General features: G+C 37.9%; 4 protein-coding genes across 10 annotated transcripts; 1 reads left to right on the top strand and 3 right to left on the bottom strand.

Moving 5' to 3' along the window:
• Window positions 1-3164: 3164 nt before the first annotated feature.
• Window positions 3165-8590, bottom strand: LOC136209317 (disease resistance protein RPS2-like). 3 transcript variants are annotated; one of them, XM_066000756.1, is made up of 4 exons: window positions 8505-8590; window positions 6510-8265; window positions 5085-5734; window positions 3165-4100 (listed from the first exon to the last, which is right to left on the bottom strand). In XM_066000756.1, exons 2-4 carry the CDS (start codon window positions 8196-8198, stop codon window positions 4088-4090), a joined length of 2352 nt encoding a protein of 783 aa, XP_065856828.1. In that variant the 5' UTR covers window positions 8199-8265; window positions 8505-8590; the 3' UTR covers window positions 3165-4087. The 3 variants fall into 3 exon arrangements, with proteins under 3 accessions (XP_065856828.1, XP_065856827.1, XP_065856829.1); XM_066000755.1 differs by lacking the exon at window positions 3165-4100 and adding an exon at window positions 4110-4933; XM_066000757.1 differs by lacking the exon at window positions 3165-4100 and adding an exon at window positions 4110-4933 and having other exon boundaries at window positions 6510-8029; window positions 8505-8565.
• A 2592-nt stretch (window positions 8591-11182) lies between these two features.
• LOC136208276 (uncharacterized) lies at window positions 11183-21329 on the top strand. 4 transcript variants are annotated; one of them, XM_065999086.1, is made up of 6 exons: window positions 11183-11560; window positions 13813-13849; window positions 14544-14649; window positions 14759-16833; window positions 18156-18817; window positions 20463-21329. In XM_065999086.1, exons 4-6 carry the CDS (start codon window positions 15973-15975, stop codon window positions 20482-20484), a joined length of 1545 nt encoding a protein of 514 aa, XP_065855158.1. In that variant the 5' UTR covers window positions 11183-11560; window positions 13813-13849; window positions 14544-14649; window positions 14759-15972; the 3' UTR covers window positions 20485-21329. The 4 variants fall into 4 exon arrangements, with proteins under 4 accessions (XP_065855158.1, XP_065855159.1, XP_065855157.1 ...); XM_065999087.1 differs by having other exon boundaries at window positions 14547-14649; XM_065999085.1 differs by lacking the exon at window positions 13813-13849.
• A 1142-nt stretch (window positions 21330-22471) lies between these two features.
• Window positions 22472-25261, bottom strand: LOC136208277 (dehydrodolichyl diphosphate synthase 6-like). The gene is made up of 2 exons (XM_065999088.1): window positions 24982-25261; window positions 22472-23827 (listed from the first exon to the last, which is right to left on the bottom strand). The coding sequence occupies exon 2, from the start codon at window positions 23787-23789 to the stop codon at window positions 22797-22799; it is 993 nt and encodes a 330-aa protein (XP_065855160.1). The 5' UTR covers window positions 23790-23827; window positions 24982-25261; the 3' UTR covers window positions 22472-22796.
• A 41192-nt stretch (window positions 25262-66453) lies between these two features.
• LOC136209995 (uncharacterized) lies at window positions 66454-68962 on the bottom strand. 2 transcript variants are annotated; one of them, XM_066001652.1, is made up of 4 exons: window positions 68695-68959; window positions 68268-68377; window positions 67415-68174; window positions 66454-67321 (listed from the first exon to the last, which is right to left on the bottom strand). In XM_066001652.1, exons 3-4 carry the CDS (start codon window positions 67445-67447, stop codon window positions 66731-66733), a joined length of 624 nt encoding a protein of 207 aa, XP_065857724.1. In that variant the 5' UTR covers window positions 67448-68174; window positions 68268-68377; window positions 68695-68959; the 3' UTR covers window positions 66454-66730. The 2 variants fall into 2 exon arrangements, 1 of the variants encoding a protein (XP_065857724.1); XR_010677746.1 differs by having other exon boundaries at window positions 66454-68174; window positions 68268-68380; window positions 68695-68962.
• Window positions 68963-71665: the final 2703 nt, after the last annotated feature.

A 71665-nucleotide genomic window follows, 5' to 3' on the forward strand; every position in this document is an offset into this window, starting at 1 on the left:
CCGATTTTGATTTAATCTTACTTAGGATTAGAGATTTCAATTTAGACTTAAGAAGAAAGAGGAATTGAGGAAGAAGAACTAAAGAGATTAAAGAGAGTAAGAGAGACCGATGGTTTGTTTTAGGACCTATTTAGTTTTACTTTTAAATATTTACTTTTTATTTTTTTTATTTTTGTTGTAAATAAAACAACACAATTCTAATTAAATAAAATGACGTTGTTTTGATTTAAAACAGAATTAAAAAAAATAAAATATTAAATTAAAAACATTTCTTCATCCTCAATTATAGAACCAATAAACCCTAAACCTCCATTGATAAAGGGAGGCAAAACTCTAAAACTTCAAAATTAATAGCGGAGTTTTAAAAAAAATACAAATGTCAGTGGGGCCAACTGCCCCCAATGCCCCCATGCTGGATTCCCTCCTGCCTCCGATGATAAAGTTAATAAAATCTTGGAGTATAAAAAGTATTGAAAAGAGAAGAATGTTATTAACTTACTTATAAGGATGTTTTGATGGGGGTATATATATACTCATTTTTATAACGTAATTGCCTTAATTGAGTTTTATTGTCATTAATCATCCTATTAATTGTCATTAGTCCTTATATTAATTTTCATTAATTTTTCTTCTAGAAAGAATAACAGTTTGTCGTTATTCCTTTTTAAGATTTCTTTACACTTGCTCTGTCACACCCGACCCTAAATGACCTCAATCGGCATCGGGCGTGAAATAGAAGGATCATAATCAATACTTAAGAGTCTCCAAATTATCCAACGCCATTATATTATCGCGGACGTGACATGCTCTTTGCTAACGGTTGATGACATCATTTAGGATAACTTTCCCCATTATTTAGGATTTTTTATTTTTATTTTTCCTATTATGATGTCTTATTTATTTATTTTTTTGAAATAACCTATTATAGTGTCTTAAATGTATAGAAATTATGTTACATTATAGTTGTTTATTAATTGGTGAGTTAATTGGATATTATGATATAGTTTGGAAGCAAATTTTATACTTTATGTGTAAAATTAAAATTTTAGGGTAAGTTTAAAAGAAGTTAGATTTTAAGAGGATTAAAATGTATGTTTTCCCTTATTGGAAAACTAAATTTCACCATTCAAGACATGCATTTCGTGCATATCAATTAACTACATTTCCCCCCAAATATTTCTTCTTCATCTTGTCTCTTTCTCATTCAAACACCTAAACCTATCCAGCTGTAATGAGTCTTGATATTCAAAGATTGAATGGTCTGATCCAGTCGATTTTTTTACACTACATTCTAAACATGCTATATCATCTAAATACTCCATTAGATATAGATGCAATAAAATGAAAATGGTATCAAAGTTGTTTTTTTGTTACTGTAAATTGTATTATCGTATCAGAAATTACAATTCTCAACCGTTTTTTTCTAGTATAACGTTTATTGTATAACCGTGCTATATATATAATATACTTCACACAATTATATTTGATACAAGTGCAATAAAAATGAAAATCGTATCAATGTTTTTTTCTTACTGTAACGTCTTTGTATGCAGTTCGATATAATAGTATGGCCAAGTTTGTTTATTACCATACGATTTTCATGTGGTGACTTTGTTTATTAATGCCAATATATTTACTAATTTTTCATATGCAATTATTATTATTATTATTATTTATAACACTCGTTTGGCTCCCAAACTAAAGCTTCAAAGTTAATTAAGATCTTAAACTATTAAAATTATCAATTAAATCTCTGAATTAAGTAAAAATTACCAATTAAGTTCCCATCGAAAATCATTCGGTAGAACAGTTTCAGATCATTTTCTCCAATTTTGGTTTAATTGTGTTCTCTATTTATTTTCACGATATGATTTAAAACTTTAAGGATATTATTCATAGCTTTTAGTGGATTATATTACTTGTTAACATTAAACATTAAAATATTGATGTTTACATATTATTAAAAATGGTAAATAATTATAAGGTCCTTATGTTTTTACTTAACACGTTAGTAGGTCCATCATATTATTATTAGGTCCTTAAGTTTTATCTTAATCAATTGTTTAGTCCTTCCATTTGTTTTTATAAATGAAGTCCCAAATTGTCCATAGTTATGCATAAAAAAATTATCTTTTAGTTTCAAATTTAATCTAATTAATTTTAATGAAGTTTTTGAATTACATATACACCGAATTAATATACTTAAAAAAATATATTATTAATTTTCTTAAATTGTAATTATTTTTTATTTTCATTTGTAAAATTTATTAGAATTGTAAAAACTTTTTACAATGATAGTCTTACTCCTATTTTAATAATTTTTGAAATATTTTTCATTCGTTTTTTGTCAATAAAATTTACCTTATTAAATTAAAGTTTTATAATTATATAAAAATTAATAAATCAATTAGTTTATATTGGAGAGATTATAATTATTTAGGAAAAAATAGAAAAAAAAAGATGTTTTATTGTTAAAATATAAAGTAAATGGTAATTTTGGTATTTTAAAATTTATTTAGTATATTTTGACCATTGACTCAAGCATAAGGACTAAGGAGTTAACAAAAACAAAAACTGGAGGACTATATAATTATTTCTAAAAACACTGGGACTAAGTAGTGTATTAGGTAAAAACATAGGGACCTTATAATTATTTACCCTATTAAAAATATATATTACAAATATAAGTGTTTCTCTGTATTACATCATTATTTGTAAATAGTATAACATATATTTTTATTGAATTTATATAACAATTTGTTTCTTAACAAATAAAAAATATAAAAATACAAATATGATTAGTCTCTGATTAATTCCCGAAAGCCATACTAGCACCTAACATTTTTTACAATCTTACCACTATCAAACTTTCGTAACATTTACATAAATAACAAATTGCACACTTTAACTAACACAAATCATAATGAATTTACATACATTGCAAACAACATAACTTGACTTAAGATGCATTAAAACAAAATCATAACCAATTTACATTTAATTGAGGGATTTACACAAGCATCTAATCTACGAGAAATTCTACTATGGTCTCAGTCCATTGGACTTTGCCAATAGAAACATGACAATTGTATATTTTACACTAATTATCTCCTAATGAGGTAATATGGTTCTCTTTTTTCATTGGTTGGATCCATTGCACTCGGTTCACCATAGAAGTTCGTAATATTACATTTCTAAAATCAAGCAAACCAAGCATGAAATCCATCCTATTATCAATGTCCCTATTAACAAACTAAATACAATCACCAACTGTGTCAAAAAAAAAAAAAAAAAAATACAATCACCAACAATAACAAAATTACAAAAACTCCAAATGATTCCGTCAAAAAAAAAAAATCGTCTCCAAAATGTGTATATCAGTGTTCGGACTTGCAATTTTTTCCTTGTTCCGCAAATTCACCATCTCTAGCTTCCTATTAGAAGAAAAACTATTGTCCCATTTCGTCATATCCTTCCATGTCCCTAACATAAAAAAGTGGTCCCTGCTTAAAGGGCGGCCCATTGCACTACGCGTCCCCGCTTAAACGATGGTCCGGGGAGGGGTTCCACCACAAGAGTGTACTGGGGCAAGCCTTTCCCTGCCAATTTTTTTTACAAAATGCCGCTCCTAAGACTCGAACCCGTGACCTCGTCACACGACAACAGCATTTACTGTTACGTCAAGGCTCACCCTCAAAAAGTGGTCCCTACTTAATTAAAATAATATATTTTGTGAGTCAGAATGACCCATACAATAAAAAGGAGCCATCTTTTTTATAAGAGGGATGTGGAAATGGGAACATCGGATTTTCTTTCCTTCCTATTCCTCTCTAGCATGCTACTTATTTCACACTGCAGTTCCACCTCACGGGCAGGAAAATCATCAGTTTCATCTTCGCAATCTTTAATTTTGTGCTCCGTCTCTTCCAGCAGTTCTATATCTCTTGCGCATGTTGGGAGATCAATCCAATCAAAAAATCGATATGCACTCGGGACATGGATATCTTGCACATCCTGTGAACCTCCTTCCAATGTTTCGCTTTGTTCATGCTTTATAATACTGGTTCTCTAACACCTTAAAAACAGTTCAATCCCTGCCACTGACCAGACGAGATGAGGGAATTAAAAGAATTAGAGCTTGAACTCATGTTGTTGGTTTCCAATTTCAGTGGAAATAAATTTTAGGGTTCAACTAATTCTGATGAAATTTTAGATTGAAATATGTAGGTTATAAAAAGCAAATGCAAGGGAAGAAATAAGAAATATGGAATTCAACCATAAACGGCGGCGGTGCACTACGCGTCCCCGCTAAGCAAGGATGCGGGGAGGAGTCCCACCACAAAGGGTGTACTGGGGGCTAGCTTTTCCCTCCCAATTTTTTTGGCAAGAGGTCACTCCTAAGACTCGAACCCGTGACCTCTCGATCACACGACAACAACGTTTACCGTTACGCCAAGGCTCGCCCTTTATGGGGATAGTGAACTTCAATTCCATTTTCAGTGAGAAGGGGGTAATATGATTTAATTTAGAATTCAGGGTCAAAATAGCCTATGAAGTTAGCAGTCATTATCCATTTAACCTAAATCCAAATTTAGGTATCAATTCAGTTTTAAAATAAAAACTTAGACAAATTAGTTCAAATCTGACAACTTTTAAGTATTAAAATTGATTGCTTTTGGACTAATTCATCAATTTTTGCTAACTAATATTCTAACCCAATACCATGTAGATATTTTACACTTTGGTCCAAATCCAACACCTTGGGCCATAAGGCTTTAAAACACGTCCCACCTTACTAATAAACCTCAGTCACTCTCTCTCCATTTTCGATGTGGGATTCAGTTCATTCCTGCCCCGGCGACACCCACTCCAGACCGAGTCATTACAGACCCACCAGCTTCCGCCTAATTGATCCCCAAACCACACATCGTACCTGGAGAGTCCGCTCTGAATCAATACTTAAACTTCGATTTGGACTAAACTGACCATGACTGCAGCTTCAGGGGGGCATTTTCACCCTTAATTTATATGAATTTTAAAGAAAGAAAGCAATGTAATAAAAAGTATAAGAAAGAAAAACTTACCGTTTGATAGTTGCATTAAGATCTTCCATCAATGAACATGAACTTTCATTAATTTGTATTGTCTCAAGCATTGGCGTAGTAAGTGATCCATAGGAGAAAGATTCCATCTTATTGCAATGATTAATCTTCAAAGATTCCAATAATGAAAATTCAATTGCTGCATCTCCGCCATAGAAAATCTCAAGGATAGGCATTTGTTGAAGTTCCAAAACTTTAAGTTGAGGAAATACAATTGCTTCTACTTCTTCTTCTTCATCATCTTTTGCAATTATTTCTTTCATCTTCTCGCAACGGCTAATATGTATCTTTTGTAGCCGAACTAGAAGTTTGGCTACTCGAGGTACGAAAACATATGAATTATGACATTCATATAAAACAAGAAGTTGCAAATTCTGAAAAGTCATGCTTTTCTTCGGAATCTGAAACCATATATGTTCCAAATTTCGTAGACTGTACAACTCCAACTCTTCCAAAGAATTTAGCACCGGATTAGAATTAGCATCAGCAGCAGCATGGTTTTGCTTAAACGAAAAAATCACTCTTATCCCATCACAAAATCCTAGTTTGAGTTTTTTCAAATTTTCCAACCTGTTATTCATCGATTCGGATGAAAATGCACCACGTGTGTCCTCATCTCCGTTAAGCGAAACCTTCCAAATAAAAGATTACGAAATTAACAAATAATAATAAATTCATTTATTTGCTTTGGTATCTATGATATATATAAACACGTGAAACTATATAGCATTTCTATAAGAGCGTCATATATCATTACATGTATATTTCGGTTGTTCAATATGTTTAAAATATTATAGATTTGGCTTGAAAAACAAAATAGTGAACTGCTACGCCTATATAATTGTTAGAATGAGTCCTAATTAAATTGATTAATTGACATTTATTACTAACTAAACATCCTATCATATAAAAAGGGGGAAATTATACTCATGGCTCTCATGAACTTTAAAAACAACTCCTGAACTTTACACTTTACTAAAGTATGTAATGACTAAAAGACCAAGTCAAAATTATCAATTACAGTATCAAAATAGAAAATTTCAAGAATTAAAATTGTTTAGATTCTAAATCACTATTTTTTAAACTCTCTCTCTAAATAACCATTTTCTCTCTCCTAACCAAACAATACCTAAATGACCTTAAAACCAAAAAATTCAAGAATTAAAGTTGTTTAGAATATCATTTCTATCATATCTACAATGGAAGGTTATATGCTATTGGAGTGTTTATCTTGATCAATTGTAAAAGGGACCGCTATATAGTATAGTGTAAAATTCAGGAGCCATAATGTTCGACTTTGAAGTTCAGGGATCCTAATGAAAGTAAATGCAAAGTTCAGGGACCACGCGTATTATTTTTCCCTATAAAAAAGTAAAAGGAAAAATATGTGAGTTATAGTGTTTTTACCTCTTCCATTCTCAAGGACTGATGGGTGTCATCAATTGTATCCTCATGCTGTACCAATAAACCATCCAGCTTTGGAAGCAAATGCAAATGCAGTTGTTCAAAAGAGTAAACCCCAAAGGTGTTTGCATCCACTAATTCCTTCATGAAAATTCCCTCCATTTCACTACAATCAAGTATTTCTATGGTTTGGAGTTTTCTCAATCTACTAGCAATTGACATTGGAAACACATATTTCAATTTGGGACAGAACCTTATATTTATGTGTCTCAAGTTCTCAAACCACATATAAAGTGTTCTTCCATGCCATATTTCTTTCAAATTAAACAGCATTGATAGATGGAGAATCCTCAACTCCCAAAATAAACTGTAAGCAATCGGCTTTTCTGTCATATCAACCAAGTATTCTAGATCATCACATTCAACAATAATCATCTTCTCCAACCTCGGAAAGTCGCAGACTCTTAGTTGGTACAACACATTCTTCAAATTTCTCATTCTTGTCAAACTTAAATATTCACTTCTACTCATCAAAGAACATATAGAGCCTCTCTCTTTGATATCAAATGCATCACCTGTAAGTTGCAACTGATTCATTGAACCTTGGGAAAATGGTTGATATTTAACAGTATTTGGTATAAGAATTTTAAAACGACGAACGTTTTTGAAGATAGGTGACCCTTTAGGAAACATTGAAGCTTCGGGTACACAAATTTGTAATGTATTAAGCAAAGGAGAAACTATCTCACTAAGACTTGCATTGATTTTCTCATGATCTCCATCAACTATCTCACGAAGACTTACATCGATTATCTCTTCATCATCGATATCAGTGTCATTACTTTGACCGTTTGCCTTACGTCCCCACCCTGTGAAGCTTAAAGGCGTATATAACTCTTCTAGTTTCATCATTCTTGAGAATACACCTATTGAAATGTATCCAATGTTCATTTTTCTTAAATCGAGGAACCTCAAATTACTCAGTTGTCCCATCTCCCTAGGTAAATCTGTTAAATTTACAGTAGAAATCGAAAGATATTTCAGACTGATTACATATCCAATTGCAGATATATCTTCCGACTTAAGTAACTTAAGACGCAGTGTTTGAAGATTCCTTAGCACATTAAGACCTGGTGGCAACAATGGCACATCCAAAGATAAAACTCGAAGCTTATTCACACCCTCGAAAAACTCAATCGGAAGGCTTTGTGAATCTTCCCCATATTGAAGTTGTAGCATAGCAAGGTTTGGACACTTCAACTTAACAGGGTGCTTGTTGATTCTCCTAAGCACAAGTGAAAGACCCCTGCAATATTTATAGGTCTTTGTGTTTGGCCAATTTTCCATTATTGTGCCGCGAAGAGCATATACGTATTTGGAGGCAATATGTTTTGCTCTATTATGTGCAATAGCATTCATTTTCACATAATCATCATCTTCCTCACCATCACCATCACCATCACCACCACCACCACCACCATTAATGATGTGAATGAAGTCACTGAATGTATATCTGGCATCATCTATACCATCAAACACATTTTCAAACACCTTTAGGCCCATCCCATATATAACCAAATCATCAATTGCTATATTTGTACAGTATCTAGGAAACATTACACAAATCAAATGACATAACTCCGCTACAAAAGGCTCATCCCTAAATCTAGGTATACAATTTGATTTTGACATCACTTGTAACCGAAAAAGATGGTTGAATTAAGGGTATCTGTATTTCGCCTTTCCATTTGACGCAAATCTGAATTAATTGTTAACAAGCTTCCATCAATTATATATACTCCATAAACTAACCAAACACACACACAATCAAATAATCTATTCAATTGAGACAACGACGAACTTAAACTCAAAAACATCGCAAACACATAAAATTCATGTCATTAACTCCAAATTAAACTCAATTTAACGAGAGAGGAAAAGAGAAACTAAACAATCGACTAATCAATCAATGAAATTATATATGGTTGCAGATTTTACCTAGAAATGTTGCTTAGTTGCAGCATCTGCTTCTAAAACACTGGACTCAGCAAGCTGAAAGAAGCTTCCTCGGAAAGATAATCCAGTGGCTAAAAGAAGAAAAACACGAGACTAATGGGTAAATTACACGCATGGCCACTGAAGTTTAAGCACTTTAACAATCAATCAGTTGTAGGGATGGCAACGGGTACTCTGCCCGCGGGTACCCGACACTACCCGACCTAATGGATTACCCGTACCCTGCATAAAAGGGTATGTGACGGGTATGGGATCAAAATCATTACCCGTTAGGGTAATGGGACGGTATGGGAAGACCCCCTAGGGTACCCGGTACCCGATACCCGTCATAATTTTTTTATATATTAAAAAATATTATTGCGTTTTGGATGTAAGATGTGAGATTTGAACACCAACTTTTTATTTTTCGATCATTAAGTGATATCACTAAGCTACTTTATTTTTATTAATTAAGGTTTAATTTGTTCAGTTTCTAGATGGATGATTTATTAAATTTATATTTATTAAATTTGTAATATTTTTTGTTTTATTATTGATTTTTAACGGGTAAGGGTACCTGTGGGTACCCGTGAATTAAATGGGACGGGTATGGGATGCAAAACATATACTCGTTAGGGTAATGGGAAGGGTATAGGTAATTTAAAAATAAACGGGTAAGAGTTTGGGATTGGCACTACCCGTTGCCATCCCTAATCAGTTGCGTTCACATGGACCCTGATGAACTCGTAAATTTGGTCATTCACCGTTAGATCTAGACGGATTAAAATCCTAAGCCCTTGTTTGGAAGGAGGTTAATGGAAGTAAATGGGAGTAATGGAAGGTTAAGTATTAAGTTAACATTGTTTAAGAGTTACTTTTTGGAGTAAAGAGAGGTTAATGGGGTTAAATGTTTACTGCCTCTAACCTTCAAACTCTAACCTTCAAATTGGGGGTTAATGGGAGTAACGTAAAGTTTTTTAAATTTTTTTGTCTCTGCAGAGTAATTTAATCCGCCTAGATCTAACGGTGGATGACTAAATTTACATGGTCATCAGGGTCCATGAGAATGCAAATGCTTTAACAATATGGTCACTTAACTTCAATTCTTAATGCTATGGTCACTTAACCTTACATTTTTTAACACCCGTGGTAACTCAACTTTAACTAACTCCTCAAAATGATTATTAACGAACTCAAAATAAAAATATTCAAGAATTATAGTTGTTCAGAACAATATTTACCATGAAACCACATTTTTTATTTTCCCAAATCACCTCTATTGAAGTTTTCTCTCTCTAAACATTCACTCTCTCATAACCAAACAACACTTAAATAATCTCAAAATAAAAAAAAAATCAAGAATTAAAGTTCCTTATAATTTCATTAACTCTTCAAATTTTTTATTTTCAGATCGTCAACGGTCATTTTGAGGCGTTGAGTTGCCACCGATGTTAAAAAGTGTAAAGTTCAGTTACTATATTGTTAAGAATTGAAGTTCAATAACCATAATATAGTAACTGAACTTTACACTTTTTAACATCGGTGGCAACTCAACTTTAACTAACTCCTCAAAATGACCGTTAACGACCTCAAAACGAAAATATTAAAGAATTAAAGTTGTTCAGAACGACATTTACCATGAAACCACATTTTTTATTTTTCAAAAACACCTTTATTGAAGTTTTCTTTCTCTAAAAATTGATTATCTCTCCTAACCAAGAACACTTAAATGACTTCAAAACGAAAATTTTCAAGAAGTAAAGTTCATTTGAATATCATTAACTCTTCGAATTTTTTATTTTAAGATCATCAACGGTCGTTTTGAAGCGTTAAGTGACTACCATTTTTAAAAAATGTAAAGTTTAATAGCCACAATATTAAAATGAGTAAAATTTAGTGGCAATGAGTGTAATTTACCCCGAGATTAATTCATAGACTATAGAATCAGATGGCACCAATGAATTCCAATGGCATATGAAAGGAGACCTAAGTCATAGAAGTCGGTAAATTTGGTCAGTCACTCTAGTTTTGATCCCCACCATATAATTTTAATAAGTGTAGATCTAATGGTGACTGACCAAATGCACTTGGTCAGTCACTGGTAAAAATCATTGTCCAGTCGACAGTGATGGTAATAGAAGAGGGGGAGGAGAAAGACACGTTTTTGCTATTGCAGATCAGTCTTATTTTTCTTCTCCTACATTAACTTTGAATTTGCATTTATGATTTTTTAATTTTTGGGTGATTGTTTGCGTTTGTACATGGGGTAAAATGGACAAGTTGAGGAGGTGAGAAATACACAGTTTGGACAAGTTAAGGGGCTTGAGTAGTATTAGATCCTTTTTTTTTTTTTGCTTAATACATACACAGCCCTCTGAACTTGTCCTTTTTTTATTTTACCCCCTAAACTTAAGGGACAATTTATTGACCCTCTAAACTTCCAAAAAGCCATCCAATTTACCCCTCCTTTCTGACGTGGCGTTTGGATATTGCAGCTTAGTATTGTGCCAGGTCAGCACCACATCGGAGAGGAAAGATAAATTGGGTGGTTTTTTAGAAGTTTAGGGAGTAAAATGAAAAAAAAAAGACAAGCTCAGGGGACTGGGTATGTATTAAGTTTTTTTTTTTATAATTTTTACTTTTTGATAAATTGAAGGTATACATGCAAGTCTAGAGATGCCACGTCCGCTGAGTTTGTCTCATCTTCTCCACATCGTCCGTTCTTCAAAAATCGAGACAAACTAAAATTAGATAGAAGATTATTTATTCATTCTACTTGTTGGTTAGTGTTTTCAAATTTGAAAAAATTGCAGAATGAATGGTCTCTTTATGCCATCTCTCAAAAGTCAAAAGCAACCATTACCACACAAATTTAGAAAGACTCCGAGGAGGTCAATTCTGGTTCCGAGAAGCCATACGGAGCTCGAAGCAAACGGAGCTGTAATCGAACCGGAGGTCTCTAACTATCTATAGACTGCTGCGTGGGTTAATTTCCCGTGAAAGGCCAATGATGCGTAGAAGATGAAACCCAGCCAGCAGATCAAATTCGAAATCTGAAGGTACCGATTTTTTTTATTGCTTTTGGGGATGATATGTAGTTAGTGTTAGATGTAGAGATATCGAATTGTCAGTTGGTTAGGCGATGCAAGGTAAATTTCAGAACTAGAACCAAGGGAGAAGAAGAAGAAAAGAATAAGAAGAAGAAGGGAAAACTAGGAGAAGAAGAAGAAAAGAATAAGAAGAAGAAGGGAAAACTAGGAGGAAGAAGATAGAAGCTGCATATTTTCATTCATAACCATTTGAGAACAATTTACAACCTTTAGATCTAGAAAATTACCCTAACAAGTGTCCATCCTAAATAACAGCTTTACCAAATAATAAAAGTAATCAAAATACAATTTATAAAGCATAAAATGACAACCCAATATTTTTCACATATCAATCCATCTCCCTTAAAAACCTTATCCTCAAGGTTCATATCTAGGAACCTCCTCGTGATATCAATGCAAACTTTAAGTGCATTCTTCAGTAGTTTACCTAGCCATTGTTTCAGGCCTTTAGTGGCTTCCCATTCCCTCTCTCTTTTAATACATCAAACATAACTTCAAGACTTTGCAAGTTAATCTTGATAATTCAAATCTCTACATTCTTGAAATCAGTTGTGTAATAAGCATTGATATATCTATCAGACACCATCTTTCTAACTTCTTCCCAGTTTCCATCTTTTATTGAAAATGCTGCTCCAAGCAAAACAACTCTTCCTACAATTCCAACATTAACTCCATCATTTTCAGCTAAACATTGAAGACAATTGAAAATTAGTCTAACCCCTATTGAGAATCCTATGAGTGTTACAGGCCTGCTCCCTTGCAATCCCTTCTGAAGGACCTCATCAAGCAGTTTCTCAGCTCTGTCAAATGCAACTTTCCATTGGCTGTTTATAACATCAGTTGCAGTCAATAATGATCTTGGGAAAGCCGATGCTATTAGAAGAATGCTTAATACAGTCAACAAAGCACCTTCTCTCATCAACTGTAAGGGCATACCTTCTCTTATTGCAGTGCTCAGTGCAGTCAAGTTCTTGGACTCCCACACAAGGGCATACCTTTCCAAATTACTATAAGGGCATTCCCAATGTGTCATAAAACCTTCACCGTGGTACACAAGTTCAGCAAATGCTTGAATATATTCATCAGTGTTATACACAGCTAAAACCACTCCCCCAACGCCTGTTAAGTTAGAAATTCCTAACTCTGCCTTCTCGTCCTGTCCTGTCCTTCAAGTACAAACACCAATTTTAATTTGTCAGCTCCTTTAATAGCAGCATCAGTTGCCCAATTGTGCAATACTTGTGGCCACGCCAATCCACAAAAGGAACCACAATCCATGTTTTTGCCTTCCTCAGAAAAAACATGTAAAGCATAGCCACAAACCATATTGTTATTTGGCTCTAAATCTAATTCTTCCATCCTATTGAGCACATGCCTTTCATTATCAATATATCTGTATCTATCATTCATATAAATCAATGAAGTAACAAATTGAAATTGAATACCTATCAAATTAGGCTTTTCATCTCTAACGCCACTACTTTCCTTATTTTCTTCAAGTAATGGACAAAATGCATAATTGGAATTGCTGCCCTGTTTCTCCCCTTTGTGTAGATTACTTTGACCCGTATCAAGAACAGGTATATTATCCCAATTCTGTATTATTTCTTTCCACTTCCCTTGAACATTTCCTTCAAAATGCAATTTCAGTTTCTGAGATTCAGAAGAAAGAAAGAACGTACCTCTGGTTGCCGATTCCTTCCATTTTTAGCAGTTAGTTGTTCTCTGTCCGATGTAAGAGCAGTGGATGAACTTGAATCAATGTTAAGAGTGGTTTTCTTTCCTTGATGCACCATGTCTTCAGCCTTCAAACCTTCCAAATCAGATTCATCATACTTTGGGAATTCTAACTTGGTGGATCGAGTAGAGAACTGGTATAGCTGAGTTTCTAGGTCAGAGGAATTTAGGTTTACTGTAGGAGTTAGATTTAGATTAGAAGAACCTTTGGAATTAACGCTTTCATTTGGGTGAGGAATGGAATTTGTGGAGTTTAGATTCGACATCAGAACCTTGAGTTCTTTGGTAATGGAGTTATGATGTTTAAGCATTATCTCTTCCACCATTTGCTTCTGCTTTTATCTGTACTCAACAAACATGCCTCTTACCATTGATTTAAGATTTTCTTCAATTTTTTCCCAATTTATTGATCTCGCGTTGTCTTCCATCTGATAAGATTTGGATATGGCGGAATTGAACCACAGGTGAGAGGAAGGTTGCTCTGATACCAAATGATGCAAGGTAAATTTCAGAACTAGAACCAAGGGAGAAGAAGAAGAAGAAGAAGAAGATGCTGCATATTTTCATTCATAACCATTTGAGAACAATTTACAACCCTTTAATAGTTGTTAGACCTAGAAAATTACCCTAACACGTGTCTATCCCAAATAACAGCTTTACCAAATAATAAAAGTAATCAAAATACAATTCAAGAAGAAGAAGATAGATGCTGCATATTTTCATTCATAACCATTTGAGAACAATTTACAACCCTTTAATAGTTGTTAGACCTAGAAAATTACCCTAACACGTGTCTATCCCAAATAACAGCTTTACCAAATAATAAAAGTAATCAAAATACAATTCATAAAGCATAAAATGACAACCCAATATTTTCCACATATCATTAGGATGGAAGTCTAATTGCAAATCCTTGGTTTTACGGCTGCAATTTACTGGGGTTGGGAAGTAAGGAGTAGATGTATCTTTGAAAACTCTAGTTTGCAGGTTTCTAATTTTTGCTCAAATTTCCTTTTATAATTCCAGTTTTTATATAGAAAAAGTCAGAGGAGTATTAAAGATAGCATTCATTACGAAGACTGGGCTTAATCTTGACTGAGTTTTCCCTTGTGTATTGTTTGGTTTTTTTTTGCTTTAATGGAATTTCTTGTTTGAACATAAAAACAGCAGTCTTCTGATTTACCTTTTTACACAGCAGGGGCGAGCCGATTAGGTGGAGGAGGAGGTCCACCGATAGCCTGCTGCGACCAAGGGTTTCTGGAGTCCGGATCCTGCTGTACCTCCTGATTTTGCCAAGGAAGGTAATTAAAATCCTAAACATTGATTGATTAATTTTTTTTTTTAATTATAGTTCATATTATATGGGGTTAGTTTGCGAGTATAATTAATACAACTATACTAACTATCCAGATTTGCATCAAATGGAAAGGCAGAACACAGTTAAGCTTGGTGGGATACCTTTTTCCATAGCATTGAAAAGCAAGTTCAAATTTATTTGGCGACTGCCAAAGTCAAAATCAAATAAAGCCAGTAGACCTATACCAACTAAACCTGATGAGTTATGTCTTCTGATTAGTGGCTTGTTTCCTGAAAATTTTTGTATACCAATTGAAGAGTTGGTTTTATATACAAGGGGCCTAAAGTTATTTCAAGATGTTCATGACATGATTGGAGCGATAGATAGAGTTCGTGACCACATTGAGATTACTAGTGCTGTTCACAGGTTATCTGTTGAGCTTCGTCTTGTGAAAGATGAGTACGGCAATCAGTATGTCAAAATACCTGTTGGTGCACATAAAATAGCTTAGTTGATTGCCTCGAGATATAATTTAGTGTTTGGCCGTGACACTATAATGAAAAAGTGGCCAAATACAAATAAGTATGAATATTTCTATGGACTTTCACTTGTGCTTAAAAGCATAAAGCACCCTGCATGTTTGGAGTGTCCAAAGCTTGCTTTGCTCCGACTTCGATACAGGGGAGATTCACGAAGCCTTCCAATTGTTTTTTTTTTTTGAAGGAATGAAAGAGCTGCGGGTTCTATCTTTAGATGTTTCATCACTGCCACATCCACTTAGTATGCGAAGAAATCTCTGAACCTTGTGTCTTAAAGTACGCCAGTTGGAAAATATGTTTTGGATTAGAGATCTGATAAATTTGGAATTTCTTTCAATTTCTACTCCAAGCTTAATACATATTCCTCAGGAGGTGGGAGAGCTAGGTAATTTGAGGTTCCTTGACTTGAGAAAAATGAATATTGCATACATTCCACCGGGTGTATTGTCAAGAATGTTGAAAGCTTTAGAAGGTGGGGATGCAGGGCAAGAGATGAAATTGATGACTATGATGAATGGGAATCAAGCGAAGAGAGTGATTGTGATGATGAAGAGCGAATCAATGCAAGCCTTACGGAGATAGTATCTCTTTTGCTATATGCCTTACAGATTTGTGTACAAAAAGCTTCAATTTTGCCTATAAGGTCAACAAGCTTCAAAAACATTCAACAATTTAAAATTCTTATACCGCATAATCTTAAATATCAATCCTTCGGTAAAGGTCCACTAAATGAGTTGCAACTAACTGGTGATGCATGTGATATAAAAGAGAGTGGTATATGTGATCTGATGAGGAGAACTGAAGATTTAAGTTTGATAAGAGTGAGAAACTTGAAGAATGTGATGTACCAGTTAGAAGACTACGAGTTTCTACGACTGAAGAAGATGATTGTTGCAGAATGTGATGAACTAGAATTCTTAGTTGATAAAAGGGCGGCCCGGTCGCATTACGCGTCCCCGCTGAGCGAGGGTCCGGGGAGGGGTCCCACCACAAGGGTGTATTGGGGGCAAGCCTTCCCTTGCCAATTTAATTGGCAAGAGGCCGCTCCTAAGACTCGAACCCGTGACCTCTGGTCACACGGCAACAACGTTTTACCGTTGCGCCAAGGCTCGCCCTCAGAATTCTTAGTTGATACACCAGGAAATTGGATCTTAGCTACTTCATTTTGGGAGTTGAAGATTCTTCATCTATCAATGTTGCCTAATCTGAAGCAAATATGGCATGGAAAAAGACCAATTTTTCTACAGTTGGATAACTTGAAAGAGATAAACATAAGTTTCTGTCATAAACTGACATATGTCTTTCCGATGTCGATGGCTAAAGGGCTGAAACATCTCCAAAGCATTGAGATACTCGAGTGTCGTGAAATGGAGGGAATTTTCTACAAAAACAAAGTGGATGATAAAACTGATGATAATGCAATTGATTGGAACTGCATTAGAAATCTACATTTGCATTCACTTCCAAACCTGATAGGTTTTATGGTACAAAAAGATACTACTGATCAATGTGGAGTTCATGATGACCAGTTTAGCAATGAAGATGTGGCCACCAATCAGCCCTTTACAAATGATGAAAATTGCATCAGTACAGCACCAAGTTCAATAAGCCAAGGGGAAATTATGCAAACAAATGTTTCCAACAAACAGGTATTCACTTCAATTTGGAATATTTGTGCTTCTAAATTTTATATATATATATATATATAATTGTTAAAGGCGCTCCTGAGCCAAGGCTCAAGATCCTGCACCTAACAAGTTCTAGGCAAGGCTCTGTTTAAAAGGCTCTCCTCTTGTGCACCTCATATGGGCTTTGTAGGCTCTCATGCGCACCTCTTAAAAACACTTTGATCTATGAAACACCGACTCGAGTGCGGAGACGGGTGCGGGTGCGGGTGCGGTAAACGACATTTTTAAAAAATACGAGACATGGGTGCGGCGGGACACGTCAAATTTCTATATAATTAAGTATATACATATTACATATAAAAAAACATAAATAAGATTTAAAAGTACACAAATTAAAGTCCAATTATTTCACTGCATAATCATATTTGTTTAAACAAGACTGTTTTGGAGACTAACTTTAGGAATATCTATAAGTGTAAATGTGTCATTTTCAAACATGTAGAGGGTAAATTCTACTTGGCTCCTCATTCGAGAGTGATAACCTCTTGTTTTTTTCTTTTTTGAAAAATTGTACACGGCAGGACACGTTTTTGCCATGTCGGGTGCAAGTCCGGCCGTGTTCCTGGAGAGTCCCTGTGTCCGGCGAGTCTGACACCGTTACTCCGACTCTTTGAAGAGTCAGTGCTTCACAGATTTTGATTAATGATTGTGTTTTTAATTTTTTATACTGCTCTCCTTAAAATGAAAAGTTGATTAATCTTAACCCCTTATCCTATTTAGTAAACTTCAATCAAAACCGTGAGAACCTAGTAAAAAAAGAATAAGAAGAGATGTAAAAATAGGAGGGAGGGAAGAGTAAGAGACGTAAAGGAGAGGAGCTCCTGTGACACAAGAAACTTGTAGAGGTCTGCTGAATTCTAGTATCTTAGTGTCTATTGTCAACCCTTAACTTGGACTTTTTGACGTTTAATATTATGTTTTCATGTAGTTTTATCTTGTTTGTCGGTTGTAAGTGTGTTTTTTAGTTCATAATAACTTGTGCCTTAACTACTAATAGAGTATTAGTGACATTAGTATCAAATATTGATGATTAATTAGATTTTGTATCTATGTTATTTTTTTTTTTTTCATTTTCTGCACCTCATGTTCATCAGGCGCGCACCTGTGCCTTAGGCCTAGGCTACGGGACTCCCTAGCGCCCTTAACAACCATGTTATATATATATATATATGGCATGATTTTAAAACTCTTTGAATCCGATGCAGATAATATATAGTTGCCAATTGCCAAATAAAACTTTCGGATTAACATTTATTATTGTTTGTCATTTTTTCTATTGGAAGGTTTCACTTATCAACGAAGATGTAATTGGCCATACAGAGATGCATTGTGCATTTTCATCTAGATTGATGAAGAAAAGATTGGAAGGTTTGGAAAAACTCAAAATAGCATTTTGTGATGCACTAAAAGTTATATTTTCGTTCAACGAAAATCATCTTGGTACTTCCGGGGTGCTTAAATCTTTGAAAGAGTTGGAGTTGTTTGGTCTACGAAATCTAATGCATATATGGTTTCAGATTCCACCTAACATCACAGGCTTTCAGAATTTACAACTTCTAGTGTTATTTGAATGTTACAATTCCTATCTTTTTTCACCTCAAGTAGCCAAACTTTTGGTTCAACTGAAAAAAATACAGATTACCCGTCGCGAGAAGATGGAAGAAATTGTTCTACAGGAGAGTGATAAAGAAGTAGAAGCAACTATGGATGAGATTGTATTCCCTCAACTAAAGGCTTTGGAACTTCAATATATGCCTAATCTTAGAATTTTCTATGGCGGCACTTATGCTATTAAATTGCCTTTACTAGAATCTTTGAAGCTTAATCAATGCAACAAGATGGAGTCTTTCTCTTATGGGTCATTGAGTACACCAATGCTTGAGAGAGCACAAATAAATGGAAGCTCATATTCATTAGTAGCAAATCTCAATGCAACTATCAAGAGGTAACATGTCTTTGCTTCTTATACATTCATTATATATATATATGTACCCTAAAGTTTCCAAAGAAAAATCAATTTTAGCCGTGTGTTACCAAAAATTTGAAAAGACTGATTTGACTGTCATACATCTGTCATACATCAGACCTTCCAAACATCAAAAACTTGTTTGGAAGGTCCGATGTGACAGTGAAACCAGTCTTTTCAATTTTTTGTTACACATGACTAAAATTGTTTTTCTTTTTTGTGGAAAAGTTAAGAGTTAAATTTGCACCATTTCGTACCTTAGAAGTAAATCTGCACTTCATTAGGATTAAATTTGGTCTTTATCCCATATACATATATAATGTTCATGTTGCTTTCTTTTCAAAATCGGTAGAGAATAAATGATAAATGATACAACGATAGTGTTCACTTGGACGGTGGCTAACAAAATATTGTCAGATTTAGACTTAAAAACTCTAAAGCTAATGACGATTGAACAAATTCATTTGGTCGGTCACCGTTTAAGTGACATTGCGGATAATATAAAGTGGACACCTTACTTAATATTCTTTACTAATTATTATTTCTAAATTTATTTTATAGCTAAATTTATTTTATTTGCATTCCCTAATTTTATGAAGGAAAAAATATAAAAATAAACCTTGTGGTTTGGATCATTTTCAAACATAAACTACGTGGTTTAAAAGTTTGCAAATGGTATCTTGTGGTTCTTTCAGTTAGCAAAGGCAGTCCAAACGGACTAACTGTGTTTAAAAATCTAATTACAAGTATTTTTTTATCTTATTTATCAGTTTGCAAACTTTTAAACCACGTAGTTTATGTTTGAAAATGACCTAAAGCACATGGTTTATTTTTGTACTTTTTCCTTTGAAAGTTTGAATTGTAAAATTGCAGTTTAGACTTTTACTTTTTTTTTTAAAAAAAAAATATATTATGTGGTTGCTACTCTCCAATTTTTCAAGGGATAAGGTGCAAATTTGCCTCTAATGTTTTTGGGGAAATGCAAAGTTAGCGTTAATATATGAAATGGTGCAATTTACCCTTAACGTAGTCAAGCAAGATCAATCGTTATTCAATTATCACATCACACCTTTCAAACATTAATTATGTCTAAATATTTATTCGGTTACAAATACAGTTACAAATGACAATATTTAAGTTAATAAAAAAAGCTGCATAAAATGATTACAATGTTATTAAAATCGGTTTAAACAACCTGTCAAAATATACATATTACTCCTTTATTTTATCGACAAATTTGTTTTGAAGATCCGATGTCATAGTTGAATATCTATTCAAATTTTTTGTTGTGTAGAGGTAAAACTGAACTTGCTTGACAACATTAGAGTAAAATTGTACCATTTTATACGTTCCTAATCGCAACATTTCATAAGTTAAGGGTAAATTTCAACCTTATCCCATTTTTCAATAAACATCTCGTGAGGACATTAATCAAACCACAATATATATTTTTGTTTCCTTATTTTATGCAATATTTATGATTAAATTGACACACTTGAAAATTTTATTAACTTGATATATATTTATTATAACAATGTAAGACAAATTTAGTGTGCTTCTTCTAACTCTAAATTCTTGAATCCATTTCAATTTTTTTTTTACTTATGATACTTGATTCTTTCAGGTTGAAGACTGATAAACTCTAGAAATAAGTTATCAAGATTGCAGTAGTGTTCACATGGATCCGATGACCAAATGAATTTGGTCATCCATCGTTAAATCTAGACTGATTGAATATAAGCCTTAGGATGTTTTGAATCTCCATCTTATATTTTTAACCCGCCTAGATTTAACGGTAAATGATCAAAATTCATTTGGTTATCAGGGTCCATGTGAGCATTACTGGCAAGTTGCTAGTGCTGATGCTTTTCAGATGCTTTTCAACTCATTGTGACGGTAATAAATTTTTATTTTATCTTTAGTAAGAAATGAACATTGAGATTTTCCATTTGATAGGTGTGCACTTAAATAAATAAAGGAATATAAATCATGTATTATTTACCCGTGTAATTTTAATAATTTTAAGGCTTGATACATCATTTGTCTTAACTTGTCTAAAAAAACTTGATTGACCTCCTGAACATTTCAGGTGTCCTGATAGCTTTCTCAACTTGCTTAAAATGTCTCGATAGCCCTATCAATTTGTTTAAAATGTGTCCAATATTAATATAAAGTGGATCTTTAACTATTAGCTTGACCTTTTAGTTCAATTGGTTTCATGAAAAAAATGTAATCACTCAGTTGCAAAAAGAAAAAAAGTAAATTGCATGCGGAACGTCTTAAAATATTATTATGTAATTCATAGAATATCATAAGATTGATGAGGTAATGATTGGAATCTATATTGAATGGAATGAAAATTCTCATTGAATGTTTAAGGAAAGATTACAATCATTTATAGCACTACAATATTTGAGAATTGTTTGTAGGAAAGAAAAGAAATACAACTATGACTAAAGACAAAAAAAAAAAAAAAAAAAAAGAAGGAAAACTGAATGGTACCACAAAGGTATAGTTTGTTACAATGGTTAATGAGTTGGCGATATCTGAGTCGGTGATGATGAAGGTGAGATTAAATCTGGTGAGGTTGAGAGCAAGATATGGCAGCCTATTCTCTAATGTTACCATTGGAATTTGAAATAAGAATAAAAGAGGAATTGAGGAAGACGTCTCCCTTGGAATTCCTAACATTATAGAGGATATTTCCCCGTCTTTCGGTGATGCCAAAAGATGCAGACTATTTTGAGCAACTTAATGTTCTTTCTGCCTGCCAAGAAGTTCTGAAACGGAAAACTGCGGTAATCATCTTCGGTTTTTTCTCTTTCGACATTGACTATAGCTTCTTTGACTAGTGACTCACTAAAAAAAAAAAAAGGGCGGCCCGGTCGCATTACGCGTCCCCGCTGAGCGAGGGTCCGGGGAGGGGTCCCACCACAAGGGTGTATTGGGGGCAAACCTTCCCTTGCCAATTTAATTGGCAAGAGGCCGCTCCTAAGACTCGAACCTGTGACCTCTGGTCACACGACAACAACGTTTTACCGTTGCGCCAAGGCTCGCCCTCTTGACTAGTGACTCACTCTTTTAAAAAAAAAAAAAAACAGGAGCAGGTAGCCACAACCATCTTGGTGAAGCAATACCGAACAACTGCTAAAAAATACAACGAGCAACATCGGGAGCTCCAAAAACAACTTGAACTGAACAAGAAGCAAGCTGCTAGCCTAGCCTCCCTGAAAAAGGAACTAGCCGAAGCCAAAAGAGAAGCTAAAAAAGAAAGAACTGAAAAAGTTGCTGCTGAAAAGAGAGAAAATATTGCTCTGCAAAAGGCTAAGGACATAGATGATCTCAACAAGCTTGTGTGTCACCAATATCACCATTTTGATGCCTTTTAATTACTGAAACCATCGGAATAACCTGAGACAATCATAGACTAATGATGCATTTAACCCAATACATCCTAGTCATTCAATATAAAAGTTGAAATTCATATTAAAAGATATATGTCAAATTTGTGAATGAGACACACATCATTATATACTAATTTAATAAAAGGGCCATTTTTAACTCATTAACCTATTCATTGCATAAGCTGGTATTGGTTGGTCACAATAAAACAAATGGACTCGTGATTAATGAAACATATCAATCATTGAGCTTCTTTAAACACAGAAATTAATGTACACAACTCTTCAAATTTTGTGGATCTATCACTCCTATTTCAATTATAGGTATGAATCTCAAGAAACATATATATATATATAAAAAAAAAAAAGCTTCATATGAGCTTTGTAGTTAACATGCCTATACTCAACTTCATACCAAAGCATCCCTGGACATCAAAACTGCCTGACCCTTCGAAAATGTATGTTTCGAAAGTTACAAGCGAAGAACACGTGTCGCATATTCGAAGTTCCCAGCTTTCAGAAGAATGTATCAGTGAAAACACAAAGAGCATATAATATCAGAATTGCTTCCTACTCTTTTCCAAGTATGGATGGTTATGTTGGAAGTTCAGCACTGCCCACACTAAGTGCCATAAACCGATTTCAGGCCACAATGCGTTGGGGGAGTATAGCACGCAGTTGCTAGACTGCCAAAGTAGGAAGTTGCTTAGACGAGTCTCTCCAGAACTTCTAATCAGAATGTCTGGCTCAGGAGCTACTGACATGTACATGTGCTTCTCGATATCTACCGCCTTTATAATTGAATCCTTCTCACTCTCTTCATATAATCTTTGAACAGCAGTTGTAATCACACCATTCATGTTCTTTCCACATTCAACATCTGCATCGTTTTTTGGGGATTCGTGTAAACCATGTTTAGTGACACAATCTCTCTTTTTGCCTTCCTTTACCTCTTCAGCACAGACACTATTAGCCTTATAGAAGTTTGATGATTGAATTTCCGCCTGTTTACTTGTACATGATTCTCGAACTGCATTGACAATCTCATCGCGCGAAGTATATGCTATGCAGATTAAAAGAGTACACTTGGTGTTATGAGCAGTAGCCTTCATAACCTTTTCTGCTGCAATCCTCACGGATTCACTAAGAAGTTTCAAATTACCTATAAAATACACCCTGATTCCATACTGGTGCACGACGCTTTCTTCTTGTAGCAACTCTTCCATTTTTTCTAGCATGAGGTCCATAAGTTCTTTGACCTCATCAGGACATCTTTTAAAATTGTCTATGCTAAATGCGTAAACAGTTACATACTTAACTCCTAATTCATAGCAACATTTAAGTAAGGATATGAGGGATGAAAATCCAGCCCTGTGACCTGCCCCTTCTTTGAAGTTGTTCTTCTTAGCATACCTTCGATTTCCATCCATTATAAATGCAATATGATCAGGGATAGACCCCATAGATAGAACACGAAAAATGCAAATTCGTATACAACTACACAAACTTTGATATAACTCACTCAATCTACCGCTACCATGTACTCCCATTTTATGACAAACCAAATAGAAAGTGCCAAACTAACCACCTGTTCAGGACAAAACAGAAAAAGGAAACAATTATACATTGATGGAGTCAATTCCTCGAGATTTACTACAAAATCAAGAAGATAGGTTAAACATGTATTTGACATTAGAATATGGAAGTATCACATGAACATATAAATGTGGTGAGTGAGACCGAATACCTCCTATCTAGACGTACTCATACGAAAAGTGCGCAATGCAAAAACAGGATAATAAATAAGGTTATGACTTTCCAATTTGCATTATTTAGAGTAAAATTCAAGATATTTTATCTATTTCCAGGAGCATAAAAACTCATAAAAAGCTAGCAGCCAGTCCAATAGAGAAGGTCCCTGAGCTGAGGTGAGCTAATTGTCCCATTGCCTATAAATCTGAAAAATCTATACAAGGAGACACGTTGAGGCATGTAGAGAAGGGGGATCAGAGGGAGCGTAACTGTAACTGAGAGCTCTATAGGACAATAAAGAGCTCTAGTCTTTCACTGTTTGAGCTATCCGGGTAATTTCGTGGCTTTTGCCTCCAACTTCATACTGGGAGTCTGGGGTTGTGACCCTAAGATTGATCAAATCTTTCTTACATTCTGTAGTTCTTCCCTTAACAAATTGTCTAGAGGATCATTTTGAGAACTATTCCATAAATCAATACAGTAGTATTGTTCATCATCTTATCGAATCTAATCTAACCTCTACAGTTCACTATTTTGTTCTATGAGTTGTAAATATTTCATATTTGTTAGGGTGGAGGTCTAGTTTCTTATCAAAATCCAAACAATAAACAGTCAATTAACTTCAAATCAACAAAATTCTCAAGCTGAAATCTAAATTTGAAGTACTTTAAGATAAAAGGTCAACATATACATTCAGTGGATTAGCTATCAAAGGCAATCGAAGACACCGAAGATACACAATTTACAACAGCAATCTATTATTCAGTATCAATCTTCACTTGCTTCGTTTTTGAAAGAACAAGAGTCCAATTAAGCATAAAAGATGAACGAATTCGAACTCAAGCAGAGTGGAATCTAATAGAAGATTGCAATTAACATGCACAAAAAAAGTATAAATTGAAAAACAAATTCTTAAACACAATTGACATCGTATTACAGAGAATTGAACTTCAAATTGAGGAATCTAATCATAAGGATGACTTTGTTTACCTTTGAACTGCAGAGATTGAAGTAGCAATAGAAACAATCATCAATCTCTACACAACTGGCCTTTGAAATCAATCAATCAATCCGTCTATTAATTCCAAAAAACAATCAAAATCAGAACCCATTAATGGATGAAAAACTGAAAACACAGCTTACAGAGATTTTGTTTGGTAGTAACAAATGATTGCGAAGAGCTGTGGACTATTCAAATCAAAACGATTGAATTTGAAGCTGAAAGAATACAAATATTCGTCAATTTCTTGTGGCGGCTGAAGCGGGAAATTTCTTGTGTCATTTCCCACTTGGATATAACTTTCCTTTCTACCATAGACTTAGTAGGGTTAAATATCAAAATTGCCGCTAATATTTCATCAAATATCAATTTCACACCTAAAGCAAAAGTTAGTGTCATATCAGACCTTTCAGATACTGAGATTCGAACTCGAGATCTAGGATAAGCGAGATTAAACTCTTAACCACTCAAGTCAACCTCAATTGAAACAGTTTTTTATATTTTTATTAGTAGTTTTTTTCGTAACTATATTAATAACATGTTAAATATTTTAGAAAGTTTGATAAAAGTTGGCAATTTTATGTTTCGTGTCAAAATTGTGTTATATCATATATATGTTTCATATGGTTTTATTTGTTATAAACTCTAGAAAAATGATTTTCGTGTCAATTATATCGTGTCAGTCGAGTTGTCTCTCTAAATCGTGTTTAACAAATTGTGATTAACTTATATAACAGATTTAGTTTTTTAGTATTTTAACAGAATTTTTTTTTTAATTTTGTTTGTAATGCACTAAATATTTTAAACATAATTGATATTTAGAAGGATTGAAGTGACTAGTTAAATACTAGTTAGACAATTTTTTCTAATAGAACTATAATTGATCTTATTTAAAAATATTAAGGTTAAATTTACATTGTTTAATACGTTAAATCTAAATTTGCACTTCTTGCCGGTTTAATTTATTTTTTATCCCAAAGTTAAATGTAACGTTGTGCATTTAACTAGTCATAGTTTATGATTTTAGGATAGCATGAAGATTTAATTGATGATTTTTGCTTAGTTCAATGATCTAATTGATGAATTTGATAGTTTAGGATCTTAATTGACTTTGAAACTTTAATTTAGGGACTCAAATGGGTGTAATGCCTAAATTAGAATAAAAAAATGTGAAATTTCTTTTCCATCTTCTCGTTTTGGATTTAGAAATTTGTGCAAATGAACGACTGCCACATATGGGCATTATGCCACATAAGGTTCTATTTAATAGTCAAAGTAATAAAACGGTCAAAGTGAACCCACTTGGTAAAAGATTCATAATTGAGCTAATTTAAGGATTTAATTAGATTAAAATTGTAGAAAGTTGAAAGTCCTAGGAAACTTTACAAGGGAAATTTACATAGAAATTCATTGAAAAACTATTATATGTTAAGTTATAATTTTAAATTATATTAAACTAATAAATTCAGTATTTTTAAAGATTAAGGCCCTGTTTGGGAATTAGCTATTAGTTGTTAGCTGATTTGACTAGCTGATTTGATTAGCTGTTTATGTAGACCTGTTTGGTAAAAATTAGCTGATTGATAATAGCGGTTTGTGCAAAAAGATGAATAAGGGCATTAATTTTGGCGCAGGAGAAGATGGAGTCTATCTATTAGGGTTAAAGAAGTCCATTAATTTTAATATTGCAAAACGCTAATGGAAAAAGCTCCTTTTAAGAGCTTTTTCTAAATTAGCGTTTTCATCCCAAAACTCTCTCCCAAACCTCTTTCCACCAAACACTCCAATTAGCGGTTTCAGTGGTCAAACCTCTAAAGTTGGTCAAAACCGCTCTTTTTATCCCAAAACGCCCTTTACCAAACAGGGCCTAAATTTTATAAATTAGAGGTTTAGAATATATTTGAGATTTATGAATTGAGGTTTAAATTTTTTAAATTAGATGTAAAAGCATATTTTATTTGGTATATATAAAAAAATGTATTCTTAAGAATTAAATTTGATAATGTGATTTAGTTGTAATTTTATAGTCAATTATGATATTCAGATAAAAAAAACCATTTTACAATTTATGTATTAAAAGCTACTACTTGAAAAAAAAAAAAAACTGTAACTAAACTAGTTCATGGGGCTAGATCCATTCATACTAAAACCCGCCTATTTTTTTTTTCAAAAAAAAAACCTACCAACTTTTTAAGGTAAGTTTAAGATTTATAAAAATAGTACGGATCGGTCCAGTCCCATTTGCCTATTTATATTAATTAACAAATTTATATATTAATATTTATTTTTAAATATAATTTTTTATTTTTTATTATTAAAATTTATAAATATATATTTAGATTGACTTATATGGGTTGGATTTGAGATTTAATTTTTGAACTTAAACCCAGTCTAACCGAGCCTGTCTAAATTAACAATGAATCGAACTGGATTAGGTTTAGACTGGGCATTTTTAGATACAAACCCACTAAAATCAGCCCAACTCGGTACATGAACAAATCTAATTGTAACACATAAAAATATAGATTATTTTGGAACCGGCCAGCCCATTACAATTGCAAGCCTTATAAATACATATTTTTTTGGTAACACACCTTTATAAAAATAACTAAACCATATAATAAAATCTTGATAAATAAATATTCAATAAATTAGTAATCTTAATTAAATAATAATTTTTTTCGATCCCGACTTGAACCAATGAAATAAAATAATAACTTCATTAAATGCATAAAATAATAATTTAATTTTTTTAAAGCTCACTGAAAATATAAAATAATAATTTATTAAATACATGTAAAATTTACATATATAATTCATAAAATAAACTACTTCCTAAACAATTTTTTATTTCAAATTTTATGCTTTTCTAAAATATGTATCCATAATTAATTATTTCTTGAACTTAATTTCATTTTTAACTTTTTGAAATGCATAAATTACATTGGGTCAAATACATGAATATCATAATTAAGTACAAAATTACAACTAAGTCAAATCACCAAACTTAATTCTTAATATGTCATTATTCTCTATATATTATGATTTTACACCATAATTTAAGAAATCTAGACTCCTATTCATAAATTATAAACTCTAAAAAATATAGGCTTCTAATTTATAAATTCTAATCTTTAAAATATATTAAAAGTACTGATTTTACTAATTTGACATAATATAAAATTATGACTTGATACTATTGTAAATAGTTTTTAAAAGATGAATTTCTATGTAATTTTCCCAATTACCATTCAGTGTATCCTCTCACTTTGAAGCAAGTAATTTTCAAAGTACTACATATGTCTATTTATAAACTCTATATTATCTATTTGAAACAATTCAAAAACTTCATATTCTAACGTACTTGCATGCATTCTATTTTGAATCACGTCAACCCAAAATTCATAAACTTCATTAATTACCACCATCATTAATTAATTGTTTATTTATTTTCTTTTTTTAGTTACCGAAAAACATCAATTGTTTAATTTGAGAAATATAATATACAAAATAAAAATTATTCTATAAACTAAAAAAATATTTGACCTTGTTTGGTTAAGATTTCCATGCTAAAATTAGAGGTTTAATCCATTTTAAAAGTTTTAACTAGTCAAATCTTTAATAGTGGTATTTGGTAAATAGAAGTTTGAAAGAACTTATTGGATCTAAAAAACTAATTTTGAAAATACTAATTTTCTAAGTTTTTTAGATTAGCTTATTGCTCAATCTCTTTTGAATGACATTTTTACCCCTAATTACTACCCTTTAATCCCAAATAAAGGCTTTAACATGTCCTTATTTGTCATTTTACACAAACAGTTATTAGCAATCAGCTGAGTTTTACCAAACAAGTTTACATCATCAGCTAGTCAAATCAGCTAACCAAAAAAATAATCAACTAACAGGTAACAAATATTTATCAAACAGGATTAGTATCTAACTTCAAAAACAACATTTAACAACAACGACAATTCAATATACAATGTGCGAATGCATAATAATATCGCCATCGATTTGCCACCGAGTCATTTTAAATTTTATGTGCAGTGTGTTGAGAAAATTAACTATTAATTTAAAACAATTAAATAAACAAGGGGAATTGTTGTAAAGTCTTAATTAATGTGAGACTATTTTTGTACTTTGTAGTGATGGAAGATTGTTTTTGTAATTTGTAAAAAAAAAAAAAAAAAAAAAATATAAAATTGACCACCAGAATTCGGTGGTCAATCAGGCCATTAATTGTGCCAGCAATTTTTGCTGGCACAATTAATGCAAACCTTGATCCTTGGCTTATAAAAGCCAAGGAACCATTCCTTGAATATTGTGGGAAATATAGGAAGAGAAAGGGAATTAGGGTGGAACCAAAATGTAGTGAGAGGAGGCACAATTGTGCCTTGTGAATTTTGAGAGTTTATTTAGAGTGTAGTCTAATATTTTGGGCAGAGATAAAAATAGTAAAGATAATTATTTCGGGGTATTTTCGAGAAACACCGGAGTGTACTATTTTTGTTTTATCTCATTGTAACTCTAGAAAGTTTCTAGAGTGTGCCCTCTTGTAAACCTCATAAATTCAATAAAATTGTTTTATCGCTTCCGCTAAATTGTCGCAATCGAGAAAAATTCCCAACAGTGGTATCAGAGATATGGTTCAATGTAGCGTCGCCCACCAAATCAATTGGGCGTGAGAAAATGAGCAAGCAGTTGAGGGAAGGACTGCTGGCATGGGGAAGCTCAAATGTTTCGTGTAAGAAGTTTGGGCGCGTGCAATGGAATTGCAGAAACAAGAGAAAAGAAAGTGTCAATGTGGCAAATCATGTTGGCGAAGAAGAATTTGTTTAATTTGGAGAGAAGTGCTCCAATAGTTGAAGGTTGATGAGAAGTGCGTCAATAAATTGATTCGGTGAGAAGTGCACCGTGAAGTTGTCTGCAGAGAGAAGTACTTCGTTTACAAGGTGATGATGGGAAAGTACATCATTGATTCGGTGAGAAGTGCACCGAGAAGTTGTTTGCGGAGAGAAGTGCTCCGTTTACAAGATGATGATGGGAAAGTACATCATATATATATTTAAAAAAAAATGAAAGTTTTAAATTAATAGTTAAGGGGAAAATTGTTGAGAAAATTAACTATTAATTTAAAACAATTAAATAAACAAGGGGAATTATTGTAAAGTCTTAATTAATGTGAGACTATTTTTATACTTTTTAGTGATGGAAGATTGTTTTTTGTAATTTGTAAAAAAAAAAAAAAAAAAAAAAAAAAAATTATAAAATTGACCACCAGAATTCGGTGGTCAATCAGGCCATTAATTGTGCCAGCAATTTTTGCTGGCATAATTAATGCAAACCTTGATCCTTGGCTTATAAAAGCCAAAGAACCATTCCTTGAATATTGTGGGAAATATAGGAAGAGAAAGGGAGTTAGGGTGGAACCAAAATGTAGTGAGAGGAGGCATAATTGTGCCTTGTGAATTTTGAGAGTTTATTTAGAGGGTAGTCTAATATTTTGGGGAGAGATAAAAATAGTAAAGATAATTATTTCGGGGTATTTTCGAGAAACACCGGAGTGTACTATTTTTGTTTTATCTCATTGTAACTCTAGAAAGTTTCTAGAGTGTGCCCTCTTGTAAACCTCATAAATTCAATAAAATTGTTTTATCGCTTCCGCTAAATTGTCGCAATCGAGAAAAATTCCCAACACAGTGTTCAACCAATTGTAAAGTGTTGGAGTTGCATCCAGAATTTTGGAACTTTCATCGATAATTCTTTAAATCTTTTCTAAACTTTCAAAAGTGACTCGTTCTCATATTGTGTAAATTTAGACTCATTTCTCAACCGAGTAACTTTGGAAGGTGGATTTTTTTTTTTTTTTAAAAAGCTTCAAGCATTTGATCCCAATTGATAGATTCATGTTGTAAAGAATTGAGCCAACTCTCCGGTTTATCATTCAAAGAGAATGAAAAAAGCTTCAATTTAGTCAAATCATCAAAAACACCGCTATTAGCTTTGAAAGTATTCCAAAGTTGTTTAGTACCACATTTATTATGAAACAAAAAAAAATTATTTTTCAAAATCATTTCTCTTTCTAAATATTCACTCTTACTCTTCACCAAACACCACCACCTAAATGACCTCAAAATTAAAAAGTTAAAGAATTAAAATTGAATCAAATCTTTGAATTTTTCAATTTTGAGATCGTCAACCCTCAGTCATCTCCTAATCACAAACGAAAACTCTAATCCTGTTTAGAGAAAAAAAAAATTACAGATACCAGCTCGACCAAAAGTGAAAACACAATTTTTTTTTGGAGTTTACCCAAATAATAAATATAATAATTAGGGTCCTCATTTGGCAACCCTTTAAAAAGAACAATTGTTGTAACATTTTTTTTATATTCACGACTCTAATCTCAAATTCATTATCTCATTCATCCGGTATTACTATGTGTGATGCCAAGGTTTAGAATACTTAGCCTTTGCTTGGGTGGAGGTGCAACTCCTTTTCCTATTATAAATCTTATGGTTTGACCGACTTGCAAAAACAATTCTCGTGGTTTAAAAATTTGCAAACATGAGTTTATGTTTTTTCCGTTTACAAACTCAGTAACTCCTTTAAAAATTGTTGTCGTGGCAATTTATCTCAAAAGGAAGCGATTTAGAGCAATTAAAAAAACCGACTTCGCAAATTATCCAAAATACACGATCTAACTTTACAAATTAACTAAATCATAAGTATTGTTTGACCGAAAATTAACTCATATATCCTTTAAACTGCAAAATTAACAAAGTACAAGCCCCTATTTAAAAAATTTTAAACCACGAAATTGTCTTTACAAATCGATCAAACCACAAGGTTTATTTTTGTCTACCTTGTCCAGTCATTGCAGTCCTCCTACAAGTTCTATAAATCTATTTGAAGAGAAGACAATGCCAGTTCTTTGCATAAACTACATCATCAAACACAACAACTACACAAGAACTAACAGATCATCAAACACAACAACTAACAGATCAAACTTTAACCGCTTTAGGGCCCGTTTGTTTTCCATGTTGTTTGTTGTTTACTGTTACGGTTTGCTATTGGAAAAGGCTGCTTTTTCAAAAAGCAGCAAAGCTACTTTTCATATATAAAAGGCAAACAGGAGGTTACTAACCAAACACCTAAAATGCATCATTGATCACTGAACTTACATGGTTGTCTCAAAATACATTATTGATCACTGAACTTACATGGTTGTCTCAAAATACAGTATTGATCACTGAACTTACATGGTTGTCTCAAAATGGCCATTTGACTTCAATTTGTCCCAATAAAACCACTTAACTTTGAGTTTTGTCTCAATTAGGCCACTCATGCGATTTTAGTAATTAAAAGGGATCGGAACGATGACATGAGTGACATATCAGCATAAGTCAACTCAGATTGCTGACCGAAACGACACATGTCATCCACGTATGAGCCACTTAGCAGCCATGTGTTAGTTATTTTTATGAAAAAAAAATAAAAGTTGTTTTTCCCCATAAAAATAACTGACACTTGGCTGCCACGTGTCGTTTTGGTCAGAAATTTGAGTTAACTTATGCTCACGTGTCGGCCATGACATTATTCCGGTGCATTTTAACCACTGAAATTGCTAGAGTGGCCTAATTAAGACAAAACTCAAAATTAAGTGATTTTATTGAAACAAATTGAAGTTGAATGACCATTTTAAGATAATTATATAAGTTCAGTGACCAATGGTGCATTTAACCCGTGAAAAGTAGATAAACAAACACCCCTTAAACAAAAAGTCAACACCTTTACAAAATCCCAAAGGAGGAGTGTCTCTAAAAGTGCACTAGATTCACAAGTAATATAACGATGAGTAGAATATCGTTCCTCGGAAAATAGAATAAGCTCAAGTTCTTCTCTTTAGATCTAAAATAATTGGTGCTATTATAAAGTGTTATGGTGATCTACACTAATATGTAAAAGGCAAAAAGCATAATTAAGCCTTTGAACTTTACCTGTTATAATGATCAAGCCCTGATCAATTATTTTTCTACATTGAGCCTTTGAACATTGATTTTGTTATGGATTCGGTCCTTATTTAACTTTTCCGCCAGTTTGGAAGAGAACATCGATTTGGCAATTCTAATACTGAAAATCAAAAAATGGGAGAGGAGAAGATCGTGTTTGCTGGAAATTAATTTCTGTAATTTATTGTTACTTTTTACTCTCTATCTATCCTAGTCAATAAACTCTTATTTTTATTTGTCCACGTCAATAAGCCAAATCGTCCTAATGTTGAGTGCAGGCCCAAACTCGACGAAAAAGTTAAATAAGAGTCAAATCCATAACGGAATCAATGATCAGGGGCTCAATGTAGAAAAATAATTAATCAAAGGCTTGATTCTTAAAACATGTAAAGTTCAAAGGCTTAATTATGCTTTTTGACTATGTAAAAATAAACACACATAAACAGAACCGCGTGTAATAAATAAACAAATCAAAGAACAGACAGGGCATACTCCCAACTAGAACAAATGATTATATTAAAGCATTCTCCTTTTTGCATGAATGATGGTTAAAAATGTAGGTAAAGACAAGGACGGATCTACAGTGGGGGTAATGAGGGCACTTGCCCTACGGAGATCTAGAAATGTAGGTAAAGCATTCTTCAGTTTTGAAGCGTGCAAATCTGAGAACAAGATCGATACCATATGAGAAATCCCGTTGAATTATATTAATCACAAAAGTTTACATGTACATATACACACTTAGTATTAAAGTGGAATTTAGGGATTACCTGGACTAAATTTTAACAGAGTGAGGAATCGAACCTCAAACCTGAAAGGTAGAGATTTAACTCCTTACTACTCAGACCAAACCTTATTGGCTCCTCTATCTATTTAAATGCACATCCATTAAATGGAAAATCCCAACGTGCATTTCTTACTAAAGATAATAAGAACATTATTACCGTCACAATGAGTTGAATAGCATCACAACTAGCAATCTTGATAACTTATTTCTACATTTTCTCAGTCTTCAACCTGAAAGCATCAAGTATCAAAAGTACATAAAAAAACAAAAAAAAGTGAAATGGATTCAAGCATTTAGAACTAGACAAGTCAATTTAATCATTTGTTATATAAATTCAATTAAAATATGTATTATACAATACGTATATTTCTAACATGTATGTTTAAAAATGTGTAAACATCAACATTTCAACAACAATATCATTGAAACAACTCAAACAAATAAAATATAATATTCACAAGTAATATAATTCACCAAAAGTTATTAAATAATGTACCTAAAGTCTTAAGTCATATCATGAAAACAAGTAGAGAACGCAATTAAACCAAAATATTCGAAAATAATAAACACAATTCACGAATAACTGTGCGACAATATTCAAAAGTGAATTATAATAAAGCAAAAATTAGTAAAAAAACGTTTTTGTTCATCGTTGTTTAGGCAGCGCCTTGACGGAGTCCAGACGGTTAAAAATTGCTTAGGGCCAAAAAAACGCCAAGAATGACTAATCGGAGAAAATCGGGACAAATTCTCGATTTCGAGTACCTAAGCAGTCTTGGTTTTGAGCAGTGGATTTGGTTAATGTCCTCATGAGTTATGTATATCGAAGAATTGGAGATTAGCGACCACATAATATATTTTTCAAAAAACAAAAAAGAAATTAAAAGTCTAAATTGCAATTTTACAATTCAAACTTTCAAGGTATTATATATATTGACAAAATTAGCTATAATGCAAATAAAATAAATTTAGAAATAATAATTAGTAAAGAATATTAAGTAAGGTGTCCAATTTATATTATCGGCAATGTTCACTTAGACAGCGACAGATCAAATGAATTTGTTCAATCGCCATTAGATTTGGAGTTTTTAAAATCATAGGGTGGAATTTAAATAAGTCTAGATCTAACAACATTTAATTAGTCATCGTCCAAGTGAACACTATCGCTGTGTCATTTATTTTCTACCGATTTTGAAAAGAAAGCAACATGAACATCATATATATATATATATATATATATATATGGGATAAAGACCAAATTTAACCCTAACGTTAAGAGAAAGTGCAGATTTAACCCTAATGTACAAAATGGTGCAAATTTAACCCTAGCTTTTCCAAGAAAGATCAATTTTAGTTATGTTACTGAAAATTTAAAAAGACTAGCTTGACTGTCGTTTACCTGTCACATTGGACCTTCCAAACAAGTTTTTGATGTTTGGAAGGTACCTGTTACAACCAGTCTTTTTAAAATTTTTGATAACAGATGGCTAAAATCGATCCTTTTTGGAAACTTTAGGGTATATATATATATATATATATATATATAATGAATGTACAAGAAGCAAAGAGATGTTACCTCTTGATAGTTGCATTGAGATTGCCCACTAATGAATATGAGCTTCCATTTATTTGTACTCTCTCAAGCATTGGTGTTCTCAATGACCCATAAGAGAAAGACTCCATCTTGTTGCATTGATCAAGCTTCAAAGACTCTAGTGAATGCAATTTAATAGCACAAATGCCGCCATAGAAAATTCTAAGATTAGGCATATATTGAAGTTCCAAAGCCTTTAGTTGAGGGAATACAATCTCATACATAATTGCTTCTTCTTCTTTATCACTCTCGTGTAGAACAATTTCTTCCATCTTTTCGCAACGGGTAATCTGTATTTTTGTTAGTCGAACCAAAAGTTTGGCTACTTGAGGTGAAAAAAGATATGAATTGTAACATTCAAATAACACTAGAAGTTGTAAATTCTGAAAGCCTGTGACGTTAGGTGGAATCTGAAACCATATATGCATTAGATTTCGTAGACCAAACAACTCCAACTCTTTCAAAGATTCAAGCACCCATTCAAGCGCCCCAGAAGTAGGATGATAATTTTTGTTGAACGAAAATATAACTTTTAATGCGTCACAAAATGCTATTTTGAGTTTTTCCAAACCTAACAATCTTTTCTTCATCAATCTAGATGAAAACGCACAATACATTTCTGTATAGCTGATTACATCCTCGTTGATATTTGAAACCTTCCAATAGAAAAAATGACAAATGATAATAAATGTTAATCCGAAAAGTTTTATTTGGCATCTATATATTATGCTATTATTAAACAGCTATCACGCTGCATCGGATACAAAGAGTTTTTAAATCTTTCCATATATATATATATATAACATAGTTGTTAAAGGCGCAAGACACTATGGGATCATGTAGCCTAGGCGCAAGGCGAAGCCGTGCACTTGATGAACATGAGGTGGAGAAAATGAAAAAAAAAACATAGATACGAAATCTAATTAATTATCAATATTTAATACTAATGTCACTAATACTCAATTAGTAGTTAAGGCACGAGTTATTATGAACTAAAAAACACACTTATAACCGCACAAACAAGACAAAACTACATAAAACCATAATATTAAACATCAAAAAGACCAAGTTAAGTGTTGTTGACAATAGAGACTAAGATACTAGAATACAGCAGACCTATGCTGTGATATATTATAATAAAACTATTCTTGGACCTTAGTTATTAGCTTGAGCTTTTAGTTCAATTGGTTCCTTGACATGGTATGAGAGCCACTTGGACCAAACGGTCGAGGGTTCAAATCCAGACAATCTCATTTATTGATGAATTTAAACACATGGTGGGATGCCTGTGTTGTACACGCTTCAAGCCCAAGGGGCATTCGCGTGAGGGGGTGAGTCATAGATTATAATAAAACTATTCTTGGACCTTAACTATTAGCTTGGGCTTTTAATTCAATTGGTTCCTTGACGTCTACTAGTTTCTTGTGTCACAAAAGGAGCTACTCTCCGTTGTGTTTCTTACCCTTCTCCCTTCCCTTCTACTTTTACATCTATTCTTATTCTTTTTTTACTTAGCTCTAACTGTTTAGATTTAAGTTTACTAAATAGGATAAGCGGTTGAGATTAATCCTCTTTTTATTTTAAGGAGAGCAGTAAAAAAATAAAGAGAACCCCAATCATGAATCAAAACGTTTTAATAGGTACGCATTAGGAGAGCCTGCAATGCCTGTGTAGTTTGCGAGAGCCTCGCCTAGGACTTGTTAGGTGCAGAACCTTGAGCCTCACCTCAGGCGCGCCTTTAACAACTATGATATATATAATGTAGAAGCACAAATATTCCAAAATTGAAGTGAATACCTGTTTGTTGGAAACATTTGTTTGCATAATTTCCCCTCGGCTTATTGAACTTGGTGCTGTACTGGTGCAATTTTCATCAGTTGTAAAGGGCTGATTGGTGGCCACATCTTCATTGCTAAACTGGTCATCATGAACTCCACATTGATCTGTAGTATCTTTTTGTACCATAAAACCTATCAAGTTTGGAAGTGAATGCAAATGTAGATTTCTTATGCAGTTCCAATCAATTGCATTATCATCAGTTTGATCATCCACTTTGTTTTTGTAGAAAATTCCCTCCATTTCACGACACTCGAGTATCTCAATGCTTTGAAGATGTTTCAGCCCTTTAGCCATCGACATCAGAAAGACATATTCAGTTTATGACAGAACCTTATGTTTATCTCTTTCAAGTTATCCAACTGTAGAAAAATTGGTCTTTTTCCATGCCATATTTCCTTCAGATTAGGCAACATTGATAGATGAAGAATCTTTAACTCCCAAAATGAAGTAGCAAAGATCCAATTTCCCGGTGTATCAACTAAGTATTTGTCAGGCATACAGATAGAATTCAGGAGATTTAGGAAGAATAGAGATCAGAATTATAGAAAATAGACAGAAATTAGAAGAGAGAATAGTCGGAAGAGAGAAGGAAGTGAAGATTAATATTTTTCATTTATTACCCAGTACAGATGCATGACCTAAATAGGATAAGGATTAGTACGGTGACTCAGCATAGTACAGTGACTCAGCATGGCCAGTACTATTGTACCTTTACATTCCTTAACTGGAATAACAATCTCCTAACAAACTAGAAAAGGACAAGGGAAATACCATAATTAAAACAGCAAGGGTAACAAATAGATAACCAATAACAGATTTAACTAACTCATAGAATAATATCATTTTTAGTCCTTCTACTTTTTATGTCTACGCTGATACGTGACAATTCCCCCTCCTTGAGCACATTCTTGTCCCCAAGAATGAAAAAATTCTGGAAATTGTTGAGCGATGAAAGTAGAATCTTCCCAAGTAGAATCCAATTGAGACAACCCGGACCAGTGAATGAGTAGTTGCGGCACCATCACATCATTGATGATGGCATTGCGTGTGTTCAAAACTCGAGCTGGTAGTACAGCAGCAGGACCATCCTCTAGGGGAGGAAGAGTAGTTAAGGCAGGGGTGAGAGGGTCGGGTTTTCGCTTGAGGAGGGAAACATGAAAAACCGGGTGAGCTTTGCAAGAAGGAGGCAGCTGGAGTCGGTATGCCATTTTGCCCACTCTAGCTAAGACCTGGAATGAGCCATAGAATTTTGCAGAGAGCTTTTAAGAAGAGCGTAGAGCAATGGTAGCTTGACGGTAAGGCTGAAGTTTGAGGAAGACCCAATCCCCTGGTTGAAAAGTCCTGTTAGACCTATGACGATCAACAAACTGTTTCATGCGGTTCTGTGCCTGGGCGAGGCAAGTTTTAAGAGCTTGATTCATGCGTTCACGTTCCAACAAAAAACCATCCACTGCTGCAACATTAGAGGTGATGCAGGGTAATACAGGTAAGGTAGGAGTCATACCGTACAAAGCTTGAAAAGGAGGCATTTTAATTGCACTATGGTATGTGCAATGGTACCAGTATTCTGCAAGGGACAGCCATTTAGCCCAATGCTTAGGGGTGAGGAAACACATGCTGCGAAGGTAGCCTTCAAGGCATTGATTCAACCGTTCAGTTTGGCCGTCCGTTTGGGGGTGGTATGCGCTGCTAAAGAGCAGTTTGGTGCCCATGAGCTTCATGAGTTCACGCCAAAATGTACCTGTGAAGATCCTGTCCCTGTCAGTAACAATTGTATTAGGCATCCCATGGAGCTTAAACACTTGATCGAGGAAAGCCTTAGCCACCGTAGCAGCCGAAAATGGATGTGTGAGTGGAATGAAGTGCCCTGTTTTAGTAAACCTGTCCACCACAACCAAAATAGAGTCATAGTGGTTTGACCTAGGAAGACCTTCAATAAAGTCCATTGCTATGTCTGTCCAGGCAGACTTAGGAATAGGAAGCGGCTGAAGGAGGCCAGGATAGGGGGCTAAATCCGCCTTACACCGTTGACAAGTATCACATTGAGAGACCCATTTAGTGACTGAAATGGCCATGTGTGGCCAGTAGAAACTTTGTTGGAGTTTGAAGAGGGTTCCTTTAATGCCTGAGTGTCCCCCAATAGGCGAGTCATGGCATACGGTGATGAGCTTACTACGAAGGTCAGTTGAACTACCAATGTACAGGCGCTGCTTGTATTTGAGGAGACCCTTGTCTAATGTGAAATGAGTGCTTGATGTGGACTGAATTGAAAGCTGTTGAAGAAGAGCAGTGGCATAGGAGTCTTGGTAATAGGAAGCTTGAATGTCGTCTAACCAAGACGGAACTGCCACAGATATGGCTAAAAGTTCAGGATGTAGAACTGTTTGGTCCTCAAACTGTCTGGATAGGGCGTCAGCCACACGGTTCTCAGAACCCTTTTTATATTGAATTGTGTATTCCAAACCTAACAGTTTGGAAATACCCTTGTGTTGCAGGGAGGTGTGAAGCCGCTGCTCCAGTAGATGCTTTATACTCTCCTGGTCAGTCTTAATCACAAACTTAGAGTGCTCCAAATATGGTCTCCAAGTTGTCACCGCATGTAGGAGGGCTAGGAATTCCCTTTCGTAGGCAGACAATTTTTGGTTACGGGGGCATAGGCCTTTGGAAAGGTAACAAAGAGGCCGCTGATTCTGCATTAGTACTGCACCCACCCCTACACCACTAGCATCACACTCAATTGTGAAAGGAGCAGAGAAATCGGGAAGCGCTAAGACCGGAGCCTGTGACATGAGGCTTTTTAGTTGAGTGAAGGCTGTTGTTGCTGCAGCGTTCCAATGGAACTGGTCCTTCTTCAATAAGTCATGCAGTGGACGACAAATGATTCCATACCCTTGAACAAACCGCCTGTAGTAGCCCGTGAGGCCTAGAAACCCTCTAAGGCCCTTGAGAGTGGTTGGAAGTGGCCAATGGAGCATTGCAGCCACCTTGATAGGGTCAGTAGCCACCCCGTCTGCTGAAATGATATGTCCTAAATAGGATAAGGAGATATGATCAACCCCAAATTCACACTTAGAGGCCTTAAGGAACAATTGGTGCTGAGTGAGGATATCACAAACAATTTGCAGGTGGTCTAAATGGGAATCCAGGTTAGGACTATAAATGAGAATATCGTCAAAGAACACTAGGATGAATTTGCGTAGGTAGGGCTTAAAAATGGAGTTCATGAGGGATTGGAATGAGGCTGGTGCGTTGGTAAGCCCAAAGGGCATAACTAGGAACTCATAGTGGCCGGAATGAGTCCTAAATGCTGTTTTGTAAATGTCGGCCTCTGTCATGCGAATCTGGTAGTAACCTGCACGTAAATCAAGCTTAGAAAATTTTGTGGCACCATGGAGTTCATCAATGAGCTCCTGAATGATGGGTATAGGAAATTTGTCTTTAATGGTGGCCTTGTTAAGCTCTCTGAAGTCCACACAGAATCTCCAGGATCCGTCCTTCTTTTTAACCAACAGCACTGGTGAGGCATAAGGGCTAGTACTGGCTCGAATGAGGCCTCCTTCCAACATTTCTTCCACCAACCTTTCTATCTCGTTTTTTTGGTGATGAGAGTAACGGTAAGGTCTGAGATTTACTGGCTCTGAGTTTTGTTTTAAGGGTATAGGGTGATCATGGGTGCGTGTAGGTGGTAAGGTTGTAGGCTGTTGAAATAAGTGGTTGTTTTGTGATAGGAGTAGTTGTATAGGGTCTGTTGGTGTAGGATCAATTGAGGTTGTGGTGTTTAGGTTAGGAGTCTCTGCTGGTGTGTGCATGATCATGAGGAATAACTTACTAGTAACCCCTTTCCACCCCTTGGACACTAGCTTGTTCACAGACTTAATTGTCATAAGCTTCAGGCTTATTTCATCACTGACCCCTTTTAATTCGATCTGCCTTCCATCCTTGCAAACTAACAGCCTATTTTTATCAAAGTCAAAAGTGACGGGAGTGTGTCCCCTCATCCAATCCGAGCCTAAAATAATATCATAATCACCCAACTCTATAACCCTCAAGGTAAAAGTAAATCTGTTGTTCTGCATTGACCAGTTGCAGTCATTGCATTTAGAGGTGACAGTTAGCTGTCTGCCATCAGCTACAGTCACAGCTACATGTTTTACTGCCACTAGGGGTAACTTTGCCTCTTTAGCTACTTTACTATCCACAAAACTGTGGGTACTCCCACTATCAATCAAGATCATTATAGGTCTTTTATTTAGGGTACCTTTTAGTTTAAGGGTGGTGTTGGTGAGCCCTCCATCCAGAGCATTCAAGGAAACGAGCATTTGCTTCACCTCATCTGCTGCTTCTTCTGTAATTCCCTCTGTGTCCAACCCTAACTCAGCCTCTTCAGCATTTGCATCCTCGTCTGCAGAAATGACTAAAAGTTTCTTTGTGGTGCACTGGTGCCCAGGGAAATATCTCTCCCCACATTTCCAGCAAGCCCCCGGAACTCTCTTAGTAATAGGGAAGGTATTTGGCTTGAGGTCTTGTGGCTTAGGATAGGATGTGTTCTGGGTTGATACAGGAGGCTTAGTAGTGATAGTGGAAGGCTGCCAAGGTTTTTGAGAAAGAGGTGAACGAAAGGTCGGTTTTGGTTTAACCATCTCTAACATTTCTCTTAGATAGGTTTCTTGGTACTTAGCTTGCTTTATCGCTCCATAAACTTCCTTGGGTTCATGAGTTCTGACTGCTGCACGAATCTCGGGTTTGAGCCCAGCTATGAAGCTCTTAGTGTAGTATGCTTCAGTGAGTTCAGGATGCTCCTTCTCCATCTTCAACTTAACTTCCTCAAACTGGTCCTGGTAGGCAGCCACAGAAGAAAGTTGTCTCAGCTGTGACAGTTGCTCCACCACTTCAGTGATTTCTGTTTCCTGGAATCTTTTTCCCACTTCATCAATGAACACTAACCAACTAGCCCCTGGATGTATTGGAATCCAGTTCTTAAACCATTTCTCAGCCTTACCTTGCATAAACAGTCCTGCTAACTCTACCTTCTTCTCTTCTGCCACATCGAACAACTGGAAGTATTTAGAGCATTTGCTTATCCATATTTCAACCTCCATACCATTGAAGGAAGGAAGCTCACATTTAGGAAGTAGTTTCTGGAAATAAGGTAATTTGTGTGATGATTGTTCCCCTGTCTAGTAAGTCATAGGAATGCTTCCCAAAATGCCTTTTTCAGGAGGATATGTAATAACAGAATGAGAGGAGGGTTGTTTCAGATTTAGATTTGATTGAATGAGTTTGGTGAGTTTTTCAACCGAGTTGTGGAGCAAGTCCTCAAGGTTCTGGTGAGCAGCTATCTGTTCTTTGCGAAACTGGAACTGATCGGAGATGGTATCATGAAACTGGGCTTGCAGTCTGTCTAAACGCTCAGCAGTTGCCTCAGATCTAGAGTGAAACTGTGTGGTGAGTTCTTGAAGTTTTTGTTCTAGGGCATCCATGGCGCGGCGGCGTTTGGCTGCTCTTGTTTTCTGGTGGGAGGTATTTATCATGCATAAAACGGCCGGAGGACGGTGGCTCTGATACCAATGTCAGGCATACAGATAGAATTCAGGAGATTTAGGAAGAATAGAGATCAGAATTATAGAAAATAGACAGAAATTAGAAGAGAGAATAGTCGGAAGAGAGAAGGAAGTGAAGATTAATATTTTTCATTGATTATTACCCAGTACAGATGCATGACCTAAATAGGATAAGGATTAGTACGGTGACTCAGCATAGTACAGTGACTCAGCATGGCCAGTACTATTGTACCTTTACATTCCTTAGCTGGAATAACAATCTCCTAACAAACTAGAAAAGGACAAGGGAAATACCATAATTAAAACAGCAAGGGTAACAAATAGATAACCAATAACAGATTTAACTAACTCATAGAATAATATCATATTAGTCCTTCTACTTTTTATGTCTACGCTGATACATGACAATTCCCCCTCCTTGAGCACATACTTGTCCCCAAGAATGAAAAAATTCTGGAAATTGTTGAGCGATGAAAGTAGAATCTTCCCAAGTAGAATCCAATTGAGACAACCCGGACCAGTGAATGAGTAGTTGCGGCACCATCACATCATTGATGATGGCATTGCGTGTGTTCAAAACTCGAGCTGGTAGTACAGCAGCAGGACCATCCTCTAGGGGAGGAAGAGTAGTTAAGGCAGGGGTGAGAGGGTCGGGTTTTCGTTTGAGGAGGGAAACATGAAAAACCGGGTGGGCTTTGCAAGAAGGAGGCAGCTGGAGTCGGTATGCCACTTTGCCCACTCTAGCTAAGACCTGGAATGGGCCATAGAATTTTGCAGAGAGCTTTTGAGAAGAGCGTAGAGCAATGGTAGCTTGACGGTAAGGTTGAAGTTTGAGGAAGACCCAATCCCCTGGTTGAAAAGTCCTGTCAGACCTATGACGATCAACAAACTGTTTCATGAGGTTCTGTGCCTGGGCGAGGCAAGTTTTAAGAGCTTGATTCATGCGTTCACGTTCCAACAAAAAACCATCCACTGCTGCAACATTAGAGGTGATGCAGGGTAATACAGGTAAGGTAGGAGTCATACCGTACAAAGCTTGAAAAGGAGGCATTTTAATTGCACTATGGTATGTGCAATGGTACCAGTATTCTGCAAGGGACAGCCATTTAGCCCAATGCTTAGGGGTGAGGAAACACATGCTGCGAAGGTAGCCTTCAAGGCATTGATTCAACCGTTCAGTTTGGCCGTCCGTTTGGGGGTGGTATGCGCTGCTAAAGAGCAGTTTGGTGCCCATGAGCTTCATGAGTTCACGCCAAAATGTACCTGTGAAGATCCTGTCCCTGTCAGTAACAATTGTATTAGGCATCCCATGGAGCTTAAACACTTGATCGAGGAAAGCCTTAGCCACCGTAGCAGCCGAAAATGGATGTGTGAGTGGAATGAAGTGCCCTGTTTTAGTAAACATGTCCACCACAACCAAAATAGAGTCATAGTGGTTTGACCTAGGAAGACCTTCAATAAAGTCCATTGCTATGTCTGTCCAGGCAGACTTAGGAATAGGAAGCGGCTGAAGGAGGCCAGGATAGGGGGCTAAATCCGCCTTACACCGTTGACAAGTATCACATTGAGAGACCCATTTAGTGACTGAAATGGCCATGTGTGGCCAGTAGAAACTTTGTTGGAGTTTGAAGAGGGTTCCTTTAATGCCTGAGTGTCCCCCAATAGGCGAGTCATGGCATACGGTGATGAGCTTACTACGAAGGTCAGTTGAACTACCAATGTACAGGCGCTGCTTGTATTTGAGGAGACCCTTGTCTAATGTGAAATGAGTGCTTGATGTGGACTGAATTGAAAGCTGTTGAAGAAGAGCAGTGGCATAGGAGTCTTGGTAATAGGAAGCTTGAATGTCGTCTAACCAAGACGGAACTGCCACAGATATGGCTAAAAGTTCAGGATGTAGAACTGTTTGGTCCTCAAACTGTCTGGATAGGGCGTCAGCCACACGGTTCTCAGAACCCTTTTTATATTGAATTGTGTATTCCAAACCTAACAGTTTGGAAATACCCTTGTGTTGCAGGGAGGTGTGAAGCCGCTGCTCCAGTAGATGCTTTATACTCTCCTGGTCAGTCTTAATCACAAACTTAGAGTGCTCCAAATATGGTCTCCAAGTTGTCACCGCATGTAGGAGGGCTAGGAATTCCCTTTCGTAGGCAGACAATTTTTGGTTACGGGGGCATAGGTCTTGTGGCTTAGGATAGGATGTGTTCTGGGTTGATATAGGAGGCTTAGTAGTGATAGTGGAAGGCTGCCAAGGTTTTTGAGAAAGAGGTGAACGAAAGGTCGGTTTTGGTTTAACCATCTCTAACATTTCTCTTAGATAGGTTTCTTGGTACTTAGCTTGCTTTATCGCTCCATAAACTTCCTTGGGTTCATGAGTTCTGACTGCTGCACGAATCTCGGGTTTGAGCCCAGCTATGAATCTCTTAGTGTAGTATGCTTCAGTGAGTTCAGGATGCTCCTTCTCCATCTTCAACTTAACTTCCTCAAACTGGTCCTGGTAGGCAGCCACAGAAGAAAGTTGTCTCAGCTGTGACAGTTGCTCCACCACTTCAGTGATTTCTGTTTCCTGGAATCTTTTTCCCACTTCATCAATGAACACTGACCAACTAGCCCCTGGATGTATTGGAATCCAGTTCTTAAACCATTTCTCAGCCTTACCTTGCATAAACAGTCCTGCTAACTCTACCTCTTCTCTTCTGCCACATCGAACAACTGGAAGTATTTAGAGCATTTGCTTATCCATATTTCAACCTCCATACCATTGAAGGAAGGAAGCTCACATTTAGGAAGTAGTTTCTGGAAATAAGGTAATTTGTGTGATGATTATTCCCCTGTCTAGTAAGTCATAGGAATGCTTCCCAAAATGCCTTTTTCAGGAGGATATGTAATAACAGAATGAGAGGAGGGCTGTTTCAGATCTAGATTTGATTGAATGAGTTTGGTGAGTTTTTCAACCGAGTTGTGGAGCAAGTCCTCAAGGTTCTGGTGAGCAGCTATCTGTTCTTTGCGAAACTGGAACTGATCGGAGATGGTATCATGAAACTGGGCTTGCAGTCTGTCTAAACGCTCAGCAGTTGCCTCAGATCTAGAGTGAAACTGTGTGGTGAGTTCTTGAAGTTTTTGTTCTAGGGCATCCATGGCGCGGCGGCGTTTGGCTGCTCTTGTTTTCTGGTGGGAGGTATTTATCATGCATAAAACGGCCGGAGGACGGTGGCTCTGATACCAATGTCAGGCATACAGATAGAATTCAGGAGATTTAGGAAGAATAGAGATCAGAATTATAGAAAATAGACAGAAATTAGAAGAGAGAATAGTCGGAAGAGAGAAGGAAGTGAAGATTAATATTTTTCATTGATTATTACCCAGTACAGATGCATGACCTAAATAGGATAAGGATTAGTACGGTGACTCAGCATAGTACAGTGACTCAGCATGGCCAGTACTATTGTACCTTTACATTCCTTAGCTGGAATAACAATCTCCTAACAAACTAGAAAAGGACAAGGGAAATACCATAATTAAAACAGCAAGGGTAACAAATAGATAACCAATAACAGATTTAACTAACTCATAGAATAATATCATTTTTAGTCCTTCTACTTTTTATGTCTACGCTGATACGTGACAATTCCCCCTCCTTGAGCACATTCTTGTCCCCAAGAATGAAAAAATTCTAGAAATTGTTGAGCGATGAAAGTAGAATCTTCCCAAGTAGAATCTAATTGAGACAACCCGGACCAGTGAATGAGTAGTTGCGGCACCATCACATCATTGATGATGGCATTGCATGTGTTCAAAACTCGAGCTGGTAGTACAGCAGCAGGACCATCCTCTAGGGGAGGAAGAGTAGTTAAGGCAGGGGTGAGAGGGTCGGGTTTTCGCTTGAGGAGGGAAACATGAAAAACCGGGTGAGCTTTGCAAGAAGGATGCAGCTGGAGTCGGTATGCCACTTTGCCCACTCTAGCTAAGACCTGGAATGGGCCATAGAATTTTGCAGAGAGCTTTTGAGAAGAGCGTAGAGCAATGGTAGCTTGACGGTAAGGCTGAAGTTTGAGGAAGACCCAATCCCCTGGTTGAAAAGTCCTGTTAGAACTATGACGATCAACAAACTGTTTCATGCGGTTCTGTGCCTGGGCGAGGCAAGTTTTAAGAGCTTGATTCATGCGTTCACGTTCCAACAAAAAACCATCCACTGCTGCAACATTAGAGGTGATGCAGGGTAATACAGGTAAGGTAGGAGTCATACCGTACAAAGCTTGAAAAGGAGGCATTTTAATTGCACTATGGTATGTGCAATGGTACCAGTATTCTACAAGGGACAGCCATTTAGCCCAATGCTTAGGGGTGAGGAAACACATGCTGCGAAGGTAGCCTTCAAGGCATTGATTCAACCGTTCAGTTTGGCCGTCCGTTTGGGGGTGGTATACGCTGCTAAAGAGCAGTTTGGTGCCCATGAGCTTCATGAGTTCACGCCAAAATGTACCTGTGAAGATCCTGTCCCTATCAGTAACAATTGTATTAGGCATCCCATGGAGCTTAAACACCTGATCGAGGAAAGCCTTAGCCACCGTAGCAGCCGAAAATGGATGTGTGAGTGGAATGAAGTGCCCTGTTTTAGTAAACCTGTCCACCACAACCAAAATAGAGTCATAGTGGTTTGACCTAGGAAGACCTTCAATAAAGTCCATTGCTATATCTGTCCAGGCAGACTTAGGAATAGGAAGCGGCTGAAGGAGGCCAGGATAGGGGGCTAAATCCGCCTTACACCGTTGACAAGTATCACATTGAGAGACCCATTTAGTGACTGAAATGGCCATGTGTGGCCAGTAGAAACTTTGTTGGAGTTTGAAGAGGGTTCCTTTAATGCCTGAGTGTCCCCCAATAGGCGAGTCATGGCATACGGTGATGAGCTTACTACGAAGGTCAGTTGAACTACCAATGTACAGGCGCTGCTTGTATTTGAGGAGACCCTTGTCTAATGTGAAATGAGTGCTTGATGTGGACTGAATTGAAAGCTGTTGAAGAAGAGCAGTGGCATAGGAGTCTTGGTAATAGGAAGCTTGAATGTCGTCTAACCAAGACGGAACTGCCACAGATATGGCTAAAAGTTCAGGATGTAGAACTGTTTGGTCCTCAAACTGTCTGGATAGGGCGTCAGCCACACGGTTCTCAGAACCCTTTTTATATTGAATTGTGTATTCGAAACCTAACAGTTTGGAAATACCCTTGTGTTGCAGGGAGGTGTGAAGCCGCTGCTCCAGTAGATGCTTTATACTCTCCTGGTCAGTCTTAATCACAAACTTAGAGTGCTCCAAATATGGTCTCCAAGTTGTCACCGCATGTAGGAGGGCTAGGAATTCCCTTTCGTAGGCAGACAATTTTTGGTTACGGGGGCATAGGCCTTTGGAAAGGTAACAAAGAGGCCGCTGATTCTGCATTAGTACTGCACCCACCCCTACACCACTAGCATCACACTCAATTGTGAAAGGAGCAGAGAAATCGGGAAGCGCTAAGATCGGGGCCTGTGACATGAGGCTTTTTAGTTGAGTGAAGGCTGTTGTTGCTGCAGCGTTCCAATGGAACTGGTCCTTCTTCAATAAGTCATGCAGTGGACGACAAATGATTCCATACCCTTGAACAAACCGCCTGTAGTAGCCCGTGAGGCCTAGAAACCCTCTAAGGCCCTTGAGAGTGGTTGGAAGTGGCCAATGGAGCATTGCAGCCACCTTGACAGGGTCAGTAGCCACCCCGTCTGCTGAAATGATATGTCCTAAATAGGATAAGGAGATATGATCAACCCCAAATTCACACTTAGAGGCCTTAAGGAACAATTGGTCCTGAGTGAGGATATCACAAACAATTTGCAGGTGGTCTAAATGGGAATCCAGGTTAGGACTATAAATGAGAATATCGTCAAAGAACACTAGGATGAATTTGCGTAGGTAGGGCTTAAAAATGGAGTTCATGAGGGATTGGAATGAGGCTGGTGCGTTGGTAAGCCCAAAGGGCATAACTAGGAACTCATAGTGGCCGGAATGAGTCCTAAATGCTGTTTTGTAAATGTCGGCCTCTGTCATGCGAATCTGGTAGTAACCTGCACGTAAATCAAGCTTAGAAAATTTTGTGGCACCATGGAGTTCATCAATGAGCTCCTGAATGATGGGTATAGGAAATTTGTCTTAAATGGTGGCCTTGTTAAGCTCTCTGAAGTCCACACAGAATCTCCAGGATCCGTCCTTCTTTTTAACCAACAGCACTGGTGAGGCATAAGGGCTAGTACTGGCTCGAATGAGGCCTCCTTCCAACATTTCTTCCACCAACCTTTCTATCTCGTTTTTTTGGTGATGAGAGTAACGGTAAGGTCTGAGATTTACTGGCTCTGAGTTTTGTTTTAAGGGTATAGGGTGATCATAGGTGCGTGTAGGTGGTAAGGTTGTAGGCTGTTGAAATAAGTGGTTGTTTTGTGATAGGAGTAGTTGTATAGGGTCTGTTGGTGTAGGATCAATTGAGGTTGTGGTGTTTAGGTTAGGAGTCTCTGCTGGTGTGTGCATGATCATGAGGAATAACTTACTAGTAACCCCTTTCCACCCCTTGGACACTAGCTTGTTCACAGACTTAATTGTCATAAGCTTCAGGCTTATTTCATCACTGACCCCTTTTAATTCGATCTGCCTTCCATCCTTGCAAACTAACAGCCTATTTTTATCAAAGTCAAAAGTGACGGGAGTGTGTCCCCTCATCCAATCCGAGCCTAAAATAATATCATAATCACCCAACTCTATAACCCTCAAGGTAAAAGTAAATCTGTTGTTCTGCATTGACCAGTTGCAGTCATTGCATTTAGAGGTGACAGTTAGCTGTCTGCCATCAGCTACAGTCACAGCTACAGGTTTTACTGCCACCAGGGGTAACTTTGCCTCTTTAGCTACTTTAGTATCCACAAAACTGTGGGTACTCCCACTATCAATCAAGATCATTATAGGTCTTTTATTTAGGGTACCTTTTAGTTTAAGGGTGGTGTTGGTGAGCCCTCCATCCAGAGCATTCAAGGAAACCAGCATTTGCTCCACCTCATCTGCTGCTTCTTCTGTAATTTCCTCTGTGTCCAACCCTAACTCAGCCTCTTCAGCATTTGCATCCTCGTCTGCAGAAATGGCTAAAAGTTTCTTTGTGGTGCACTGGTGCCCAGGGAAATATCTCTCCCCACATTTCCAGCAAGCCCCCGGAACTCTCTTAGTAATAGGGAAGGTATTTGGCTTGAGGTCTTGTGGCTTAGGATAGGATGTGTTTTGGGTTGATACAGGAGGCTTAGTAGTGATAGTGGAAGGCTGCCAAGGTTTTTGAGAAAGAGGTGAACGAAAGGTCGGTTTTGGTTTAACCATCTCTAACATTTCTCTTAGATAGGTTTCTTGGTACTTAGCTTGCTTTATCGCTCCATAAACTTCCTTGGGTTCATGAGTTCTGACTGCTGCACGAATCTCGGGTTTGAGCCCAGCTATGAAGCTCTTAGTGTAGTATGCTTCAGTGAGTTCAGGATGCTCCTTCTCCATCTTCAACTTAACTTCCTCAAACTGGTCCTGGTAGGCAGCCACAGAAGAAAGTTGTCTCAGCTATGACAGTTGCTCCACCACTTCAGTGATTTCTGTTTCCTGGAATCTTTTTCCCACTTCATCAATGAACACTGACCAACTAGCACCTTGATGTATTGGAATCCAGTTCTTAAACCATTTCTCAGCCTTACCTTGCATAAACAGTCCTGCTAACTCTACCTTCTTCTCTTCTGCCACATCGAACAACTGGAAGTATTTAGAGCATTTGCTTATCCATATTTCAACCTCCATACCATTGAAGGAAGGAAGCTCACATTTAGGAAGTAGTTTCTGGAAATAAGGTAATTTGTGTGATGATTGTTCCCCTGTCTAGTAAGTCATAGGAATGCTTCCCAAAATGCCTTTTTCAGGAGGATATGTAATAACAGAATGAGAGGAGGGCTGTTTCAGATCTAGATTTGATTGAATGAGTTTGGTGAGTTTTTCAACCGAGTTGTGGAGCAAGTCCTCAAGGTTCTGGTGAGCAGCTATCTGTTCTTTGCGAAACTGGAACTGATCAGAGATGGTATCATGAAACTGGGCTTGCAGTCTGTCTAAACGCTCAGCAGTTGCCTCAGATCTAGAGTGAAACTGTGTGGTGAGTTCTTGAAGTTTTTGTTCTAGGGCATCCATGGCGCGGCGGCATTTGGCTACTCTTGTTTTCTGGTGGGAGGTATTTATCATGCATAAAACGGCCGGAGGACGGTGGCTCTGATACCAATGTCAGGCATACAGATAGAATTCAGGAGATTTAGGAAGAATAGAGATCAGAATTATAGAAAATAGACAGAAATTAGAAGAGAGAATAGTCGGAAGAGAGAAGGAAGTGAAGATTAATATTTTTCATTGATTATTACCCAGTACAGATGCATGACCTAAATAGGATAAGGATTAGTACGGTGACTCAGCATAGTACAGTGACTCAGCATGGCCAGTACTATTGTACCTTTACATTCCTTAGCTGGAATAACAATCTCCTAACAAACTAGAAAAGGACAAGGGAAATACCATAATTAAAACAGCAAGGGTAACAAGTAGATAACCAATAACAGCTTTAACTAACTCATAGAATAATATCATTTTTAGTCCTTCTACTTTTTATGTCTACGCTGATACGTGACAATTCCCCCTCCTTGAGCACATTCTTGTCCCCAAGAATGAAAAAATTCTGGAAATTATTGAGCGATGAAAGTAGAATCTTCCCAAGTAGAATCCAATTGAGACAACCCGGACCAGTGAATGAGTAGTTGCGGCAAGATCACATCATTGATGATGGCATTGCGTGTGTTCAAAACTCGAGCTGGTAGTACAGCAGCAGGACCATCCTCTAGGGGAGGAAGAGTAGTTAAGGCAGGGGTGAGAGGGTCGGGTTTTCGCTTGAGGAGGGAAACATGAAAAACCGGGTGAGCTTTGCAAGAAGGAGGTAGCTGGAGTCGGTATGCCACTTTGCCCACTCTAGCTAAGACCTGGAATGGGCCATAGAATTTTGCAGAGAGCTTTTGAGAAGAGCGTAGAGCAATGGTAGTTTGACGGTAAGGCTGAAGTTTGAGGAAGACCCAATCCCCTGGTTGAAAAGTCCTGTCAGACCTATGACGATCAACAAACTGTTTCATGCGGTTCTGTGCCTGGGCGAGGCAAGTTTTAAGAGCTTGATTCATGCGTTCACGTTCCAACAAAAAACCATCCACTGCTGCAACATTAGAGGTGATGCAGGGTAATACAGGTAAGGTAGGAGTCATACCGTACAAAGCTTGAAAAGGAGGCATTTTAATTGCACTATGGTATGTGCAATGGTACCAGTATTCTGCAAGGGACAGCCATTTAGCCCAATGCTTAGGGGTGAGGAAACACATGCTGCGAAGGTAGCCTTCAAGGCATTGATTCAACCGTTCAGTTTGGCCGTCCGTTTGGGGGTGGTATGCGCTGCTAAAGAGCAGTTTGGTGCCCATGAGCTTCATGAGTTCACGCCAAAATGTACCTGTGAAGATCCTGTCCCTGTCAGTAACAATTGTATTAGGCATCCCATGGAGCTTAAACACTTGATCGAGGAAAGCCTTAGCCACCGTAGCAGCCGAAAATGGATGTGTGAGTGGAATGAAGTGCCCTGTTTTAGTAAACCTGTCCACCACAACCAAAATAGAGTCATAGTGGTTTGACCTAGGAAGACCTTCAATAAAGTCCATTGCTATGTCTGTCCAGGCAGACTTAGGAATAGGAAGCGGCTGAAGGAGGCCAGGATAGGGGGCTAAATCCGCCTTACACCGTTGACAAGTATCACATTGAGAGACCCATTTAGTGACTGAAATGGCCATGTGTGGCCAGTAGAAACTTTGTTGGAGTTTGAAGAGGGTTCCTTTAATGCCTGAGTGTCCCCCAATAGGCGAGTCATGGCATACGGTGATGAGCTTACTACGAAGGTCAGTTGAACTACCAATGTACAGGCGCTGCTTGTATTTGAGGAGACCCTTGTCTAATGTGAAATGAGTGCTTGATGTGGACTGAATTGAAAGCTGTTGAAGAAGAGCAGTGGCATAGGAGTCTTGGTAATAGGAAGCTTGAATGTCGTCTAACCAAGACGGAACTGCCACAGATATGGCTAAAAGTTCAGGATGTAGAACTGTTTGGTCCTCAAACTGTCTGGATAGGGCGTCAGCCACACGGTTCTCAGAACCCTTTTTATATTGAATTGTGTATTCCAAACCTAACAGTTTGGAAATACCCTTGTGTTGCAGGGAGGTGTGAAGCCGCTGCTCCAGTAGATGCTTTATACTCTCCTGGTCAGTCTTAATCACAAACTTAGAGTGCTCCAAATATGGTCTCCAAGTTGTCACCGCATGTAGGAGGGCTAGGAATTCCCTTTCGTAGGCAGACAATTTTTGGTTACGGGGGCATAGGCCTTTGGAAAGGTAACAAAGAGGCCGCTGATTCTGCATTAGTACTGCACCCACCCCTACACCACTAGCATCACACTCAATTGTGAAAGGAGCAGAGAAATAGGGAAGCGCTAAGATCGGGGCCTGTGACATGAGGCTTTTTAGTTGAGTGAAGGCTGTTGTTGCTGCAGCGTTCCAATGGAACTGGTCCTTCTTCAATAAGTCATGCAGTGGACGACAAATGATTCCATACCCTTGAACAAACCGCCTGTAGTAGCCCGTGAGGCCTAGAAACCCTCTAAGGCCCTTGAGAGTGGTTGGAAGTGGCCAATGGAGCATTGCAGCCACCTTGACAGGGTCAGTAGCCACCCCGTCTACTGAAATGATATGTCCTAAATAGGATAAGGAGATATGATCAACCCCAAATTCACACTTAGAGGCCTTAAGGAACAATTGGTCCTGAGTGAGGATATCACAAACAATTTGCAGGTGGTCTAAATGGGAATCCAGGTTAGGACTATAAATGAGAATATCGTCAAAGAACACTAGGATGAATTTGCGTAGGTAGGGCTTAAAAATGGAGTTCATGAGGGATTGGAATGAGGCTGGTGCGTTGGTAAGCCCAAAGGGCATAACTAGGAACTCATAGTGGCCGGAATGAGTCCTAAATGCTGTTTTGTAAATGTCGGCCTCTGTCATGCGAATCTGGTAGTAACCTGCACGTAAATCAAGCTTAGAAAATTTTGTGGCACCATGGAGTTCATCAATGAGCTCCTGAATGATGGGTATAGGAAATTTGTCTTAAATGGTGGCCTTGTTAAGCTCTCTGAAGTCCACACAGAATCTCCAGGATCCGTCCTTCTTTTTAACCAACAGCACTGGTGAGGCATAAGGGCTAGTACTGGCTCGAATGAGGCCTCCTTCCAACATTTCTTCCACCAACCTTTCTATCTCGTTTTTTTGGTGATGAGAGTAACGGTAAGGTCTGAGATTTACTGGCTCTGAGTTTTGTTTTAAGGGTATAGGGTGATCATAGGTGCGTGTAGGTGGTAAGGTTGTAGGCTGTTGAAATAAGTGGTTGTTTTGTGATAGGAGTAGTTGTATAGGGTCTGTTGGTGTAGGATCAATTGAGGTTGTGGTGTTTAGGTTAGGAGTCTCTGCTGGTGTGTGCATGATCATGAGGAATAACTTACTAGTAACCCCTTTCCACCCCTTGGACACTAGCTTGTTCACAGACTTAATTGTCATAAGCTTCAGGCTTATTTCATCACTGACCCCTTTTAATTCGATCTGCCTTCCATCCTTGCAAACTAACAGCCTATTTTTATCAAAGTCAAAAGTGACGGGAGTGTGTCCCCTCATCCAATCCGAGCCTAAAATAATATCATAATCACCCAACTCTATAACCCTCAAGGTAAAAGTAAATCTGTTGTTCTGCATTGACCAGTTGCAGTCATTGCATTTAGAGGTGACAGTTAGCTGTCTGCCATCAGCTACAGTCACAGCTACAGGTTTTACTGCCACCAGGGGTAACTTTGCCTCTTTAGCTACTTTAGTATCCACAAAACTGTGGGTACTCCCACTATCAATCAAGATCATTATAGGTCTTTTATTTAGGGTACCTTTTAGTTTAAGGGTGGTGTTGGTGAGCCCTCCATCCAGAGCATTCAAGGAAACCAGCATTTGCTCCACCTCATCTGCTGCTTCTTCTGTAATTTCCTCTGTGTCCAACCCTAACTCAGCCTCTTCAGCATTTGCATCCTCGTCTGCAGAAATGGCTAAAAGTTTCTTTGTGGTGCACTGGTGCCCAGGGAAATATCTCTCCCCACATTTCCAGCAAGCCCCCGGAACTCTCTTAGTAATAGGGAAGGTATTTGGCTTGAGGTCTTGTGGCTTAGGATAGGATGTGTTTTGGGTTGATACAGGAGGCTTAGTAGTGATAGTGGAAGGCTGCCAAGGTTTTTGAGAAAGAGGTGAACGAAAGGTCGGTTTTGGTTTAACCATCTCTAACATTTCTCTTAGATAGGTTTCTTGGTACTTAGCTTGCTTTATCGCTCCATAAACTTCCTTGGGTTCATGAGTTCTGACTGCTGCACGAATCTCGGGTTTGAGCCCAGCTATGAAGCTCTTAGTGTAGTATGCTTCAGTGAGTTCAGGATGCTCCTTCTCCATCTTCAACTTAACTTCCTCAAACTGGTCCTGGTAGGCAGCCACAGAAGAAAGTTGTCTCAGCTGTGACAGTTGCTCCACCACTTCAGTGATTTCTGTTTCCTGGAATCTTTTTCCCACTTCATCAATGAACACTGACCAACTAGCACCTTGATGTATTGGAATCCAGTTCTTAAACCATTTCTCAGCCTTACCTTGCATAAACAGTCCTGCTAACTCTACCTTCTTCTCTTCTGCCACATCGAACAACTGGAAGTATTTAGAGCATTTGCTTATCCATATTTCAACCTCCATACCATTGAAGGAAGGAAGCTCACATTTAGGAAGTAGTTTCTGGAAATAAGGTAATTTGTGTGATGATTGTTCCCCTGTCTAGTAAGTCATAGGAATGCTTCCCAAAATGCCTTTTTCAGGAGGATATGTAATAACAGAATGAGAGGAGGGCTGTTTCAGATCTAGATTTGATTGAATGAGTTTGGTGAGTTTTTCAACCGAGTTGTGGAGCAAGTCCTCAAGGTTCTGGTGAGCAGCTATCTGTTCTTTGCGAAACTGGAACTGATCAGAGATGGTATCATGAAACTGGGCTTGCAGTCTGTCTAAACGCTCAGCAGTTGCCTCAGATCTAGAGTGAAACTGTGTGGTGAGTTCTTGAAGTTTTTGTTCTAGGGCATCCATGGCGCGGCGGCATTTGGCTACTCTTGTTTTCTGGTGGGAGGTATTTATCATGCATAAAACGGCCGGAGGACGGTGGCTCTGATACCAATGTCAGGCATACAGATAGAATTCAGGAGATTTAGGAAGAATAGAGATCAGAATTATAGAAAATAGACAGAAATTAGAAGAGAGAATAGTCGGAAGAGAGAAGGAAGTGAAGATTAATATTTTTCATTGATTATTACCCAGTACAGATGCATGACCTAAATAGGATAAGGATTAGTACGGTGACTCAGCATAGTACAGTGACTCAGCATGGCCAGTACTATTGTACCTTTACATTCCTTAGCTGGAATAACAATCTCCTAACAAACTAGAAAAGGACAAGGGAAATACCATAATTAAAACAGCAAGGGTAACAAGTAGATAACCAATAACAGCTTTAACTAACTCATAGAATAATATCATTTTTAGTTCTTCTACTTTTTATGTCTACGCTGATACGTGACAATTCCCCCTCCTTGAGCACATTCTTGTCCCCAAGAATGAAAAAATTCTGGAAATTATTGAGCGATGAAAGTAGAATCTTCCCAAGTAGAATCCAATTGAGACAACCCGGACCAGTGAATGAGTAGTTGCGGCAAGATCACATCATTGATGATGGTATTGCTTGTGTTCAAAACTCGAGCTGGTAGTACAGCAGCAGGACCATCCTCTAGGGGAGGAAGAGTAGTTAAGGCAGGGGTGAGAGGGTCGGGTTTTCGCTTGAGGAGGGAAACATGAAAAACCAGGTGAGCTTTGCAAGAAGGAGGCAGCTGGAGTCGGTATGCCACTTTGCCCACTCTAGCTAAGACCTGGAATGGGCCATAGAATTTTGCAGAGAGCTTTTGAGAAGAGCGTAGAGCAATGGTAGTTTGACGGTAAGGCTGAAGTTTGAGGAAGACCCAATCCCCTGGTTGAAAAGTCCTGTCAGACCTATGACGATCAACAAACTGTTTCATGCGGTTCTGTGCCTGGGCGAGGCAAGTTTTAAGAGCTTGATTCATGCGTTCACGTTCCAACAAAAAACCATCCACTGCTGCAACATTAGAGGTGATGCAGGGTAATACAGGTAAGGTAGGAGTCATACCGTACAAAGCTTGAAAAGGAGGCATTTTAATTGCACTATGGTATGTGCAATGGTACCAGTATTCTGCAAGGGACAGCCATTTAGCCCAATGCTTAGGGGTGAGGAAACACATGCTGCGAAGGTAGCCTTCAAGGCATTGATTCAACCGTTCAGTTTGGCCGTCCGTTTGGGGGTGGTATGCGCTGCTAAAGAGCAGTTTGGTGCCCATGAGCTTCATGAGTTCACGCCAAAATGTACCTGTGAAGATCCTGTCCCTGTCAGTAACAATTGTATTAGGCATCCCATGGAGCTTAAACACTTGATCGAGGAAAGCCTTAGCCACCGTAGCAGCCGAAAATGGATGTGTGAGTGGAATGAAGTGCCCTGTTTTAGTAAACCTGTCCACCACAACCAAAATAGAGTCATAGTGGTTTGACCTAGGAAGACCTTCAATAAAGTCCATTGCTATGTCTGTCCAGGCAGACTTAGGAATAGGAAGCGGCTGAAGGAGGCCAGGATAGGGGGCTAAATCCGCCTTACACCGTTGACAAGTATCACATTGAGAGACCCATTTAGTGACTGAAATGGCCATGTGTGGCCAGTAGAAACTTTGTTGGAGTTTGAAGAGGGTTCCTTTAATGCCTGAGTGTCCCCCAATAGGCGAGTCATGGCATACGGTGATGAGCTTACTACGAAGGTCAGTTGAACTACCAATGTACAGGCGCTGCTTGTATTTGAGGAGACCCTTGTCTAATGTGAAATGAGTGCTTGATGTGGACTGAATTGAAAGCTGTTGAAGAAGAGCAGTGGCATAGGAGTCTTGGTAATAGGAAGCTTGAATGTCGTCTAACCAAGACGGAACTGCCACAGATATGGCTAAAAGTTCAGGATGTAGAACTGTTTGGTCCTCAAACTGTCTGGATAGGGCGTCAGCCACACGGTTCTCAGAACCCTTTTTATATTGAATTGTGTATTCCAAACCTAACAGTTTGGAAATACCCTTGTGTTGCAGGGAGGTGTGAAGCCGCTGCTCCAGTAGATGCTTTATACTCTCCTGGTCAGTCTTAATCACAAACTTAGAGTGCTCCAAATATGGTCTCCAAGTTGTCACCGCATGTAGGAGGGCTAGGAATTCCCTTTCGTAGGCAGGCAATTTTTGGTTACGGGGGCATAGGCCTTTGGAAAGGTAACAAAGAGGCCGCTGATTCTGCATTAGTACTGCACCCACCCCTACACCACTAGCATCACACTCAATTGTGAAAGGAGCAGAGAAATCGAGAAGCGCTAAGACCGGGGCCTGTGACATGAGGCTTTTTAGTTGAGTGAAGGCTGTTGTTGCTGCAGCGTTCCAATGGAACTGGTCCTTCTTCAATAAGTCATGCAGTGGACGACAAATGATTCCATACCCTTGAACAAACCGCCTGTAGTAGCCCGTGAGGCCTAGAAACCCTCTAAGGCCCTTGAGAGTGGTTGGAAGTGGCCAATGGAGCATTGCAGCCACCTTGACAGGGTCAGTAGCCACTCCGTCTGCTGAAATGATATGTCCTAAATAGGATAAGGAGATATGATCAACCCCAAATTCACACTTAGAGGCCTTAAGGAACAATTGGTGCTGAGTGAGGATATCACAAACAATTTGCAGGTGGTCTAAATGGGAATCCAGGTTAGGACTATAAATGAGAATATCGTCAAAGAACACTAGGATGAATTTGCGTAGGTAGGGCTTAAAAATGGAGTTCATGAGGGATTGGAATGAGGCTGGTGCGTTGGTAAGCCCAAAGGGCATAACTAGGAACTCATAGTGGCCGGAATGAGTCCTAAATGCTGTTTTGTAAATGTCGGCCTCTGTCATGCGAATCTGGTAGTAACCTGCACGTAAATCAAGCTTAGAAAATTTTGTGGCACCATGGAGTTCATCAATGAGCTCCTGAATGATGGGTATAGGAAATTTGACTTAAATGGTGGCCTTGTTAAGCTCTCTGAAGTCCACACAGAATCTCCAGGATCTGTCCTTCTTTTTAACCAACAGCACTGGTGAGGCATAAGGGCTAGTACTGGCTCGAATGAGGCCTCCTTCCAACATTTCTTCCACCAACCTTTCTATCTCGTTTTTTTGGTGATGAGAGTAACGGTAAGGTCTGAGATTTACTGGCTCTGAGTTTTGTTTTAAGGGTATAGAGTGATCATGGGTGCGTGTAGGTGGTAAGGTTGTAGGCTATTGAAATAAGTGGTTGTTTTGTGATAGGAGTAGTTGTATAGGGTCTGTTGGTGTAGGATCAATTAAGGTTATGGTGTTTAGGTTAGGAGTCTCTGCTGGTGTGTGCATGATCATGAGGAATAACTTACTAGTAACCCCTTTCCACCCCTTGGACACTAGCTTGTTCACAGACTTAATTGTCATAAGCTTCAGGCTTATTTCATCACTGACCCCTTTTAATTCGATCTGCCTTCCATCCTTGCAAACTAACAGCCTATTTTTATCAAAGTCAAAAGTGACGGGAGTGTGTCCCCTCATCCAATCTGAGCCTAAAATAATATCATAATCACCCAACTCTATAACCCTCAAGGTAAAAGTAAATCTGTTGTTCTGCATTGACCAGTTGCAGTCATTGCATTTAGAGTGACAGTTAGCTATCTGCCATCAGCTACAGTCACAGCTACAGGTTTTACTGCCACCAGGGGTAACTTTGCCTCTTTAGCTACTTTAGTATCCACAAAACTGTGGGTACTCCCACTATCAATCAAGATCATTATAGGTCTTTTATTTAGGGTACCTTTTAGTTTAAGGGTGGTGTTGGTGAGCCCTCCATCCAGAGCATTCAAGGAAACCAGCATTTGCTCCACCTCATCTGCTGCTTCTTCTGTAATTTCCTCTGTGTCCAACCCTAACTCAGCCTCTTCAGCATTTGCATCCTCGTCTGCAGAAATGGCTAAAAGTTTCTTTGTGGTGCACTGGTGCCCAGGGAAATATCTCTCCCCACATTTCCAGCAAGCCCCCGGAACTCTCTTAGTAATAGGGAAGGTATTTGGCTTGAGGTCTTGTGGCTTAGGATAGGATGTGTTCTGGGTTGATACAGGAGGCTTAGTAGTGATAGTGGAAGGCTGCCAAGGTTTTTGAGAAAGAGGTGAACGAAAGGTCGGTTTTGGTTTAACCATCTCTAACATTTCTCTTAGATAGGTTTCTTGGTACTTAGCTTGCTTTATCGCTCCATAAACTTCCTTGGGTTCATGAGTTCTGACTGCTGCATGAATCTCGGGTTTGAGCCCAGCTATGAAGCTCTTAGTGTAGTATGCTTCAGTGAGTTCAGGATGCTCCTTCTCCATCTTCAACTTAACTTCCTCAAACTGGTCCTGGTAGGCAGCCACAGAAGAAAGTTGTCTCAGCTGTGACAGTTGCTCCACCACTTCAGTGATTTCTGTTTCCTGGAATCTTTTTCCCACTTCATCAATGAACACTGACCAACTAGCCCCTGGATGTATTGGAATCCAGTTCTTAAACCATTTCTCAGCCTTACCTTGCATAAACAGTCCTGCTAACTCTACCTCTTCTCTTCTGCCACATCGAACAACTGGAAGTATTTAGAGCATTTGCTTATCCATATTTCAACCTCCATACCATTGAAGGAAGGAAGCTCACATTTAGGAAGTAGTTTCTGGAAATAAGGTAATTTGTGTGATGATTATTCCCCTGTCTAGTAAGTCATAGGAATGCTTCCCAAAATGCCTTTTTCAGGAGGATATGTAATAACAGAATGAGAGGAGGGCTGTTTCAGATCTAGATTTGATTGAATGAGTTTGGTGAGTTTTTCAACCGAGTTGTGGAGCAAGTCCTCAAGGTTCTGGTGAGCAGTTATCTGTTCTTTGCGAAACTGGAACTGATCGGAGATGGTATCATGAAACTGGGCTTGCAGTCTGTCTAAACGCTCAGCAGTTGCCTCAGATCTAGAGTGAAACTGTGTGGTGAGTTCTTGAAGTTTTTGTTCTAGGGCATCCATGGCGCGGCGGCGTTTGGCTGCTCTTGTTTTCTGGTGGGAGGTATTTATCATGCATAAAACGGCCGGAGGACGGTGGCTCTGATACCAATGTCAGGCATACAGATAGAATTCAGGAGATTTAGGAAGAATAGAGATCAGAATTATAGAAAATAGACAGAAATTAGAAGAGAGAATAGTCGGAAGAGAGAAGGAAGTGAAGATTAATATTTTTCATTGATTATTACCCAGTACAGATGCATGACCTAAATAGGATAAGGATTAGTGCGGTGACTCAGCATAGTACAGTGACTCAGCATGGCCAGTACTATTGTGCCTTTACATTCCTTAGCTGGAATAACAATCTCCTAACAAACTAGAAAAGGACAAGGGAAATACCATAATTAAAACAGCAAGGGTAACAAATAGATAACCAATAACAGATTTAACTAACTCATAGAATAATATCATTTTTAGTCCTTCTACTTTTTATGTCTACGCTGATACGTGACAATTCCCCCTCCTTGAGCACATTCTTGTCCCCAAGAATGAAAAAATTCTAGAAATTGTTGAGCGATGAAAGTAGAATCTTCCCAAGTAGAATCTAATTGAGACAACCCGGACCAGTGAATGAGTAGTTGCGGCACCATCACATCATTGATGATGGCATTGCATGTGTTCAAAACTCGAGCTGGTAGTACAGCAGCAGGACCATCCTCTAGGGGAGGAAGAGTAGTTAAGGCAGGGGTGAGAGGGTCGGGTTTTCGCTTGAGGAGGGAAACATGAAAAACCGGGTGAGCTTTGCAAGAAGGATGCAGCTGGAGTCGGTATGCCACTTTGCCCACTCTAGCTAAGACCTGGAATGGGCCATAGAATTTTGCAGAGAGCTTTTGAGAAGAGCGTAGAGCAATGGTAGCTTGACGGTAAGGCTGAAGTTTGAGGAAGACCCAATCCCCTGGTTGAAAAGTCCTGTTAGAACTATGACGATCAACAAACTGTTTCATGCGGTTCTGTGCCTGGGCGAGGCAAGTTTTAAGAGCTTGATTCATGCGTTCACGTTCCAACAAAAAACCATCCACTGCTGCAACATTAGAGGTGATGCAGGGTAATACAGGTAAGGTAGGAGTCATACCGTACAAAGCTTGAAAATGTGGCATTTTAATTGCACTATGGTATGTGCAATGGTACCAGTATTCTACAAGGGACAGCCATTTAGCCCAATGCTTAGGGGTGAGGAAACACATGCTGCGAAGGTAGCCTTCAAGGCATTGATTCAACCGTTCAGTTTGGCCGTCCGTTTGGGGGTGGTATACGCTGCTAAAGAGCAGTTTGGTGCCCATGAGCTTCATGAGTTCACGCCAAAATGTACCTGTGAAGATCCTGTCCCTATCAGTAACAATTGTATTAGGCATCCCATGGAGCTTAAACACCTGATCGAGGAAAGCCTTAGCCACCGTAGCAGCCGAAAATGGATGTGTGAGTGGAATGAAGTGCCCTATTTTAGTAAACCTGTCCACCACAACCAAAATAGAGTCATAGTGGTTTGACCTAGGAAGACCATCAATAAAGTCCATTGCTATATCTGTCCAGGCAGACTTAGGAATAGGAAGCGGCTGAAGGAGGCCAGGATAGGGGGCTAAATCCGCCTTACACCGTTGACAAGTATCACATTGAGAGACACATTTAGTGACTGAAATGGCCATGTGTGGCCCGTAGAAACTTTGTTGGAGTTTGAAGAGGATTCCTTTAATGCCTGAGTGTCCCCCAATAGGCGAGTCATGGCATACGGTGATGAGCTTTTTACGAAGGTCAGTTGAACTACCAATGTACAGGCGCTGCTTGTATTTGAGGAGACCCTTGTCTAATGTGAAATGAGTGCTTGATGTGGACTGAATTGAAAGCTGTTGAAGAAGAGCAGTGGCATAGGAGTCTTGGTAATAGGAAGCTTGAATGTCGTCTAACCAAGACGGAACTGCCACAGATATGGCTAAAAGTTCAGGATGTAGAACTGTTTGGTCCTCAAACTGTCTGGATAGGGCGTCAGCCACACGGTTCTCAGAACCCTTTTTATATTGAATTGTGTATTCCAAACCTAACAGTTTGGAAATACCCTTGTGTTGCAGGGAGGTGTGAAGCCGCTGCTCCAGTAGATGCTTTATACTCTCCTGGTCAGTCTTAATCACAAACTTAGAGTGCTCCAAATATGGTCTCCAAGTTGTCACCGCATGTAGGAGGGCTAGGAATTCCCTTTCGTAGGCAGACAATTTTTGGTTACGGGGGCATAGGCCTTTGGAAAGGTAACAAAGAGGCCGCTGATTCTGCATTAGTACTGCACCCACCCCTACACCACTAGCATCACACTCAATTGTGAAAGGAGCAGAGAAATCGGGAAGCGCTAAGACCGGGGCCTGTGACATGAGGCTTTTTAGTTGAGTGAAGGCTGTTGTTGCTGCAGCATTCCAATGGAACTGGTCCTTCTTCAATAAGTCATGCAGTGGACGACAAATGATTCCATACCCTTGAACAAACCGCCTGTAGTAGCCCGTGAGGCCTAGAAACCCTCTAAGGCCCTTGAGAGTGGTTGGAAGTGGCCAATGGAGCATTGCAGCCACCTTGACAGGGTCAGTAGCCACCCCGTCTGCTGAAATGATATGTCCTAAATAGGATAAGGAGATATGATCAACCCCAAATTCACACTTAGAGGCCTTAAGGAACAATTGGTCCTGAGTGAGGATATCACAAACAATTTGCAGGTGGTCTAAATGGGAATCCAGGTTAGGACTATAAATGAGAATATCGTCAAAGAACACTAGGATGAATTTGCGTAGGTAGGGCTTAAAAATGGAGTTCATGAGGGATTGGAATGAGGCTGGTGCGTTGGTAAGCCCAAAGGGCATAACTAGGAACTCATAGTGGCCGGAATGAGTCCTAAATGCTGTTTTGTAAATGTCGGCCTCTGTCATGCGAATCTGGTAGTAACCTGCACGTAAATCAAGCTTAGAAAATTTTGTGGCACCATGGAGTTCATCAATGAGCTCCTGAATGATGCGTATAGGAAATTTGTCTTAAATGGTGGCCTTGTTAAGCTCTCTGAAGTCCACACAGAATCTCCAGGATCCGTCCTTCTTTTTAACCAACAGCACTGGTGAGGCATAAGGGCTAGTACTGGCTCGAATGAGGCCTCCTTCCAACATTTCTTCCACCAACCTTTCTATCTCGTTTTTTGGGTGATGAGAGTAACGGTAAGGTCTGAGATTTACTAGCTCTGAGTTTTGTTTTAAGGGTATAGGGTGATCATAGGTGCGTGTAGGTGGTAAGGTTGTAGGCTGTTGAAATAAGTGGTTGTTTTGTGATAGGAGTAGTTGTATAGGGTCTGTTGGTGTAGGATCAATTGAGGTTGTGGTGTTTAGGTTAGGAGTCTCTGCTGGTGTGTGCATGATCATGAGGAATAACTTACTAGTAACCCCTTTCCACCCCTTGGACACTAGCTTGTTCACAGACTTAATTGTCATAAGCTTCAGGCTTATTTCATCACTGACCCCTTTTAATTCGATCTGCCTTCCATCCTTGCAAACTAACAGCCTATTTTTATCAAAGTCAAAAGTTACGGGAGTGTGTCCCCTCATCCAATCCGAGCCTAAAATAATATCATAATCACCCAACTCTATAACCCTCAAGGTAAAAGTAAATCTGTTGTTCTGCATTGACCAGTTGCAGTCATTGCATTTAGAGGTGACAGTTAGCTGTCTGCCATCAGCTACAGTCACAGCTACAGGTTTTACTGCCACCAGGGGTAACTTTGCCTCTTTAGCTACTTTAGTATCCACAAAACTGTGGGTACTCCCACTATCAATCAAGATCATTATAGGTCTTTTATTTAGGGTACCTTTTAGTTTAAGGGTGGTGTTGGTGAGCCCTCCATCCAGAGCATTCAAGGAAACCAGCATTTGCTCCACCTCATCTGCTGCTTCTTCTGTAATTTCCTCTGTGTCCAACCCTAACTCAGCCTCTTCAGCATTTGCATCCTCGTCTGCAGAAATGGCTAAAAGTTTCTTTGTGGTGCACTGGTGCCCAGGGAAATATCTCTCCCCACATTTCCAGCAAGCCCCCGGAACTCTCTTAGTAATAGGGAAGGTATTTGGCTTGAGGTCTTGTGGCTTAGGATAGGATGTGTTCTGGGTTGATACAGGAGGCTTAGTAGTGATAGTGGAAGGCTGCCAAGGTTTTTGAGAAAGAGGTGAACGAAAGGTCGGTTTTGGTTTAACCATCTCTAACATTTCTCTTAGATAGGTTTCTTGGTACTTAGCTTGCTTTATCGCTCCATAAACTTCCTTGGGTTCATGAGTTCTGACTGCTGCACGAATCTCGGGTTTGAGCCCAGCTATGAAGCTCTTAGTGTAGTATGCTTCAGTGAGTTCAGGATGCTCCTTCTCCATCTTCAACTTAACTTCCTCAAACTGGTCCTGGTAGGCAGCCACAGAAGAAAGTTGTCTCAGCTGTGACAGTTGCTCCACCACTTCAGTGATTTCTGTTTCCTGGAATCTTTTTCCCACTTCATCAATGAACACTGACCAACTAGCACCTGGATGTATTGGAATCCAGTTCTTAAACCATTTCTCAGCCTTACCTTGCATAAACAGTCCTGCTAACTCTACCTTCTTCTCTTCTGTCACATCGAACAACTGGAAGTATTTAGAGCATTTGCTTATCCATATTTCAACCTCCATACCATTGAAGGAAGGAAGCTCACATTTAGGAAGTAGTTTCGAGAAATAAGGTAATTTGTGTGATGATTGTTCCCCTGTCTAGTAAGTCATAGGAATGCTTCCCAAAATGCCTTTTTCAGGAGGATATGTAATAACAGAATGAGAGGAGGGTTGTTTCAGATCTAGATTTGATTGAATGAGTTTGGTGAGTTTTTCAACCGAGTTGTGGAGCAAGTCCTCAAGGTTCTGGTGAGCAGCTATCTGTTCTTTGCGAAACTGGAACTGATCGGAGATGGTATCATGAAACTGGGCTTGCAGTCTGTCTAAACGCTCAGCAGTTGCCTCAGATCTAGAGTGAAACTGTGTGGTGAGTTCTTGAAGTTTTTGTTCTAGGGCATCCATGGCGCGGCGGCGTTTGGCTGCTCTTGTTTTCTGGTGGGAGGTATTTATCATGCATAAAACGGCCGGAGGACGGTGGCTCTGATACCAATGTCAGGCATACAGATAGAATTCAGGAGATTTAGGAAGAATAGAGATCAGAATTATAGAAAATAGACAGAAATTAGAAGAGAGAATAGTCGGAAGAGAGAAGGAAGTGAAGATTAATATTTTTCATTGATTATTACCCAGTACAGATGCATGACCTAAATAAGATAAGGATTAGTGCGGTGACTCAGCATAGTACAGTGACTCAGCATGGCCAGTACTATTGTGCCTTTACATTCCTTAGCTGGAATAACAATCTCCTAACAAACTAGAAAAGGACAAGAGAAATACCATAATTAAAACAGCAAGGGTAACAAATAGATAACCAATAACAGATTTAACTAACTCATAGAATAATATCATTTTTAGTCCTTCTACTTTTTATGTCTACGCTGATACGTGACAGTATTCTAGTTCATCACATTCTGTAACAAGCATCTTCTTCAGTTGTAGAAACTCATAGTCTTCTAACTGGTACATCACATTCTTCAAGTTTCTCACTCTTATCAAACTTAAAGCTTCAGTTCTCCTCATCAGATCAGATATACCACTCTCTTTTATATCAATCGCATCACCAGTTAGTTGCAACTCATTTACTGGACCTTTACAAAATGATTGATATTTAAGATTATTTGGTACAAGAATCTTAAATTGCAGAATGTTTTTGAAGATTGTGGAATTTTTAGGCAAAATTGAAGCTTTTGGTACACAAATCTGTAACGCATATAGCGAAAGAGATGCTATCTCCGTAAGGCTTGCATTGATTTGCTCTTCATCATCACAATCACTCTCTTCACTTGATTCCCATGCATCATAATCATCAATTTCTGCTCTTGCCCTGCATCCCCACTTTCTGAAGCTTGACGGCATATACAACTCTTCTAGTTTCAACATTCTTGACAATACACCCGGTGGAATGTATGAAATATTCATTTTTCTCAAGTCAAGGAACCTCAAATTACCTAGCTCTCCCACCTCCTGAGGAATATGTATTAAGCTTAGAGTGGAAATGGAAAGAAATTCCAAATTTATCAGACCTCTAATCCAAGACATATTTTCCAACTTACGTACTTTAAGACGCAAGGTTCGGAGATTCCTTAGCATACTAAGTGGATGTGGCAGTGATGGAACATCTAAAGATAGAACTCGTAGCTCTTTTATTCCTTCAAAAAAAGCAATTGGAAGGCTTCCTGAATCTTCCCTGTAACGAAGTTGGAGAAAGCAAGCTTTGGACACTCCAAGCTGACAGGGTGCTTCCTTATGCTTTTAAGCACAAGTGAAAGTCCATAGAAATGTTCATACTTATTTGTATTTGGCCACTTTTTCTTTATAGTGTCACAGCCAAACACTAATTCATATCTCGAGGCAATCAACTTAGCTATTTTATGTGCACCAACAGGTATTTTGACATACTGATTGCCGTACTCATCTTTCACAAGGCGAAGCTCAACAGATAACCGGTGACCAGCATTATAGATCTCAATGCGGTCAGCAAGAACTCTAAGACGAAGCTCAACAGATAACTCATCAGGATTAGTGATCTCAACGTGGTCGCGAACTCTATTTATCGCTCCAATCATGTCATGAACATCTTGAAATAACTTTAGGCCCCTCGTATATAAAACCAAATCTTCAATTGGTATATTAAAATCTTCAGGAAACAAACCACTAATCAGAAGACGTAACTCAGGTTTAGTTGGTATAGGTCTACTGGCTTTAATTGATTTTGACTTTGGCAGTCGCCAAATAGATTTGAACTTGTTTTTCAATGCTATGGAAAAAGGTATCCAACCAAGCTTAACTGTGTTCTGCCTTTCCATTCGATGCAAATCTGGATGGTTAGTATAGTTGTATTAATTATACTCGCAAACTAACGAACTATAATTAAAAAATTTAATCAATCAATGTTTAGGATTTCAATTACCTGGATTTAACTTCCTTGGAAAAACCAGGAGGTACAGCAGGGTCCAGACTCCAGAAACCCTTGGTCGCGGGCTATCAGTGGACCTCCTCCTCCACCTAGTTGGCCCGCCCCTGCTGCGTAAAGATAGATCAGAAGACTGCTGTTTTTATGTTCAAACAAGCAATATTATTAAAGCAAAAAACCAAACAATACACAAGGGAAAACTCAGTCAAGATTAAGCCCAGTCTTCGTAATGAATGCTATCTATAATACTCCTCTGAAATTTTAGACTAAAGGAAATTTGAGCAAGAACATTAGAAACCTGCAAATCAGACTTGAAATTAGACTTCCATCCTAACCAACTAACAATTCGACATCTCTACATCTAACACTAACTACATATCATCCCCAAAAGCAGCTGTACAACGGCAATAAAAGGAATCGGTACCTTCAGATTTCGAATTTGATCTGCTGGGTTTCATCTTATACGCATCATTGGCCTTTCACGGGAAATTAACGCTTCCAATTGAATTCGGTTTCTCTGGATTCACCTATGGAGCAGTCTATCGATAGTTAGAGTCCTCCGGTTCGATTTCGGCTCCGTTTGCTTCGAGCTCCGTATGGCTTCTCGGAACCAGAGTAGACCTCCTCGGAGTCTTCCTAATTTTGCTTTGCTTGCTTTTGACTTTTGACTTTTGAGTGATAGCATAACTATGAGAGAATTTGTTCAGTTCTAAAAAAAATTTGCTTTTTTAATAATTTCATAACAAAGGCTTAATTGTCTTTCAAGGAATGTAGATATTCTCTTAAAAATAATATAAATAAAGATTTAAAAGTAATTAACACGTATCATCCCAACAATATTCTTTTTTTTTTGGTAGACAAGGGAAAGAAAAAAACAAAAACCAAAAGACTAACCCGGGATTAGCCTGGGAAAGCTAACCCCAACCCGGTCATCAGAAAGTAGAGAGAAAAGGAAATCCGGAGGATTCCGGAAGGTAGAGACAATCTCCAACAATATTCTTTATATTCACTCATTAATTCTCTTTCCTCAAATCTTAACTTAAAAACCAGATAGCTCCCTCAATAATCGAACTAAATTTTATTTCAATATATGAAAGAGATCCAATTGACGGTTTCAACATGTGTTAGGTACCTAATAGATTTTAGAAGATTAAAAACCTAATTGGCTTTTAAAATATAAGTTGTCTTGAGCACCTAAAAGATGATTTTAGAAGTTTAATGACCTAATTGCCTTTTAACATTGTTTATTTAAATTGGAACTCTAAAAAAAAATCATTAGCATCCATATTTCTAATTTGGGTAAGTAACAAATGTTGCATTTTTTATACATTAATGTTAAGTAACAATTTGATTTTAAAAACTAACTTAATTAAGTTAATAGATTTTATTATTACCTCTAATACATTATAAAAAAACACAAAGGGGAGGAGCCAATGAGGGCGGGATGGGTCGGCCGACCCTCTAGCCTCGCTGGAAAACAAACCCCAGAGAGGGGTTTTCCTCCCTGACTACACTAGGAGCCGCCATGGGTAGAGCCTCTCTAGCCATGGCGGCTTCAATGGCAGAAGATGGGAAATCCCCCATTTTTTTTGGTGTTGTTAAAACTAGCCCCAAATTCCCACCCTCAATCCCGTGAAAGGACGAAAATGCCCTTTCATGGGTTATGGGGGTGAAAAAACTATTTTTTTTGCCTTTCCGTCACGCGGGCGTGTGGCTATCACGCCTCACCGCGTGGTCGGGTGTGATAGACACACGCCCGACCACATGGAAAGGCGTGTGGCTATCACGCCCGACCACACGGTGAGGCGTGTGGCTATTACGTCCGACCACGCGGTGAGGCGTGATAACCACACGCCCGCATGATGGAAAGGCAAAAAAAAATAGGCCATTAAACCCGTAAATAGACCGTTAAACCCGTAACTACACAATTGTACTTAAAACCTATAAATACCATACAATTTTAACTAAAATCAGTAACAATACTATAAGTTCATGAATAAATATTATTAATTACAACACATAAAACTAATATAATCTAGTCCAAGTCGCTCTCCTTCAGCGTATAGATTGTCAAAGTGACGAACACTCGGATCACGAAATGTACGCCATTGGATGGCAATGGGAGGCACTGGAAATCCAGGTCTTAAATAAAGACGTATATAGTGTTCATAACTCCCCAAATGAAAAATCGCAATCTCTCGCTCTGGTGGTCTTCCATTGTCCGAACGCATCGGCAGTATAGTGCAACATCCTAACTGTTGTGTAGTAAAAAGGAATATTACTGTATTCAATACAGATGCAGCAGCATATAAGTCATCCGGACTCACCATCCAGTGGGACTCACCACAACTCACTCCTGCCCATCTAATACGCGTGAGGGCAGCATCGAATCCGTTCCAGAACACTGGCGCATATAGATCATGGTGTGCCCGCATCTCATTCTCTATTAGCACTCTCATCAGCTTCCACTCCTCCTGGTTATAGGTGATGACATCGGCTAATACACGAAATCCACAGTTACCATCTGCTACAACATCATGGTATCCAGTAATAAATGGTACGATGAGTCCTTGAACCCGATGTAAATGGTGGTAACCGGCGATATCCGCATCAAATCTGGCTGAAAATATTAATATATGAAATTCGTGAGCGATAATATATTTACTTTAACTTCAACATATATATTACTAAAATAAAATATACATGGCATCTCGTTGTTATACACAGATGAGGATGAGGATCGACCTCAACTCCGACTACTCCTCGAAGTAGAGGACCGTGCACGATCTCGTGGTGCCTGACTGTACTCCCATGCACTCGAATTCCGTTTCGTTGATGAATTCCCCTTTGGTCTACACCTAACAGTGTCTTTGACCTCAGGTTATTTAAAGCCACTTTGATCCGGGTTTATCTGATCATGAATAATCATCAATATGCTACGCACCATTGAAGGATCTAATTTTTCAACCTTTTCCATAAGAGAGTGAAAAAACCGGTGATCCTCAGACCCGTCAGCATATACGGGAGCAGTAACTGGTATGTCACTCAAACCTTCAAACGCAAGAGATCTCCAAAAAGGATGGATGCGGTCATCACGGATCGATGTGTCCGTGTCAATATACGTTTTAAGCTCACATGCACACGAAATGCCATGAGTCATGGGCAACACGCATCTGCATTCACTTACCACATCCATACTCAATCCGCGCATACGCTTGAGCTCATCATTCAGTACACGCAAGCAGTAATGTGAAACGTGTAAGTCGAGATACTCGAAAGGTTCTTTATAGTGAGCCACCGCATATCTTCTTCTCGAGTCCTCGAGTGAGTATCTGATTATATACAATAAAGGATTACAAAACTAATGTATTACAATTTAAAAGATTTAATTAAAT

Source organism: Euphorbia lathyris, chromosome 10, assembly GCF_963576675.1.
Source record: "Euphorbia lathyris chromosome 10, ddEupLath1.1, whole genome shotgun sequence".
NCBI classification, from domain to species: domain Eukaryota; kingdom Viridiplantae; phylum Streptophyta; class Magnoliopsida; order Malpighiales; family Euphorbiaceae; genus Euphorbia; species Euphorbia lathyris.

What these genes read in the sequence shown, in the direction of transcription:
- LOC136209317 (XM_066000755.1), bottom strand. Translation starts at nt 8,198, where the DNA reads ATGTCAAAATCAAATTGTATACCTAGATTTAGGGATGAGCCTTTTGTA. An exon ending in AGTCCTTGAGAATGGAAGAG is followed by an intron (nt 5,735 to 6,509) that starts GTAAAAACACTA and finishes TTTATTTGGAAG; the next exon opens with GTTTCGCTTAACGGAGATGA. An exon ending in CTTAATGCAACTATCAAACG is followed by an intron (nt 4,934 to 5,084) that starts GTAAGTTTTTCT and finishes CGGACTCTCCAG; the next exon opens with GTACGATGTGTGGTTTGGGG.
- LOC136209995 (XM_066001652.1), bottom strand. Translation starts at nt 67,447, where the DNA reads ATGCTAAGGAATCTCCGAACCTTGCGTCTTAAA. An exon ending in TCCGAACCTTGCGTCTTAAA is followed by an intron (nt 67,322 to 67,414) that starts GTACGTAAGTTG and finishes CATATTCCTCAG; the next exon opens with GAGGTGGGAGAGCTAGGTAA.
- LOC136208276 (XM_065999086.1), top strand. Translation starts at nt 15,973, where the DNA reads ATGAGGAGAACTGAAGATTTAAGTTTGATAAGAGTGAGAAACTTGAAG. An exon ending in CAAATGTTTCCAACAAACAG is followed by an intron (nt 16,834 to 18,155) that starts GTATTCACTTCA and finishes TTCTATTGGAAG; the next exon opens with GTTTCACTTATCAACGAAGA. An exon ending in CTCAATGCAACTATCAAGAG is followed by an intron (nt 18,818 to 20,462) that starts GTAACATGTCTT and finishes TGATTCTTTCAG; the next exon opens with GTTGAAGACTGATAAACTCT.
- LOC136208277 (XM_065999088.1), bottom strand. Translation starts at nt 23,789, where the DNA reads ATGGGAGTACATGGTAGCGGTAGATTGAGTGAGTTATATCAAAGTTTG.